The sequence below is a fragment of the Chiloscyllium punctatum genome, chromosome 11 (assembly GCF_047496795.1).
Source record: "Chiloscyllium punctatum isolate Juve2018m chromosome 11, sChiPun1.3, whole genome shotgun sequence".
Lineage (NCBI taxonomy): Eukaryota > Metazoa > Chordata > Chondrichthyes > Orectolobiformes > Hemiscylliidae > Chiloscyllium > Chiloscyllium punctatum.
This window is the reverse complement of record NC_092749.1, coordinates 43755305-43827393: the sequence shown is the minus strand read 5'-3', so window position 1 is coordinate 43827393 and position 72089 is coordinate 43755305.

Below are 72089 nucleotides of genomic sequence, written 5' to 3'. Positions count from 1 at the left end.
CATGGATTGCTCCAGTATCTAATGAATCATGAATAGTAATAAACATTGTGCAATCATCAGCAAACATTCCCACGGCTGTCTTTATGATGGAGGGAAGATCATTGATGACTGAGGAACTCCTGCAGATATGGCCTGGAGTTGAGATGAGTGACCCTCCCCATCAACCACACTCATTTTCCTTTATTTCAGGTATGGATCCATGCATTTCCCCTAATTCCTATTGAGTAAAAACAATGACTGCAGATGCTGGAAACCAGAGTCTAGATTAGAGTGGTGCTGGAAAAGCACAGCAGTTCAGGCAGCATTCGAGGAGCAGTAAAATCGACGTTTCGGGCAAAAGCCCCCAGTTCCAAAATTCCAGCTCAGCACTGTCCCCATGACTTGTCCTACCTGCCTATCTTCTTTTCCACCTATCCACTCCACCCTCCCCCCCGACTTTTCACCTTCATCCCCTCCCCCACTCACCTACTGTACTCTATGCTACTTTCTCCCCACCCCCACCCTCCTCTCACTTATCTCTCCACTCTTCAGGCTCTCTGCCTGTTTTCCTGATGAAGGGCTTTTGCCCGAAACGTCGATTTTACTTCTCCTCGGATGCTGCCTGAACTGCTGTGCTTTTCCATCACCACTCTAACCTAGACCCTAATTCCTATTGTCTCAGGTTTGTTTGAACTCTGATGCCACACCCATTCAAATGCAGTTTTGATGTCAGGGGCTGTCACTCTCACCCTCACTTTTAGAATTTGGTTCTTTTGCCCCTGTTTGAACCAAGGCTATAATGAGGTCAGGAGCTGAATGGCCCTGGTGGAACCCCAACTGGGCGTCATTGAGCAGGTCATTGCTGAGCAGGTGATGCTTGATAGCTCTATTGATGTCACCTTCCAACACATGACTGATGGGTCAGTAATTTGCCAGGTTACAGTTGTCCTGCTTTTTGTGCACAGGACATACCTGGGCAATGTTCCATGTTCACCTGTAGACATTGTATTGCAAGAGCTTAGTTTGGGCGGATGCGGCAAGTTCTGGAGCACAAGTTTTCAGTCCTGTTGCTGGAATGTTGTCAGGGCTTATTGTCTTTTCAAAATTCAGTGTCTCCAGTCATTCCTTTATATAGATTCACAGAGTCATACAGCACAGATAAAGGTCATTTGGTCTGACTTGTCTGTGCCAACTTGGTTTCCCAAACTAGACTAATCTCATTTGCTTGTGTTTGGTCCAAATCCCTCTAAACCTTTCCGAATCATATACCTGTCCAAATGTCTTATAAATGTTGTAACTGTATCTGCATCTACCACTTTCTCTGGTAATTTATTCCACAAACAAACCAAGCTCTGTGTGAAAAATTGCTCCTCTGGTCCATTTTAAATCTTTCTCCTTGCACCTTAAACATTTGCCCTCTAGTTTTGAACTCCCTTGCCCTAAAGAAAAAACCTTTGCAATTCACTTTACCTATGCCCCTCATGATTTTATAAATCTCTATAAGGTTGTCCCTCAACCTCCAATGGGAAAAAAGTACCAGCCTATTAAATGGCTGAAGACTGGAAACTGTGATACTGCGACCATTTGGAGGATGCTGAGATGGATCATCCACTTAGCATTTCTGAGTACCTCAGTTTTATCTTTTTCACTGACATGCTGGGCTCCCCCAATATTGAGTACACTTATGGATCCTCCTTCTCCACCGAGTTGTTTAATTATCTGCCACCGTTCATGATTGTTTGTGGCAAGTCTGCAGAGTTTAAATCTCACCTTGTTTGTTGTGAACTCACTTAGCTGTCTATCACTTGCTGCTTATACTGTTGGCATGCAGGTAGTCCTGCTTTCTAGCTTCACTAGGTTGACATTTCATTTTTAGGAATGCCTGGTGCTGCTCTTAGCATGCTCTCCTGCACGCTTTATTGAACCATATTTGATCTTCTGATTTGATGGCAATGGTAGAGTGAGGGATATGCATGACCTTGAGGTTGCAGATTATGCTGGAGTGCAATTCTGCTGCTGTTGATGGCCCACAATGCCTCATGGATGGCCAGTCTTGAGTTGCAGTACCTGCTTGAACTCAATTCCATTTAGCAAAGCATTTCTGACACAGTTACCCTGAAATGTATTCAGAAATCCTAGAGTATCTCCTGTACATCAAATGATCTTTCAAGGATGCCTACACCTTTGGAATGCTTCTTTTAAAAGATACAGTAACCTGTAACCTTGCTACTTCATTAAGAATTTGTATGAACAATTGATAAGCAAATAGTCATTAAATTGGACGGTCTGTGGGTGATGGTATGGAATGCCTTTATGCAATTCAGGACAGTATTCTGCAATAATCCTAAGGGGAGAGATCAATTGGACAAAGACGCATTGAAAATATTACAAATTTACTCAGTCAATATTATAGAAAATGGGAGGATCTGCATCAACAGATGGTGCCAGATCTGCTGAGCATTTCTAGCAATTTCTGATTATATTGAGCTAGATGATACCTTGTCTGAATAAAGAATGATCAGAATGGTATAGAACTCACAATGAAGCTCAAGAATGATATGTAGGAAATGGATAATGAATAGGAAGCTTAGGTGATTCTTATTGTTCAGCATACAGATGATGACCTCAGGAGTTAAGCCATAAAATGACAATTTATTGCAGAGTATCAGAACTATATAAGTACACAGCAAAAGTTTTCTAATGTTATGCCCCATATCACAAGGATAGCGGCAATGAGTACACTTCTGTGCACCAATATCAGGGAAGGATTTGTTATTAAACATCTTGAAGCAACTGCCTCCACCAGGAACTTCTGCATGCACCTCACAAAACAAATCTCTTATACAAATATTTGACCCAAATAAGGTATTCTAAAAGAAGATTTCAAAATGGAAAGCAAGAAGACTTAATTAAATGGCAAAATATTTTAAGAAAAGTGTAATCTAAGAAAGCAGGGAAACTAGTGAAACTTTAATGTAGGTGAGATTAGCAGAAGGTTTAATCGGCAAAAGTCCTGGGGTGTCAGGAAACCTGTACCAGCACAACAATTTCCTGATGATGAAACATTAGGGTAGGTCACCAGCTCAATTCCAAAAAGTGGTTGCGCCTCATATTATTGAGGCTGGGAAACTGAGATTTAACTTGCTTTGCAGGATTCACTGAGACAGGGTAGGTTTCTGAGGGAAAACTCTATAGCTGCAACAAAGCCAGGACTGTCTTGAAGAGAAACAAATGCCATCACAGCAATTGTAATGAGCTAGAAGTTGCAGGACTACTTCCTGTCAACACCTCCACTACCCCTGTCAAAGATTACCATCATCGGAAACGCTTCTGGAAATTTCTCACTCCTCTTGAATTTAACTTCACAGGTGTCAGAACTCTAATCGGTCTGATCTCCTCACCCTCCCCCAACTCCCCTGATCCTTGGGATCAAAGCCCTATTCAGTTGCAGATCAAGGTCCATCTGCCATTGGGGATTTGACCTTTCCAACCCTGTAATCCCAACTGGAGTGTTCGCTGCTGGACAATAAGCTAACTCTCCCAATCAAGCTGATTGATGGCTGAGAAAAGTTTCAGGACCAAGCTCCATTGTATGTCAAGAAACCCATTTTTCCCAGTTTTGTGTGATCCATCCACTCTTCCCCCATTCCTACCATGTTGGTAAGGAAAACTCCCAAGAAAGCTGACAGTACAATAAAGCACAATAATGTCCTCTGCACTCACTGAGATGGGAATCCTAGGGAATAAGAGTCAGGGGCAGCAAAATAAACAATGTGCAGCTATCTTCTAATTCAGAGTATGTAAAGTAAAATATTTTGACAATGAATCATGTTTGAAACAGAATTTTTCTCGTGGGTCATGTTAGCTTCTTTAGCTTTGACCTCAACACACAATATTGTGATTATGGGGTGCTCCGGCTTTAACCTTTGAACCCCTAGATGAATTCTTAATAGGTTCCTCACTCTGCTCCACTCAATACCAATGTAGCACATTCTATTTTTCACACTACATTGTATAATTAGCAGAGCACTAGAGGAGGGGTGGAGTGCAGGGAAGAAGCTGTTGGTGATGCAAGGTTTAAAAAGGGCCTCAGGTAATAACTGAGGACCTTCCAGTGAATTTCCATCCAAAGATGCTGACGTAAATTACTTTTTAATTCATGTCTTGTATCTGGCTGTGTGAACTGACCCAGAGAAGTTGTTCGTTTCAGAACAGAAGATTCTCCTGGTTTTGAGAGCCCATATGTTTCAGCTCACTGTTATTTTTAAATTAGCTGTGGGATAAATTAGAGGGTTAAGAATAAAACAAAACCATCTGATGAGGAGGCAGGAAACAGATGTGGTTTGTGCTGTGAAAGAATAGTATCAGTTCACTGGCTTTTACAAAGCCACATTTTGAATTCCATTTTGCTGGTCACAAGGAAAATTTATGAGCTGTATTAACTTTTCCACCGCCACTTAATGGTTTAAGAACATAACTTTCAACTCTTTGAACTCTTCTAAGAGCATTCCAGAAAAATGTACTAAATATGGGAAAGTTTAGAAGTATTGATTTTTATAATCTGTATTCAAGCCACTTAACTGGCTGTGGGGGTCATTGTCACTGGAGAAATGTCATGGATGCTAAATGGAGGAAGTATTTTCTACCATGAGACAGAACTCATGAATGGCAAAGTAAGAATGTAAAATGTTCAAATGTAAATATCCAAAGTTGTCTAGAATGGTGTTCCAGTATAAACCTCACACATTCTTTTTACATCACATCTGAACAGTTCAAAACAGAGAAGAGGTGCTGAAAAATTGAGGCAGTGAAAGCTTTTTTTTAGTATTACAAGGAAAGAATTGTGATATCCAGAGATTGTTGTAACAAAATGAAGTGTATTCCCAAAATGAAGTTATTTTATTAAAATCACATAGCAAGTGGAATTATATAGAGTTATGCAGAGACCCATACAAGACTGTGAAGTACATAAATTATTTCCATGAATGTACTGACCATGAGAGAACCAAATCAAATTGGACTGGTTTGACAGAAACCATGATTTTGGTTAATGATAAGAAAACATTATGTATGTGTCCAATCTCTATAAATTAAATGACTTGTAGAAACTGGATAATATGTTTTTACTATGGAACCCAAATACTATGCTTTATACTCAGTTCACCTATTCCCAAAAACCATCATCCACATCTGCTTCAGCCCCTCCTATTACAGATGTGCTGTGCTCCAGTTAATAGTCAGAGTCAAAACAAGTTTAACAAGCTCCTCAATATGATGAATGTAGCTTATTAAAAGAACATAATAGTGAAGTGGCTCCAAATCAGTGCACAGCATAGAAAAGTTATCCTTGACATGAGAAACTCTCGACTATAAACAGAGGAAAAAGTTGGATTTGGGACACAAGGAAATACTCTCTGATATTTGATGGGAGGTTGAATTGCTTTGCATTAGCCAAATATGTACAGTACAGCTAGAGCACGTGGGTTAAATAATATTTATAATGTAGCTCAAATTAAGATGAAGTATGCAAAGATTAATCAATTGTATCACTTTCATAACCACAAATTCTTTAAGAGACAATTTTAATTAACCTTTATCTCTTTTGTGTCAAAAATTAATAAGGCTCAATAAGCAAAATAGTAGCTTTTATGAAATAAGTTGGGACATTAAGGATGTTGAATTAGTGCAAAATTTTGTATTGAAGGTGATGACATGATAAAATGGAATATGTTTTCCATAGATTGTAAACTTCTCTGTATTTTATAAAACATTTGAAATGCTGACTCCGTTCAGAGGGGTCGTTATTGGAATGGTTTTTAGCACTGGTTGTTGAATTATAAGACACTACCTTTTCAACTCTTCCTGATGCAGTTGAAATTGATTATTCTGTTGTTTACCAATAGGCATATGCCAATAATTTCTGGGGGGTCTTCTGTCAAGATTACAGTGAATTCCCATCAAAATGTTCCCATAGTATCAGGGGACATCCACACTGAAAGTGCTTGGATAAAACACCATCAAATATTTAATTTATGTCATAATCTATTCTGGACAATTTAACATCATCAAACCACATGATCCAACCCTCCAGTTTATCTTCAACAAATCTCTTGTGTGGATACATATTTTGTGATTCATTGTGGAAGTAATGGCCTTATCCTAGCACATTACTCTCTCAAAAGAAAAACTCCATTTGCGAGTGTAAGAAGCATGAACTTTAAACAGGTATAATGTGTCTTGATTCCAAATGAGTCATTATTGATTGGTACACAAGAAATTGGACATATCTGCTGTTACTACATACTTTAATTTCCTTACACTTTTCTAGCCCCAAGGTTACTCTCTTCTTCTCGTATGTAACTTGTATCGTCGACTGTGAAGACAGACTCGAAATGTTTATTCTCTGTCTTAGCCATTTTCTCATTCCCCATGACAATCCCTCCCATCTCTGCCTGTAAAGGTTGAATGGTAACTTCAACCATTCTTTTCCTTCTTTTATGCGTTTGCAGAGCTCTCACAGTCTGTTTCTATATTCTAGTTTATGCTGATTCTATTTCTTCCCCTTTTTGTCAACTTTTTGGCAATTTTTTGGATGTTTTCTAAGACACTCCCAAAGCTCAGAGTCACTTACATTATTTGCAACATTATATGCCACTTATTTTAACCTCATGCTGTCCTTAATCTCCTTACTAAGCATGAGATGGATCTTTGTCAGTTTTTGTTTCTCAATGGATGTAGTTTTGCTGAAGATCTCACCTCATTCTGATGTAACTGGCTTTGAATTTATGATGCTTATCTGTATATGGAGTATGTCATTTTGAAATTTAACATGAACTTACATTACACAATGATCATGATTTCCCAGTGGATATAAATTTGCCTCATTGCACAACACTAGTTCTAAAATCATGGCATTCCTAATTCATTCTACAAAATATATCTCTGAGAAATTGTCACAAAACCATTCCATGAACTTATCTTCTAGACCAACATTACAGTTTGATTGGTCCAGTCTATACGAAGATTAAATTATTACAAATATCACATGCCTTTATTATAAGCTCCAATAGATTCATGTTTAATGCTTTGTGCTATGATATTAGTATTGATGGGAGGCATATACATTTTGCACAACAACATTTTTTGACTTGTTATTCCTAATCTCCACGCAGACTTATTCTACTTCCTGATTTTCTGAGTCAAGATCCTTGTCCAAAAATCTCCAAATGTCATCCTTATATTGAGGCTCACTCTTCCTTTTATATTTGCCTGTCTTTTCAAAACATGTATTCTGGAATATTTATTTTTCAATCTTCCTCACTTTGCAATCCTTTCTCTGCAATGCCATTTATATCCAAATGATTTATCTCCATTTGTGCCATGAGTTCATATATTTTGTAGTCTTACTATATTTACAAATTTATGTTTGTATTTTTTGGTCCCTTCTGGTTACACTTTGGTTACCATTACACACATCACAATCCTGTGCTATCGCCTTATCCTTTTCCTTTAATATTTCAAAATTACGTGAACTCTCCTCTGCTACTCAATTCAAAGCCCTTTCTGCATCCTTAGTTAAATGAACCTTCAGGAAACTGGTCCAACCTGGCTCACATGTAGATAATCCTAAATGTACAACTTCCTCTTTCACCAGTACTGGTGAATTAAATTGAAACCCAGTTCTTCCATAATTCCGGAGATGCCGGTGTTGGACTGGGGTGTACAAAGTTAAAAATCACACAACACCAGGTTATAGTCCAACAGGTTTAATTGGAAGCACACTAGCTTTCTGAGCTATCACCTGATGAAGGAGCGTCGCTCCGAAAGCTAGTGTGCTTCCAATTAAACCTGTTGGACTATAACCTGGTGTTGTGTGATTTTTAACTCAGTTCTTCCATGTTAGTCTTTGAGCTGTGAATTCAATGTGATTTTATTTAACTGCTGTCACTTCAGCCTTGGCTCAGAGATATTTGTGGTTCTGCTTCTCAATTTAGCAGCTATTAATTTTGCTCTTACCTATATCATTGGTACCCTCATGCACCATGACAGCTGGGTCCTTCCCCTTCCATTGCAAGATCCTCTCTTGTTCTGAGCAGACAATGCAGCATTTGGGATTCATACTCTCAGTGATCAGTAAAATACAGGTGAAGATACAATTCTCCCTTTATGCTAGTCTAAACTAGGCACAGTACACTCCATAATTGATAGGCAGTACTTGAACTCTATACAGTATTGATGAATTCTGTATATCAATGTGATCGAATGCAAATTTTGCATAACTTCATTTATAATAATAGTGTGAAATGTGTACATCAAAACACTTTCAGTTGCACGTTTATTTAAATTATATCACAAAATAAAAGCCTTGATTTTTGTAACAGAAAAAGTAAGATAACAACTGAAAGCTAATCCACACTGATGGTATTGATTGCTTGTGATCTCAGTAAGTGCATGGAGGTGGCCATAGCAATTGGCTATGGATGTGTGCTCATTTAGGATGGCAGTAGGATAGCTACCTCTGGCAGAGACATGAACAGAAATCATGGACCTCAGAGCTGCTCCTATCCATGACCCCTGGATCTCCTGACCCCTGGAGCCTCTGGCTCCGCTCTCGCCTGTGACCTGAGCACAGCAAGTTCTACACCCCACTTAGAATACCGGCATTGGGTCCTGATGTAAACCTTATCTGGGCCCTACTGAAGAGAGGTGTCTATCTGTGTTTCTAAAGGAGGATCTCCCTTCAGAGATGGACCTGGTTTCACTGGGAAGTCTCCTCATACTGGTTTCACTGGGAAGTTTCCTCAGACCAGGTTTCACTGAGAAGTCTCCTCAGACCTGGTTTCACTGGGAAGTTTCCTCAGACCAGGTTTCACTGGGAAGTCTCCTCATACTGGTTTCACTGGGAAGTTTCCTCAGACCAGGTTTCACTGAGAAGTCTCCTCAGACCTGGTTTCACTGCCCACTCTCCCATTCAGTAGCGGACCATCCTGATGTCATCAAAATGTCATGGAAATGAGAGGAGACCCTTAATTGACTGCTCAAGTGACTATCATTGGATGTTCAATCTACTAAACATCCCTAGCATTTTCCAACTTCCTATTCTGTCCCCAAAGAGCTGGATCCATATATAAATTCTCTCTTTTCTCCTTGAGTGGGCCGGTCTTTCCCTAGTTACCCTCTTGCTCCTTATATTTGCTTCTTATCTAATGAAAGATACACTAGAATTGGTTACAGTCAAGAAAAGGTTCATTTTGTTGATACCAGATATGGAGGGACTGTCTTTTGGGGAGAGGTAGAATAGGTTGGACTGTACTCATTGGAATTTGGAACAACGAGAGGCAATCTTATTGAAACATACATGATTCTTTGGGGGCTAGACGGGGTAGAATCAGAAAGGTTGCTTCCCCTTTGTAGGGGAGTCTGCAAACTGGGCTTTAATCTGAATTTCTGGAAATTGATCAATTTAAAGGCTGTGCTATCAAGCTATCATTTGTTAATCTGTCCTAATGAACAAAAAATAATAATGTATTATTCATTTAGAATGTAGGAGAAGAGGGCACATAACAAATTACATCTTGGAATGCATGTTGTTAATGTAGGCAACAACATAACCATTCCATAGCAGTTAAAAATCACGCAACACCAGGTTATAGTCCAACAGGTTTAATTACAAGCACTAGCTTTTGGAGCACCACTCCTTCATCAGGTGGCGCTCTGAAGGCTAGTGCTTCCAATTAAACCTGTTGGACTCTAACCCGGTGATGTGGGATTTTCAACTTTGTCCACCCCAGTCGAACATCGGCATCTGCAAATCATTCTATAGCAGCAGGATCCCACAAAGAACATTGAAATCATTGGGACTGATGTCCACACCTTCATAGTCTCATTGAAAAGAAAACCCTTGAAATATTTAGACACTCATAAAGGAGGTGCAAAAACTGGGTTTTAAAGGACATACAAAATTCACACTAAGCAGCCTTATTTTCACTGAAAGAATAACTTTATATTTATTTATTGTTAAATTTCTCCACTGTATAAGAAATTCCATATATGCTACTTTATATCCTGTCTTGATTCCATGCATGTGTCCTAATCCTTCACTGTTTGTAAACTTTAAAAATTAGATGTGAGCTGTTCAATGGATTTTAGTTGCTGTCTGTGCAAATATTTCAATGTGATTGATTGCTTACTCTGCCTGATGTCATTGGTCTGTTGCTTGGAGAGGAGGATCTGGAGGGAGGTCTGATGTCATTGGTCATCAGGATAACTAGAGGTTCCCTTGGCTTCACCCAAGAAATAAATTGATTTTAAGAAATGGGAGTTCTACATCACAGAACACACTAGATCTTTGTGGGCTACTTTCTTCAAATCTAGTGCCACATCACTTCATAAAGCTGACTGCAAAATACAACCAATTGAAAACTTTAACAGCCAATAACTTGACTTCATAAGGCATTAAAGTAGTGGAAAATGAAGTACAGCATTTTCAAGGATACAAAGAAATTGTGCGGCAAATATTAGGAAATGAAGACTGAAGAATGAGCAAATTAATAAAAATGTAACACATTTTCAGTTGCACAACGGTATCATTTCATGTGAAAATGCTACCCTTTAAATATGTAAAACTATTAAATAGCAAGAAAACATTTGTAGCAAAATATTTCTGGCGTTAAAGCTACTTTTGTTCGGAGGTACAACGATCATTAATCTTTTGACCAATTATTTTGGTTTATTTTTCCCATCGAGTTTGGCTGTATATTTCCCAATTAGATTCCAAGGGCAATTAAAAACATATTTCGCCATTGATTACTAAATGAAGGCTCACTAAATCTCACACTTCACTGCATACAAACCACTACCTGAGAAACTGTCATTACTCGTTTCATAATTACTCACTGCAAAAGAAAACGCACTTTCAAAACAATGAAATCATGACAAATTCCCATGATGTGGAATGGCAATATATCCTTCCAGGCTTAAATTCCATTGCAAAAGCAGTACAAGCATTTTATTCTTTACCTGTTAGATCAGTGCTGGAGTAGGAAGGAGGCGCAGGAGGTGAAACATTGGAATGACTTGTTGGTACATTCCCACTGCTGGAGAACATTCCCAGGGTGAGCTGGATGAAGTATTTGCTGTCCCCTGCACCGAGGCAGGCAGGCAGGCAGCTGAAATAATTAAGGAGACAGTTGGGGTTGATACTTGACTGGCATTTTGACATTGACAATGTGGCCCCCAGTCACATAGGGCAATGCCAGCTCAATGGAGGTGGCATTCTTGTGGCAAGCTGGGTGACAGGCACCTTGCCTCATTCATGAAATGCCAGGAAGAACAGGCAGTCCTTGCAGCTCTAATAATGTCCCTGTAAGACTTGTCCTCTTGACCAGTTGTCTTTTTCCACCTCTTAAATCTTTAAACAAAAAAACCCAAAGAACTGTGGATGCTGGACATCAGAAACAAAGTCAGAAATTGATGGAAAACCTCTGCAGGCCTGGCAGCATCTGTGGAGAGAAAGCAGAGTTAACGTTTTGGGTCCAGTGACCCTGCTTCAGAAGGGTCTGAAAGGTTCTTCTGAAGGCTATCTGGATCTGAAAAGTTAACTCTGCTCTCTCTCCACAGATGCTACCAGAAGGTTTTCCAGTAATTCCTGATTTTGTTTTGTAAAATCTTTAATTATTTTACTCCTCCCAGGGCACCTTCATTTTGAAATTTCCTCACGATGTCAGACTTTTCTGAGGAGGAGACACTGTCAAAATTCTCAAAAAAGTAGCACTGAGGCCAACTCAATGTAGTACAGATTCAACAGAGCATTTACTGTAATTCAGAAATTCGATGAATGAGGGAATACTACAAGCTTTTAGCATTAAACTTAAATATAATCTGAACTAGTAGTTTCTCTTATAATGTTAGCCAATAGTAGATAAGATGCCTGCTCGTGGTACCTGCACACTTAGTTAGGTGATGAGTAGAACTAGCTACCTGGTCAGCTGTGCTTGTCTTACTGATATAAAAAAAGGAGACTTTTGCTAATACACAAAATGAGTAGGTTGGAGTCAAGCTCAACAGAGTAAGGTTCATAGAAAGTGCTTAGACCAGGAATTAGGTGAGTGAGAAGTATTATGCTGGGTCTGTTACAAAACAAGAGCTGCCTGGGAGAGAAAAAAGAGACAGTGAGACCTGAGAGGTCTAGAGGCATTAATTTGATAGTAATTGGTGAGTTTTTTTTTGTCCCTTCTAGAATAGATTAGTCATTTAAACTAGGACTAGGAATCTGTAAATATGCATTAAATTTATAGCATAATTAGATAAATTACCTATTACAACCCCAATTAGTTCAAGAGAGACAGTAGGAAAGGTGATGTGCTGCAGCTTATACTGATGAGAACAATGATTGCAGTGTTGATGAGGTAACTGAAAGGTGCATGGTATAGGGGCTATGGAGCTGTGGTTAAAGGATCATTTAAATTGCAGAGAATTGGAGGGTGCAGTATAGTGAGTTGAATAGATACTGTTCTCTATATCCAGGAGCTCGAATCCAGAAGGCTGTGTTTCATGTCTTGTGCCTGGATAAATGACATCTCCTCAGGACTGAAGAAGAACTTATGGTGCGAAGGGAAGGATCCATTTACCACGGTCCATTTGGTTACCAACTGTATACTTAGGGGTATGAAAGAGTTTCTGTTGAGGGAGAATAAGCAGCGAGGGCTAAATTGAATAACAGAATCAGCAAAGTAGTAATCTCTGGATTGCTACCTGAATCACAAGCAAATTGGCATGGGGTGAATTAGTTCTGAGAGTTGAACGTGCACCTCAAAGATTGATGTCAGAGAAGTAGGTTTCAATTCATGGAACATTGGCACTACGACTGAGGAAAGAAGGTGCTGTCTTAATTGAACGGAGTTAACAATCACACAACACCAAGTCAAAGGATGCTGTGTGAATTTTAACTTTGTCCAACCCAGTCCACTGGCACCTCCACATTATCAATGGGATGGGTTTCACCTGGACTGTGCTGGGATGAATATCATGATGAATGGATAACTAAGCCTGGAGAGAGTGTTTAAAATGAAATATTTGGGTAGTTATGGAGGGGGGCTAGGTTGTATAATGTTGTGATGAAAGTTTACTAAGTCACAAAAAAGGCAATGTTAGAACACAGGGTAGAAATATAAGGCATGGTAACCAGAGTATGACAGGAAAAGAATAGAATGTAAATATGGTCAGAATAGGGAAAAATATAAAAGGGCAGAATCAAAGGCTCTGCATTTGAATGCAGGCAGCATTTATAACAACAGTTATACATTGCGTATTATGCAGCATCAGTCTCACAACCATAATTTCTGTCTGTCCCTGTAGCTATCTTAATAAACTTGTTCAGATATGTTGTGACACATATCACAGGCAAGTGAGTCTTGAACCCTGGCCTTCTGGCTTAGTCTGAGACACTAGCTGTGTCCCTTATTATGCCCACCAACTGATGCCAGTGAAACTCCTATTGACACACAGGTAACATTGCGATTCTTGTAATCCAGTAGTAGTGTCCTTATATCTGGGCCAGGAGCCTGGTTTCACATCCACCATACTTCTGAGGTATGTCTGAACAGGCTGATTAAAAAAAAATACAGGTAACGTGACACATCTAACTTTTGCAATTTACAGAATTTACTCTCATTTTCTTGATTCAGAATGTATAGGCTCGCACTTACATGGAAGATCCTTTCTCCTTCAATACAAATGGAAAGACATTTAATTTTCATAATCCTTGCAAGTCTCTTTCTGTATTCTCAGTTGCAGATATTACAATCTTATTTGTCTTCCTTTTTTGTTCTTTAAATCTCCCCGAATTCTTTGGATCTACTTTTGAACTTTTGCATACTTCTTATCTCCAACAGTTCCAATGAGAACAGTCAAGTCATCCTTTTGGGGATTTAATGTGAATTTTCAGAAATAATTGAACAAACATCAAGTCACTAATTAGAAATGCTTATCATGGAAAAGAATGTCATACCATTGAAAATGTGCTGTGTATTGAATAAAAATAGTCTGATTCTTACATGTTTATTGAGTTAATAAAGAGCCTAAATTAAAAGTCAAACGTTAGTATTAAAATAGTTCAAGAAACTGCTAAAATTGACACCAAATTATTCCTTTTACTCTTGAATTACACTTTGCTGACCAATCGGTTGTTGATTTGTTTGACATAGAGATTATTAATAACCCGGTGAACCTTACCATCCTTCAATAAACACCTCTTGAGTCTACCAATGAACTGTGGTGACCTTGTGTAATACTATGAGCAATATGGAAAGCAGAGGAAAACCACTGAAGTAAGACTCATTTTTCAACTCATGTTTAGTACTTGCTTGTAATGAGAGTGCAGATCCAGTTCTGAAATATATTAGACAGCAATTAATTAACTCCTGTTGAGTTTATTACTGCAACGATATTGAAGGCATTGTTGTAACATATTAATCACTAACATGGACCTAAGGCTCAGCTTTGGCCAACTGAAAAAGAAAGACACTTTTCATCTCATAAGTAATGGCAGTGGCTTTATCCTGCCATCTCCAAGCCTCCACTGTCTTGTTCCATTATTAGTTGTTTCGTGTTCAGAGACGTCAATAAAGGATTTATATGATTGTAACAGAAATCACCAAACCTGTAATAAATGGCGAAAATACAAGATTGATCAAAAATGATTGTAGAGAGACAATAACATAATATGTTGAGCTCAACACACCAAGGATTGAAGAAGGAAAGATGGGCAAATAAATTTCTTTGTTTTATTTCCATATTCTACTGGGAAAGTTTCGTATTCTGCACTCACTTTTTAGTGAGGTGGTTTCAAATGCACTCCCACCTATTGATAATCCAGCCCAATTGTAAAGAATTGTATTACCTCAGGAGACCCTGATTTTTTGTAACTACAAATATTGTGTAGCATGTATTCTGTCATTCCATGTTTAGTATGATCTGAGAAAGCATGCAACTTTTTGTAAAACCCATTAATCTCAATTTTAAAATACAATTTTCCCAAACTGATTGATTGAGATTAGCCCATGGTTGAACTGTGTAAATGAAAAGATGGTTTCTCCATCAGCTCAGAATGCTTTTTTCCATAGTGTGGTCTACTCATTCGCATGTTCTGGAAAACAGCCAAAGTCCAACTCTTTGAGGATTTGAAAAAAAAGGCAACATATCTGGATATCTTTTTCAAGTGAACTGAGATTTTTCTTTACTTCAGGGAGTGCAGAAAGAGGCTGTCTGAATCTTACCATATTTTGACCAAGGGTCAATTTTGTGATTTTCATAGAAACAGAAATGGGATCACCCACCGTAACAGACCAAGACACATAACTAGAAAGTGAGACAGAACACCAGTGCTACACCAGAGACTCACTGATGATGTTACCCAGCATGGTGACATAACGTCTGAAAACAAACTTGCCAGGCTCAGTGAACAAACTTATAACCTGAACCTCAACCTGAGCTACAAATCTTCTCAAAAATCAGACTGATTAAAATATCTATTACCCAGACTGCATGTGTAAGCCGGAGACATATATTAATGTATGTAGTTAGTTATTAATAAACCTCCAGATATTTGACTCAATAAGATCCCAACTCTGTTGTATATGCTGCACAAGCCAATTTTTAGAAATCCACTTACACATTAATAGGCAAAGTCTATTTGACTCATAAAATTACCAACTAGTCGTGCTCATTATTCATTGCCAACGTCTTTCCTGAATAACTTAACCAGTAGTAAAAATTCCAGCTAGATTAAGTGCTATGAACCTTTTCCTGACCCTAGAAGGCGTTGAATGAAACTTTTAGGATTTTGCAACACAACGGACATGATTTAGTTTGGTTGCTTTCTACAGAGGGCACCTACATGCCCCAGTAGTACTGAAACAATAGTTCTTCTTATAATAGCTTATCACCGGAGTCTGTAATTAATCTCTGTAACCATGATTCACGTACTAACCAAGCAATTGTCAGACTTGTTCTGAAAGATGAACTGTTGGCTTGATACAAGGTTGAGCAAATCTTTTTTTCCCCCTTTATATAACTGGAATGATGCAAGTTTCACTTTTGGAATATTATATGCAATTCTGGTCTCCCTCCAATCGAAATGATGCAGTGAAACTTGAAAGGGTTCAGAAAAGATTTACAAGGGTTGCCAGAGTTGGAGGATTTGAGCTATAGGGAGAGGTTGAATAGGGCTGGGGTTGTTTTCCTGGAGCGTCTGAGGCTGAAGGATAGAATAAGGCCTTTTCCCTGGGGTGGGGGAATCCAGAACTAGAGGGCATAGGTTTAGGGTGAGAGGGGAAAAATTTAAAAGGGACCTAAGGGACAACATTTTCAGAGGGTGCTTGTATAGAATGAACTGCCAGAGGAAGTGGTGGAGGCTAGTATGATTGCAGCATTTAAAAGACATCTGGATGGGTATATGAATAGGAAGAGTTTAGAGGGATATGGGCCAAGTGCTGACAAATGGGACTAGATTAGCTTAGGATATCTGGTTAGTATGAACGAGTTGGACCGAAGGATCTGTTTCCGTGCTGTATGTCTCTATGACTCTATGACTCTAAGTTACATCAAAATAATTATAATGAATGTAAGTTCTCTGTTCAAACAAAACTACATTTTTGTATTGGGACAATACCACTTAAAGGAGCTACATTTGATATAGTGTTAAGTGCTACTGATACTATTTGTTCACAACATTGGCGCAACACGGTGGTGCAGCGGTTAGCACTGCTGCCTCACAGCATCAGGGTCCCAGGTTCAATTTCAGCCTCGGGTGACTGTCTGCGTGGAATTTGCACATTCTCCCCGTGTCTGCGTGGGTTTCCTCTGGGTGCTCCGGTTTCCTCCCACAGTCCAAAGATGTGCAGGTCAGGTGAATTGGCCGTGCTAAATTGTCCATAGTGCTAGGTGCTAGGTGCATTAGTCACCGGAGGGTCGGTGTGGACTGGTTGGGCTGAAGGGCCTGTTTCCACACTGTAGGGAATCTAATGTAATCTATCCACAACTCTTCTAGTTTGGGGGCAGCATGGTGGCACAGTGGTTCACACTGCTGCCTCACAGCGCCAGAGACCCAGGTTCAATTCCCACCTCAGACAACTGTCTGTGTGGAATTTGCACATTCTCCCCGTGTCTGCGTAGGTTTCCTCCCACAGTTCAAAAATGTGCAGGTTAGGTGAATTGGCCATTCTAAATTGCCCATAGTCTTAGTGCATTAATCAAAGGGAAATGAGTCTGGGTGGGTTGCTCTTCGGAGGATTGGTGTGGACTTGATGGGCCAAATGGCCTGTTTCCACACTGTAAGTAATCTAATCTAATCAAACATATACTGATTAGTGAAATGTATTTTTCCAAATCTCACATTAATTGAGACTACCCATCCCACCACCCAGATACTCTCAACTATCCCCCTGACACAACCTGACTACACCCACTACCTAACTATTACACTTGACCTATTGACAAGCTCCTGGCCCAACGTGATTACTGGCTACTCCCTAATTTGATCTGTCTGTACAACCTCCAAGCAGCACTACCTCACAGTCTGTTCTCTGTACCTGACCCAATTACTCCTTCAACACTTGATTGTATCCCCTGTTTGCCCCGGACCTGACCCAACTAGCCCATATACCTGACAACCCTTCTGAAACCACTCACTTTCCAGCTACTCCCATTCCAGCTAAATTTCTGACCTCTGTCTATCCTCCTGATCTCCAGCTATCCTCTTAACCCCAGTATGTCCCCATACCCAGACCACCCACTAGACCTGACCTGACTACCCATCCACTTGCCACCCTACCTGTCACCTACATGCCACCCTATCTCAGTAGCTAACCCACTGAGTTGACTTCTTATACAGTATACCCCTTCTGTGCCATTAAAAGTTCCACAATAGCTATCCCTCATACTGGTGCATGCCCGATGGTTGACTAAAAGTCAGTTACAATGTTGGAGGCACATACTTGCTGTCAAATTCTCAACTTACTGCAATTTACCACTGCACAGTTTTGCTGAATGATTCCACTAAATTCCTCATTCACCTGCAGGCTTTTTTACATGATTCTGTCAAACAAGAAACTCCATTTCTAAGTAATTCTTGTGAGGCTGGAGTTTCTAGTCACTGCAGGCCAAGGATAGAAACAGTGCTGACCCTCCAGTGTCACTCCAATACCATCAGTTTCTCCTCCTTACTTGTGGAACAATGGTGAATCTTCCCTGAAGTGAAGCTGTAGCATGACCTTACGGAGCTGATCATTCACAACTCCCATGATAGGTTTTTCTATGTGGATGCCTGGCAAATGTAATGAGAGTGACACAAGCTATTGGTTGACTCACCTATTTTTTCAGTTTTACAATGGTCTTTCTAATCTTTCAGATGTCTTTACAACAACAAAGTGTAGTCAGGAAAAGCAGCAGCTAATTTGTGCAGAACAAGTTGCCATAAAGAGCAACAAAATAAAAAGAAACAGCAAACTGCAGCAGCTCAAGAATGTGGCTGACTGCTATTTTCTCAAAGTGCCATTAGGGATGGGCTTTAAATGCTGGTTACGCAGCAAAGATGACATCCAAATGAATAAACACAACAAAGACTGGATTATCAGATCCTGGCACTAGTGCAGGGATCAAAATCCCAGTTTTTGACAGTCTCTGCACTGATTTCAGCCTCCAATGCCAAAAACAAGGAAATGCAATTCCCAACATTAAATCCTTGCTGAATTCATGTAACAGTTGTTCATTTATCCTATTTGCCAGCCTATTGGTGGATGGATAAGCGACCATCCAACTCACAAATACAGATGACAAGTGGAATGTTAGAGAATTAAATAAGATAAGTAGTTCATAGTTGACCCTAAAATGAAACATCAATGATTTCTGGGATTGTGAAAAGCAATAATATAAATGGAGAAAATATTATTCTACTATCTAGTTCTTAACCTCTCTAAACACAGATACTAAAGTCAAGCAGGCAGTGCTACTCTTAAAGATCAAAATTGTTTCTTATTAGAATCCATTACATTTCAGTGTTTTTACCCCTTCCTTAGTTAGTCTCACTTTATCAGTCTCAATAGTGGTAATTTTTTTAAAAATTCACTCATGGGATGTAAAGCAATCTAATAGTGTTACCCATGGTGATCCTCCGTCGCTGGAGTATCCTGTGAAAAGTCTTCCTGTGATAAACAGATTGTGTTTTCAGCTGTTAGATATTTTCACAGCTGTTCATACGCTAGTGCTAGAACTGCTTCCAATCTGTGTAACATAATCACAATATGGCAAGGCATCTATATTGATTTCTGCTAAGGAAGAGTACATCCTGAACAGCTGAGACCAGTCTTTCACAATCCTGGGCCAGACCTGCTTTACTGCTGGAATTAAATGAGGATTAAATCTTTGAAACAGCTGCCTCAAAGCACCAGAGAGAGAAAGAGAAAGGTAGAGTTTAGAGGTACATTACAGGTTTCCTCAGGTCAGCCAACGTTAAGCAAGCAGATTTACGGCAAGTGTTTAAACGAGATATTTTATGTTGAACAATAAACACCTTGTTACGAGTATTAAATAGGCTGCAGAGGCACAAAGGAAGCTATTCCCACATATTGAACTGGATTTACTGTAGCCCATTGGATCAGGAACTGTGGCAGCCTGACCCACTTAATCACAAGAGAAACCCTGAATCAGACTAGAATCTCCCCAGCAATATTCTGAAGGGGCTTATGTGGGATTCTCAGTTGTCAGCGGCAGGATACCATCGTTGTTAATGATAGTTGGATAGTTAATGCGCTAATTGATCTCCATTATCCCTGAGCCCCTGCCTGATCCCCATCTCCTGAGACTTTTCCTACTTTGTGAACCCCAGGTAATTCACCTTTGACCTGGGTCTCTGACGTCCCATGCCATTCCAGGACACCTCATGCACTCTCATGAGCTTGTTGGTAATGAATTCCCGTCAGTCTCTGATTAAGTGGGACTTCTGCCCTCAGAGGCCTCAATCAGGCAGGCTTGCATAAAAATAATCACTAATCTCTCCCTTTGTTCTTTTGGTAATAATCATAAATTTATGCCCTCTGGTTATTGACTCACTGACCTAAGGAAGCAGTTTCGCTTTATCAGTCTCAATAGAGGTAATTTGTTTTTAAATTCACTCATGGGATGTGGGCTTCACCAACTGGCCAGCATTTATTGCATGCCCCTAGTTGCTTTTGAGCTAAATTGCTTGCTAGGCTATTTCAGAGGGCAGTGAAAGACAACCAAATTCCCTTGGGTCTGGAGCTACATGTAGACCAGACCAGGTGAAGATGGCAGATTTCCTTCCCTGAAGGACATTAGTGAACCAGAAGGATTTTTACAACAATCAACAATTTTTTGTGGTCATCAATAGATACTTAATTCCAGATAGTTTATTGAATTCAAATTCCACCATCTGCCATGGCACAATTCAAACTCAGGTCCCCAGAACATTAGGTGAGTTTCTGGATTAATAGTCCAGCGGTAATGCCACTAGGCCATAACCTAATACGGACAATTAATCTTCAAGTTTCATTACCTAATTTTAATAATTGAGGCCTTCAATGACTAAATTTAGTTTTAAAAATGAAGAAACATGGACCCAAAAGAACTGCAGTAATTACCTGACCACAGATTATGGATAGTTTGGGAAACCAATGTAAAATAAACGAAATTACCTGAACTGAAATTATCATATTTACTTGGGGTCAGCCAACTGAGCCAGACATTAATAAACTGGCAATTCCTGTTTTAATTTACACTTGCATGAGAAGTCTAGTCAAATGAGAATGGTGTGTAGCTTCTCTGGTGTCAGGATCAAAGATGTCTCACAGAGGGTGCAGAATGTTCTCAACGGGGAGAGGGACATTGGAACTAAAGACATAGGAAGAGAAAAGGATGAGATTCTGAAGAGAGAATATGGAAAGTTTTTCAGGAATTTAAGAAGGAGGTCCTTGAGGGATTACTCCTAGTGCTATGAGCTAATGAGAAGGATAGAGCAGATGAATGTATGACTGAGGAGCTGATGTATGGGAGAAGTGTTCACGTTTTTGGATCATTGGAATCTCTTCTAGGGTAGAGGTGACCTGTACAAGAAGGATGGATTTCACCTGATTTGGAAGGGGACTCATATACTGGCATGGAGATTTGCTAGAACTGCTCAGGAGGATTTAAGTTAGTAAGGTGGGGGGTGGTGGTGGGACCGAGGGAGATAGTGAGGAAAGAGATCAATCTGAGACTGGTACAGTTGAGAAAAGAAGCGAGTCAAACAGTCAGGGCAGGCAGGGACAAAGCAGAGAACAAGGTAGGACTGATGAATTAAACTGCATTTATTTCAATGCAAAGGGCCTAACAGGGAAGGCAGATAAACTCAGGGCATGGTTAGGAACATGGGACTGGGATATCATAGCAATTACAGAAACATGGCAGAAACAGGGATGAACAGGACTGACAGCGCAATGTTCCAGGATACAAAAGCTATAAGAAGGATAGAAAGGGGGGCAAGAGAGGAAGGGGAGTGTGTTTTTGGTAAGGGATAGCATTACAGCTGTACTGAGGGAGGATATTCCTGGAAATACATCCAGGGAAGTTATTTAGGTGGAACTGAGAAATAAGAAAGGGATGATCACCTTATTGGGATTATATTATAGACCCCTTAATAGTCAGTGGGAAATTGAGAAACAAATTTGTAAGGAGATTTCAGTTTTCTGTAAGAGTAATAGAGTGGTTATGGTAGAGGATTTTAACTTTCCAGACATAAACTTGAGCTGCCATAGTGTTAAGGGTTTAGATGGAAAGGAATTTGTCAAGCGTGTACAAGAAAATTTTCTGATTCTGAGAAGGTGCAAAACTTGATCTATTCTTGGGAAATAAGGCAGGGCATGTGACTGAGGTGTCATGGGGGAGCACTTCAGGGCCAGCGACCATATTTCTATTAGCTCTAAAATAGTGATGGAAAAGGATAGACCGGATCTAAAAGTTGAAGTTCTAAATTGGAGGAAGGCTAATTTTGAAGGTATTAGGCAAGAACTTTCAAAAGCTGATTGGGGGCAGATGTTCGCAAGGAATGGCTGGAAAATGGAAAGCCTTCAGAAATGAGACTATGAGAGTCCAGAGACAGTAAATTCCTCTTACAGTGAAAGGAAAGGCTGGTAAGTGTGGGGAATGCTGGATGACTGGAGGAATTCAGGGTTTGGTTAAGAAAACGAAGGAAGCATATGTCAGGTATAGACAGGATAGATCGAGTGAATCCTTAATAAAGGCAATACACGTATACTTAAGAGGGAAATCAGGAGGGCAAAAAGGGGACATGAGATAGCTTTGGCAAATAGGGTTAAGGAGAATCCAAAGTGGTTTTACAAATACAGTAAGGGCAAAAGGAAGAGAACTAGGGAGAGAATAGGGCCCCTCAAAGATCAACAAGGCAGCAAATGTGTGGAGCCGCAGGAGATGGGGTGTTACTAAACAAGTAGTTTGCATCGTTGTTTACTGCGGGGAGGGGCATGGAAGATATGGAATATAGGAAAATAGATGGTGACATCTTGAAAAATGGCCATATTACAGAGGAGGTGGTGCTGGATGTCTTGAAATGCATAAAAGTGGATAAATTCCCAGAGCCTGATCAGGAGTACCCTAGAACTCTGGGGGAAGCTCAGGAAGTGATTGCTGCACCACTTGCTGAGATATTTGTGTCATTGATAGTCACAGGTGAAGTGTTAGAAAACTAGAGCTTGGCTAACTTGGTGCCACTATTTAAGAAAGGTGATAAGGACAAGCCAGGGAACTATCGACTGGTGAGCCTGACATCGGTGGTGTGCAAGTTGTTGAATACTGAGGGACATGATTTACGTGTATTTGGAAAGGCAAGGACTGATTAGAAATAGTCAACATGGCTTTGTGCGTGGGAAATCATGTCTCAGGAAGAAGAGGGCGGAGCAGTAGACATGATCTATATGGACTTTAGTAAGGCAAGGTTCGTCATGGGAGACTGGTTAGCAAGGTTAGCTCTAATGGAATACAGGGAGAACTAGCCATTTAGATGCAGAACTGGTTTGATGGTAGAAGACAGAGGGTGGTGGTGGGGGTTTGGTTTTCAGTTTGGAGGCCTGTGATCAGTGGTGAGGCACAAGGATCAGTGCTGGATCCACTAGTTTTCATCATTTATATAAATGATTTGGATGTGCATATGTGAAGTATAGTTAGTAAGTTTGCAGATGACACCAAAATTGGAGGTGTAGTGGACAGTGAAGAAGATTACCTCGGATTACAATGGGATCTTGATCAGATGGGCCAATGGGCTGCAATGCGGCAGATGGAGTTTAATTTAGATAAATGCGAAGTGATGTATTTTAGAAAAGTAAATCTTAGCAAGACTTATGCAGTTAATGGTAAGGTTCTGGATTAGAGGTGCTGGAAGAGCACAGCAGTTCAGGCAGCATCCGAGGAGCAGTAAAATCGACGTTTCGGGCAAAAGCCCTTCATCAGGAATAAAGGCAGAGAGCCTGAAATGTGGAGAGATAAGCTAGAGGAGGGTGGGGGTGGGAAGAAAGTAGCATAGAGTAGGAAATGACCTGGGAGTTGCAGTGGGAGAGGGACTCCCTGAGATTCTTGTAGAGAGAGGAGGAAAACTTTTTCAAGGCAGGCATCCTTGCAAGAGGATTCGCAGTAGGGTTAAAATCAACGAGGTAAAAACAATGGTAAGGTCCTATGGAGTGTTGCTGAACAAAGAGACCTTGGAGTGCAGGTTCATAGTTCCTTGTAAGCAGAGTCGCAGGTAGATCGGATAGTTAAGAAGGCGTTTGGTATGCTTTCCTTAATTGTTGAGAGCATTGAGTATAGGAGTTGGGAGGTCATGTTGTGGCTGTACAGGACTTTGGCTAGGCCACTGTTGGAATATTGCGTGCAATTCTGGTTTCCTTCCTCTCTGAAGGATGTTGCTAAATTTGAAATGGTTCAGAAAAGATTTACAAGGATATTGCCAGGGTTGGAGGATTTGAGCTATTTGAGCTGGGGCTGTTTTCCCTGGGGCATCGGAGGCTTATAGAGGTTTATAGAGGTTTATAAAATCATGAGGGGCATGGATAGTATAAATAGACAAGATCTTTTCCCTGGAGTGGGGGAGTCCAGAATTAGAGGGCATAGGACAGAGAGGAGAAAGATATAAAAGGGACCTAAGGAGCAACGTCTTCACACAGAAGGTGGTGCTTGTATGGAATGAGCTGCTAGAGGATGTGGTGGAGGCTGGTAGAATTGTAACATTTAAAAGGCATCTGGATGGGTATATGAATAGGAAGGGTTTGGAGGGATATGGGCCAAGTGCTGGCAAATGTGACTAGATTAGGTTAGGATATCTGGTCGGCATGGACGAGTTGGACCGAAGGGTCTGTTTCAATGCTGTAAATCTCTGTGACTCTGTGGTCATGAAAGAGTTGCTTTCAAATTTCCACCTTAAAAAGGCAATGGAAGCAGGCTTAGAAGTACACAATTGAGCCATATTTCAATTGATACTTGGAAGCATAACTGAGGGAGAGAGAAAGAGAAAGAAAAGCAAGGCCTAGAATACTCTTCCTCATTCTCTCTCTGCTCCTCTCTGTCTCTCAAAAGCAAGAATTAGTGATAAAGCAAATCAGAGAAACATCCCATTATTGAGAATGCAAGGATTCTACAAACTCTGCTACTTCTGAGGATACAGACATCAAATAAACAGCTGTAATTTCACGTTCAATTCTAACAAAATAAAGACTCCATGAAATCTGAAACTGCATATATTTTTATCTTCAATTTTTGTACTAATCAAGGGACTCAAGGGTTATAGTGGAATCAAGGGTTATGGAGATAAGGCAGGAACAGGATACTGATTGAGGATGATCAGCCATGATCATAATGAATGGTGGTGCAGGCTCGTAGGGCAGAATGGCTTACTCTTGCACCTATTGCCTATTGTCTATTGTCTATTGTCTACTAGCCACCCTCTCCTTCTCAAGACAGACATCTGTATTTGTGTAGGTATTTGATTGTTATTTATTGTATTCCTCAGTGTTAATAAGTAATAAAATTCCTTATTCTTTAATTCAAAACAATCTGCTAACTGTCTCTTTAATTTTGGCTTGTATATGTTTACACTGACATGTAATATAGCTGTGTGCAAAAATGAATTAAAAATATTACTTGTTGATTGATCAAGCAGATGAAGAAGTGGGGAGCTGATTCATTACCCCCCCTCACCTGGGTGTAATAACAGCATGATAATTTCTTTTCATCCAGTTGGAAAAATGTCAGTTTCTTCAGTCTTCCTCGCAATACTCTATTAATAGCATAATGAATATCTTTGCTGTGCCTCAGCATTTATCCTAAAGCAAAGTGCACAAAACTGCAACTGTCTGGCTAATAAACTGTTGAGAAAATGTTTCCTTTATGAGCTGGATATTCTCATTCCAATATGAGATCACGTGTGTTGGGCAGTCATTGGAAATGTTAGATTGTACTTGGATCCTGAATTTCCAGGTTCATTTCTGGAGTTAGAATTTTCATCAGTATGGGAAAATAGGTAGATTGGAAGCTCAGATGCTGCTGTCCCGATGCTGTTGACACCATTGAGGTTGTGGACATTTTCGAACTTCATCATTTTGGTAGAAGAGAGTGGAAACATGAGTCACATCAGGACAAAGGTACCATGAAGGCTGGGGAGGTATGGTTTGGAATTAGGAACCTTACAAAAGGTCAGTTCAAAATATGCTGCTTACTTCACATATCCTTATGAAATTCTACAACATATGATATGCCTGTTTTTACTGCAGTGAAAAACAGTGAAAAGGTACAGAAGCATTAACTAATGCGGCTGTCAGGTTATTACTGCTGACAGATGTGTTTAGAAGCAATACTTTAGCTGATGCACCAGATGAAGTTCTCTTCTGCATTGTTCTAGTTTGAAAGGCTATCCCAGTTTGAAATCCTGATCTATTTGTGCGAAATGTCTCTTTTGCTTTCGTTTTTCCTTGCCGTTCAGCTCAGTAATCTTCTTGGATGCTTCTTTGTGTTAACAGGTGTATTTCAAAGATTTGAGTGGATTTTGCGTAGGGGGATTTATTTACAGTTGTTCTGCAGGATCTCAGTTTGATTGCTTGTCTTGCTTTCAAAGCATTAAACATAGAAACAAAGAAATATATAAAATAGAAGTATGTGAAGGCCATTTCGCCCCTTCAGCCTGCTCTGCCATTTATTATGATCATGGCTGATCAACCAGATCAATAACCAGTTCTTGCTTTTTCTCTTTACCATTTGATCCCTTTTCTTCAAAGTGCTATATGCAACTCCTACTTGAAATCATACAAAATTTTGGCCTCGACTACTTTCTGTGGTAGCAAATTCCAACATCGATTATGGTCAGCAGGGTTTGTTTACACAGCTGTTCTGGAAAATGTGAGTTTGCTTATTTTGACAGCTTTATGAGTTTCTGAATAAGGTAACTTATTAAAATAATTATTTGGGTAATTTTATGGATTTTCAAATACTTTCAAATGCTATTAAAGAGCTCACGAGTTATGTTTGTAGCAGAGACTTGCAATTAGTTTGGGGTGTTAAAGGGGTCTTGAATAAGCATTGGGTGCAAGGGATATTATTGGAATTGGGGGTGAGGCGTCTAATAGAGGCTGAAGGGATCAACGTACTTAGAGAGTGAAGTTTAAGAAGGCCCATACTGATTCAGAATTTGGCTGGTATCTCTGAGAATGGAAGTGACTCATTTAACCCAGCCTACCTCTGTCTCTGCCTTCTCTGGAAGCATTCTTACCTGTGGATGAGAATCTTCCAAGGTAGCTTGTCGCAATAGGAGGTGGGATTATGACGTGAGGAAATATCTCCACAGCAAACATGAAAGTCTCATCCCCCAAAGCCTATTAATGAACTCAGATGTAATACTGTATCATCTTCTCCCCACATATTAAAAGATAGGAAGCTGTGTACACGATTATGTTAAACAGTGTTATTTTGCACTCAATGTACATTCTTCAGTGATCTGAACATTTCAACCCACACGTTGGACCATTCTCCACTAATATATGTCCTAAGTGTACTAAAGGTGCAGAAATTTCTGGCAGAGGAAATCTCTGCTCCCTGTTCCTCAAACTTTTGTCAATTGCCTTGTAAGACGTGGGTGCAGTTTTCACCTTTTGCAAAACAAGGAGCAAGCTTCCAGAAATTGCAGAGATCTGGAACAATCTGCCTTTAAGATCCCAATGATCAATTGCATGTTGATCTTCTGTTGTTATTCATGACGCTCAAAACCTTGTCATTATCCATGCTTGTAAAGATTATCCATCTTCATCCATAGAACCATAACCAAAACCATCTGACATTTGAGCAGATGTAGGCTATTCAGCCCATTGAGTTTGCACTGCCATTCAATTAGATCATGGCTGACCTGATGATCCTCAAATCCATTTTCCTTACTTCTCTTCACAACCTTTGATTTTGTTGCTGATTAGAAATTTGTCTAACTCTGCCTTGAATATACTTAACAATTCAGTCTCAATAGCCTCTGCAGTAAAGAAATTCACAGTTATGCTACCCTCTGAGAGAAGAAATTCCTCCTCATCTCTGTCTTAAATGTGTAACCGCTTACTAAGAGATTATGCCCTCTCATCGTAGACTCTCTTACAAAGGGAAACATCCTTTCCAGGTCTACCCTGTCAAGACTCTTGTAGGTTACAATAAGGTTGCCTCTCAGTTTTGGAAACTCCAATGAGTACAAACCCAAACTCCTCAACCTCTCCATACCTGGGATCAACTGAGTGAACCTTCTCTGGACTGCATCCAGTGCCAGATTATCCATCCTTAGACAAGGGGCCCAAAACTCTTTGCAGTATTCCAACTGTGCTGTGAGTAGTGCCTTGTGTAGTATTATGACATGAGTAAACCTCCCTGCTTAATTTAAACCAGCAACACAGAAAAGATTTATCCTGTGCAGTAAATCAGTGAAAATTCAAGAAGCCATGAACTATTTAAAATAAAAAATTAACAACTTTATTTCCTAAAGTATAACAGTGAATAATTAACTAACAACTATTTGCAACTGCTTCTTCAAACCTATCTTTTACTTTCCCTTCTATAATATCAATCTGATAAAACCCCAGATTAAGATTTACTGAACAATTCAATTTTTAAATCCAGCCAGCTGCTGAATCTTCTCTTTGTACCTTCCTCTCTAGATTTGCTCTCCAGGTCAGTGTTGATGGTTTTTTTCTGTGCAAACCCCTTCTCTAGACAGGTACCTCTCAGAGCATTCTGACTAGCTGCCTACATCTGTTGGTCTTTTGGCAATTCTCCTTCAACTGTTCAAGTTTGCCCGGTCTTATACCCCAAAGCATCAGCTTGTGTCATTGGCTTTTAATATTGTCAATATACTCAATTCAAACTTGATTGGAGTTTGTTTTTTTGGGGTATAATTTAAACTGATTGGCTGCATTTGAATCTGTTTTTGTATCTAGGCAACCAGCTACTCTAGCTGCTGGACCAAATGTTACAATATAACTTCTCCAACACTCTGTGTGCCTCTCTAGTCCTGCACTCTCTTAAAGGTACAGTACGCTTCTACACCTTCATAGCAATAGTTTAAGCATTCCATTCCATTTACTCCATTCCATTTGAAATAAAGGTCCACATTCCATTTGCCATGCCCTATTACTTGTTGAGCTTGATTCTAGTGACTCTGTTCTTCCTGCCAAATTACATAACCTTACAGTTTCCCACCTTGTATTCCATTTGCTATATTTTGGTCCACTTGCCTAATTTGTCTATGTTCTTCTATAGAGTAAAAACCAAAAAAACTGTGGATTCTGGAAATTTAAACTGAAAACAGAAATTGCTAGAAAATCTCAGCAGATCTGGCAGCATCCATGGAGAGAAAGTGGAGTTAACATTCAGGTCCAGTAACCCTTCTTCAGAACTGATGGTAGCTCGGAACATAATGGTTTTTGTACAGAAGATAGGGTGGATGGAGGGGAGAGAGTAAACGGTAGGTGGAGATAGAGCCCAATGGAGAGAAAAACAGTTGGGCAGAAAAGAGAGTAGTTAAAGGTCAGTCTGGGGGAATGAATAGCTGCTAATGGGATGGATTAGTGACCAACAATGGGTAATGTGTGGTAACAACCCATGTGATCCAAGGTCTGGTGTGTGTGGGGGTGAAGGAAAGCATGGGAAAAGGTGCTCAAATTCCAAAATTATGGAACCTGATATTGAGTCTAGAAGGCTGTAAGATTTCAATATTAGTGGCCAGCCTAACCCCAGAAATGGAAACAAAGATGTCAAGGAAGGGAAGACAGAAATCAGATACACAGGTGAAGGTTAGACCAGACTGGAGATTGGAAGGGAAGTCGATTAACCTTTCCTTCCAATTCTGGACGAGAGGGAGAAGCAGCACCGATGATATAATCAATTTACCGGGGAAAGATTTGTGGGTAAGGGCCAGATTATTCCTGGAACAAGGGATGTTCCACATATCCCATGAAGAGACAGGGATAACTGGGGCCCATGCAGATATCCATAGCCAACCCTTTGACCTAAAGAAAGTGAGAGGAGTTAAAAGAGAAGCTGTTCAGAGTCAGGACGAGCTTGGCCAGTCGGGGAGGGCGGTGGAGGGTAGGAACGGCTCAAGCCTTTTTTCCAGGAAGAAGTAGAGAGCCTTGAGACCATCCTGCTGGGGGATGAACGTGTAAAGGGATTGTACATCCATGGTAAAGCAGAGGTGGCTGGAGCCTGCAAACTGGAAATTCTAAAACTGACGTAAACTGTCAGAGGGATCACAGATGTAAGTGGGCAAGGACTGGACCACTGGAGAAAAAAACAAATCCAGGTTAGAATGGGATGAGTTCTGTGGGGCAGGAACAGGCTGCAACAATGGGTCTGCTCAGGCAGTCCTGTTTGTGAATTTTGGAAAGGAGGTAGATGTGAACTGTGTGGGGCTGGGGGACTACGAGCTTGGAAGCCAGTGAGGAGGGATGAGAAAAGGTTAGTGAGGCAGGCTGGTACAATTACAGTATTTAAAAAAAATCTGGATGGGTACATGAATAGGAGGGTTTACAGGGACATGGGCCAAGTGCTGGCAAATGGGACTAGAGTAATTTAGGATATCTGGTTTGGCACGGACGAGTTGGACCAAAGGGTCTGTTTCCGAGCTGTGCATCTTTCTGACTCTTTGCCTCCAACACTTTAGAAGCTTTTGGAGACATTGGGAAAGTATTCCATCTGTACTGCAGTCAGGGATTGATACTTTCTGGGCAATGAGTTATGGGGTTTATCTTTTAACATGATTTGGAGGTTCCGGTGTTGGACTGGGGTGGACAAAGTTCAAAATTAAACAACACCAGGTTATAGACCAACAGGTTTATTCAGTAGTACTAGCTTTCAGAGCACTGCTCCTTCAGGAACAACTCTCTGAAAGCTCATGCTTCCGAATAAACCTGTTGGGCGATAACCTAGTGTTGTGTGATTTTTAACATTATTCTCTAACACAGCAGGTCTGGGCAAAAAGGTGAATTCCAATTCCAAGCCTCAGCTTTTCAGAGTAAAGAAAAAAATATTTAAAAATATGAAAAATATTAAAATAGTTAAACAATATTCAAAAACACAAAGCACAATTAAATGGATAAATGTAATAATCTTATCCTATAATATGTTATGTTTTAAATTAGCATTTTTGACTAAAGCTTTATCTCAGATTTTATTGTCATGTGTACTCAAATATAGAAGTACAGGAGTACGGTGAAAAGTGTATAATGTCGCCACATGTGGTGCCATCTTAGGTACCAAGGTACCTAGTCCCAAAACAAATCTAGGTACACATTAGGAAGAGAAACAAGCTAAGTATTACTTCACAGAATAGTAGAAAAATAAAGAAACAAGTAATAGTTAAGATTAAAGTCTTTCAAAATTTAAGCTAGGAAAATAAGTTAAAAGTTCAACAGCCTGTGATGAGTCCTCCATTTATCTTGCTCTTCAGGGAGAACTCAACTGTCTGTTCTCAATGCTGCTGCTGCAAATACTGTCACTGCTGCTGAAAGCTCCACCTCTCTACTCATCCCTGGTGCATCAGGAACATACCCAGGCAGGATCCACTCACATTCTGAGCTGAGACGCAGAGAGACTCGCCAACATTAGGCCGAGAGACCAGGCGGAGACCTGCCATGGGGAAAGGTGAACACTAAGTTGGGGAAACACCAAAAAGGAGGAAAAAAGAGAAATAATAGGGAAAAAAATGAGAAGGAAATGAGAAATAATAGAAGGAGCTCCAGTTGGAGGATCCTAATTCACCGTAGAGGTCTCAGCATCTGAAATCAAAAATAGTTGGTGGAAAACGTTTTCAGAAAGCATTTTGCTTAAAACTAGCTGCTGATCCAATGATGCAGTGGCAGGGATAAGAGTAATTTCCATTATAAATACAAACATAGAGATTTAAAATGGGCAAGATTTGCATAAAATGGGATGAAAGGAATGGAATAACATTTTGTTTACAGAAAGCACATACACTGGATAATAGAAATTAATAACTCAACAAATGGATATGTCTGAGATGTCATGTGCAATCCATTTTTAATTAAAAGTGTCCACATAAAGCAGATAGTCAAAGTTAATTGCAGTGTTGCCATAATCATGTACAATGGCCGATTTGAAGCATCTTATTCACAACATTTTGATTTCTGCTTCTTAATTTTAAGCCATTTGAGCTCTCTTAGGCTTCCATACAAACAATATTTGAAATATTGTCTTGTGTCATTGTTTGATTTATTACACATAATGTTGGTTTGTCTACATCTAACAGTGGCACAGTTATGAAAGAAACTCAAAAATGCATTCAGCCTAACTAAAAGGCTGATCTTTTATTCAGATTAATGGCACTTCTTTGCTCTTATATGAAACTGTCCATATGGACTGGCTTAATAGAAACCAGACTGAGGTGGCTTAAGTCAACTTTCTGAACTGATAATTATCTGTGAAGGATGGAGATAATAAACTGAATGTAGGATAGGAAAAATAACATTAGAATGAGGTTGCAGAGAGAAAGAGATAGCAAAAGTGTCATAAATGGAGAGAGAGAATGACACCAAAGACTGCAATATGTCATAGAATAGAAATGTATTGAGTAAAATGGTTGCTGCCTGCCACAACTTGTATCTTTGATTCACGTTTGAGAAGTTCCTAAACACTCAATGCTGTGCTACAGCTGGTTGGCAGCTTGAGTAGAAAAGACAAGGCCAGACCACCATCACATTACAGACAATGTGCTTGGTGTTGGATTTCACTGAGCTTTCCTCTGAAATATCTGAAAAAGATGTACTGCATATGGTCCTAACTAGGTAGGTGTAAGTTGAGGATCCCTGGCAGTCAGGAGAGAATCATTCTCGAGAGATTCACAGACAGCAGAATCAAATTAAACTTCATATTTGATAAAGACCTGGGTGTAATATGAAAAATATTTTATGCGCTGTTTAGGACCTAGAAATTATTGAGAAACTTGTCTGAAAAATCCATCTATGCTTTCGATAATCACACGTTTTACGTATTTTTAGCAGTAATATATTTTAAACTTGCAACCAAAATTGCTGCTGAGCAATTTAATCTGAGACAAATTGTAACACCAGGATTTTTGAGATGATTCGCATTAGGCATTTGTTTGGGTGGCAAATAAATGTTTGAAAATCATTGTACATAAATTGCAATTAAAGCTTAAGAAAAATTAATTTTAAACTGTAAATTCTATTGGCTCTCAATGCTTGGAAGTGCAATCCTGACAGTTATTCCACCTAGTTGCAGGTCTTTGGTGCCAACTCAAACTAGAGTACACAGAATTTTCTTTCATTTGTGCAGTGTGAGTGTCTCTCGCAATGTCAGAACCTCTAGTCTAGCACTAATAATGCATTTCCATGTGATGTAGAAATATCTAGCATACTGTTAAAAGGAGTTCCAAAATTTTGATCTGGCATCGGAGAAGGAATTGCAACACAATGCCAAGTCAGAATGTTGTGTAACTTGGAGATTGACTGACGAACTTGCAGATTGTGATATTCTCATGTGTCTGCTGCCTTTGTCCTTCTAGACTGAAGAAGCATGAATTTGGAAGGTGTTAAAGGAGCAATGAGCTGCATTTGTGAATCTTGAGGATAGTACACACAGCTATGCAACAATGATGTAGTGTTAATGTATAATGTAGTGGACGGGAGTATCAGCCAAGTAGACTAGGCTGCCCTGGATGTTGTTTTGCTGTCTGAGTGCTGCTGGAGCTGTTCACATCCGGGGAAGTGGGGGATATCCCATTACACACAAGACATGTGCATTGTAGATAGTGGATGGGCTTTTGGGAATCAGGAAGTGAGTTACTCATTGTGCATTTTCCAATATCTCTCTTACTCCTGTGACCATAACAGTTATGTGACATGTCCAGTTAAGCTTTTGGTCAATAATAACTCTAGAATGTCAATGGTATGGGATTCAGTGGTCCTGTTGAATGTTAAAAGGAGCTGATTATTTCAGGAGAAGCATATCTAATTAGTATTGATCAGAAAGCTTCCTCTTCCCCACCAAACAGCAGAGGACATCTAAACCCAGGCTGTACAGGTTGGAGGACAGTATTATTATCTCTCCTTACCAATAATTAATCCTAGCAAGCATGATTTGTGCTTTTAGGATCCTTCATTCTTCGGTAAGACCACCACACTGCTCCCCACACCTTATTCACAGTCCTACCTGACAAAAGATATATTAAAATTGTTGAATCTTGATGACAGTTACAAACTGGTCTGTTTTTGGATGTATTTGGATAAGAACATAGCACATAGAGATCACTGAACCAAAGGAAATCATCGGAGACTATTAATCCCCATCTGAACCTGTTAACATGAACTTCTAAAATATCCCTTAGAATTTTACTGTAAGATTTCCAATGCATATCAAATTGAAATGACATAAACAATTATTGTTAGCAAGTGAAAAATGCTTGAGGTTCATTATTGGCACAACTATATATAACATGGAGGCTTTTAACCTAATAATGGAAGGATACAATGTGAAGGCAAAAAACTAACTAAAAACATATATCAGCCTATGTATGCACACACTAGCACACACACATTAATATTTATGGAAATAAGGGATAAAACTAATTTCCAATTAATGACGAAGCTACTGAATAAATGACCCTATATAGGTGAAGACAAAACAATATAAAGCTGTTTATCTTGGGGATTAAGGCTGTTTGCACAAATGATAAACAAGCATCTGTCACATATTGAATACGTCGGCCCCAAGATTGTGAGCTGAGCTGTTAGTCAATGCCTGGATTATTTGATCTCCTCAATAGTATTGCTGGTGCACATTTGCAGGATGTCTATGAGGTAAGCACACCAAAATGATTGGAGCATTGTTCACAACTACATAAAAATAGTGCAAACTTATCTAGAGTTGTGAAGACTATTTACAACAGATCTCCAGCACAGGTTCTTTCAAAAAGGTTTTCTTTGAAATGAAACTGTGCTTATCTTAAGCTGAAAATGGATAACATATTCACCATTTTAGTCATAAAATCAGATGACATGAGTCATATCCATGGCAGAGAGTAAAAAGGCAATCATTGCAAGTTTAAAACTGAGCTATGAATGATGAAAACAAATTCTATTCTTGTGTTTTCTCATTTTATATTTTCTTGACACTTTAGTGTTTGCTTTCGAGGTTTAGAGCAATCACATTATGCAATGAGTGCCATCTGGCTATATTATTCATGTTACTCTTTTCACTTACTTGAAAGAAAGGACACAATAAAGTAATAAAGTCTTATTCTCTGCTCGACATATAATCACACTCTTTAGCAGATTTAATGGATTATGTGAAAAGTTGAAATGTAACTTAAACTCATCTGAAGCTCTGCTAACAAAATCAGAAATTGCTGGAGAACATGAATGGTTCTAGCAGAATCTGTGGAGAGAAAGCAGGATTAACATTTCAAATTCAGTGGCCCTTCTTCAGAACAGAAGCTCTGCTAACCTTACCCTAATTCTTCTCAGTAGATAAATGTTATATCTTGCCCACTCTATATCCTAGGGCAGTCCACAAACTGAGCCGAAAAATTGGGATGAGTGAATTTTATGGCTCTTGCCAAATACAATTTGATCCTATGCAGCACATCTGAAATGAAAAATGCCCCAAGGTGCTTGATAGAAAATTGTTTTTAAGCAATCCTGAATTGGATCATATTAACATTAAGATTCAGGGAAAGTGTCTGTCAGTGACATGCTCATATCCCTTTCACCACCACCTACAGAGTGCAAAGGTTCTTTTAAAGGCTTTACTTATTGGACATGTTGAATTGAAATTTTCTGGGATGTTACTGAGGAACTGTTGTAGAAAATCAACAGTTCACTCCCGCTAGCAAAAAAGTTATTCAAGCACACTATTTCCTTTAATTTTTTTTTAGATGACATCCTTCGAATTAGCGTTTAAAAGTATTGCCATTATTCATCAGGCAAAAGCTCACCACTGCATTAAGGTATAATCTTATCTGTGTGCAGAATTCATATCTTTCCCAAAGTAAGCATAAATACTGGTAGAGATGAAGATGTCTAGTTCCATGTGTACAAGGAACAACTGATAGAATGCGTGTGTAACTCAAAACCACAAAAAATACTCCATTCAATTCAAGCGAATGGGTACTTTCTGCACTATTTGAATCTGATTAGCTTGCAGAATAGCAAGGGAAGCAGCTGTAAGATTTTCATCATGTGACAAGCTGTGTAATCAGATGATTTATGACGATGTTCTCTGAAGTCATGGTTAATGACTCCAGTAAGGCTTTGACTAACTGAGAGGAACAACGGATGTAATCAAGCATATGCCACTATCAAAAGTGAGACAGAGTTGACTATAGGAATCCTCAAATCCTAATTTAGATTAATCTAATTCAGCCCTACAATACAAATGTCTCTACTATTATTGTAATTTGCCCTCTTCTGTATTATAATTACTGCTTTTGGAAGGTAAAGATGATGAGGGTCAAGAATCTTCGGACAAAATACACTACAGAGACAAAGGAATTTCAGCAAACTGAGAAAGGAAGGTGGCAGACCATGCATTTAACTAAATGCATTGTAAATCTAATTTAGATCATTTCTTTCCCTCTTAACTAACCCATAGTTTTTACTCCATTGCTATCTGTCTATGTCTTCATGTACCTTGTTTCTTCTTTCTCACGCTATATATTGGTTCCTGTCCCCACCAAGCTCTTATTGTTCCCAACAGCTTGAGAAAACCATTATCTTTGGTCACTTTCCCATTAAAGTGCAAGCCATCCAATCTCTATAAATCTTACCTTCCCAGAACTGGTCCCAACGTCCTAGGAATCTACAACATCCAGCCTCTTGAATTGTATGGCAGCTGCTTAGACGCTAGGTTCTGGAATTCCCTCCTTAAACTACCTTGCCTGACTCTATTTCTCTTTTCCTTTAAGAAGTTCCTTAAAAGTACCTCTTTGAACAAACTTCACGTCGTCTGTTCTAATATCTGCTTACATGCCTTGGTATTCAATTTTGTTTGATAATGTTCCATTGAATTGTTTTGGGGCAGTTTACTGTGTAAAAGCTACTATGTAGATGTAAGTTGGTATTGATGCCTAGTCTCATTCATTTTAATCAAAACCATTTGAACCTCCATCCTTATAATTTGCTTAAAACTTTACATTCCAGCCTCTAAATGGATTTTGACTATATTTTGTTATTATTTTTGCAACCCTGATGCTTGAAAGTGGACTTTTCACCAAACTAATGTTTCTGATAATTATTGCAGTTGATTCATATCTAAGTCAGCATCAGGAATTGACTGCTTCTTTCAATCTATGACTTGGAGGAGCCAGTGTTGGATGGAGCTGGACAAAGTTAAAAATCACACAACACCAGATTATTGTCCAACAGATTTATTTGGAAGTACTAGCTTTCGGAGCACCATTCCTTCATCCTGTGGTTGTGAAGTATAAGATCATGATCACAGAGTTTATAGCCTAAGGAGTCCAGTGTCACAGAGATGTGATACATTACTGTTAAATACCCTATTAACTGCACAATTTGCTTCATTGGTGTTCAGCTTCCATTCTTACCAAAATCAGTGAACAAACACTTTGAGGAGAAGTCTTGATGTGCGAGTGAGAGCAGGTACCTGGCCACATCAGCTCACCATTGACTGTGAAGCGCCTCCATGTTGCTCAGCACCAAGCAGCATTTCAGGGCTTGATCCATGGACAGCAACTGTATGCAACTTTATCCCTGGATATCAACATCTGAAATTTTCTAAACCCTAATGATCTTCATGACAGCTCTCTGATCCACTGTAGGATGCTTAGGAAATGCAGACTTGCACTGGTGGGCACACCAGTAACTAGCACTGAAAAGCTGCTGCACATGGACACTGTGCATGGAAGGACTGGCTCCCAGCTCACAAGTGGACCAGGTTGGATCTCAGGGCTGCTCACTCACTCTCATAGCGCTCACTCACTTAGCTCCGACCTGCAGCTAAGTGGCAGCATCCATGCCTTACCTTGTTTTGTCATCCTGCTGTTTTGAGGAGGAGAAGGACAAAGATGCAGGGGTGACGGACACTGTCCTTGTCCACCATTAGAGCTCAGTTGCTTCAGGCACCACAAACCAGACAGAATCTGATTGACACCCAGTGAAGAGAGCACTGTGCAACAGATCATCATAGACTGTAAAATAGTTGTTAAACATCATGCCAGTATTTGGTTTTCATTGCAGTGGTGAACTACAGCCACTATTCGCTTTGCTTTGTTTGCGTTTGTGGCCGTAAATAAAAACCTAGGTTTGGAATTGTCCAATTGTTTACTGGATAGGATGCTCTCCCATTGGATAATGTCAAGCTGAGGGTCTCCAGTGCATTAGAGACAGAGTAGCAATGAATTAGAGGGTGTCTGGATGGGAGGTAGGTAAGGATAGGCCATTTGTGTGGCTAGCTGTTTAATAGCAACTAAAGTGGGAGGGTGGTGTTGTATGTGTGAGGGAGTGCCAACTATGTGCTGTGAGCAATCTGTTTTTCTGGCCACAATGTTGTTACATTGCTGATGAGAGGCAACTTTGAATTGCCAACACTTGTCTGATGCATAGCAGCCTTGTGAACATGGTGTGGCTGCAAGCGAAGCCAATCTTTCAATGGATATCCACTGAGTGGCAACTCTGGGAACAGCATGTGGCAAGATAAGGATAGAATTGGATGAGAGGGACACCATAGTGACAGGGCAGGTAGATGATGAGTCCGGTTTATTAAGATATGGTGAGAAACTTTGCTAGGTCTTGCAATGAGAAACCCTCCAAAAACACAAAGCAACTGGTACTTAGCCAAAAAAATGTAAGATTCAGCCCAAAACCGTACGTGCGTTTTGCCTTTCTCAATGAAACAAAAGCTTGCGGGCTAACAGTTAACTGGTGTATTATCAGCATAATGTAGCCAATCAGCATCAATGATTTTGAACTGAAATAAAGCTTTTGGGGGGGGGAATATCTGTTTTGTGGGCATTCTCCATGACATTGTCTTGACCAATCAAAATCTGCTTGTACACCAGCCTCCGCCCTTTATCTCATGCATTATAAATTACTGCCCTCTTTGACATTTGCTAGTCTTGTGCCTGACGTGATGATTGTAAGATTTTACAATGTGTCTCTTTTTTTCAGTAATATTCAATTTCTCTACAACCAGATGACTATAACTTAATAGTTACCACTATAACTTAATAGTTCTTGCTAGTTGATGTTCAGACATGCATTTTGTTTTCTCTTTATTAAAATGACAGCAAAAGCACACAGCACATTATTCGATTAATAAACAATAACTGGGGGAGGATTTTCTGTTCCTCTGCTGTAATTTCTTTGGAGCTGTGGTGGAAGGCCCAGTTATTCATTGAAATGGGCTGTTCCCTGAACTTCTGTCGAAGTTACAGCAACAGAGTAGTAGAAACCTCAAGGATGTTCACTGCACCCATGATGTCCCTTTCCAAGCTGCCTGTCCTTTTCTATGAAGCAAAGAATTAAAGCAGAGTCCAGAGCAGGACAGAACTGGCCATTGGAGTAGAGCTAACAGGAGTAGGACTAATATTTATGGTTATTTCTGGAACAATCATAAGCATGAATGAGAAGGCACATGGGCTCAGACGAAGTCTACCCAATCATGTAAACAGGGTAAACACTCAAGGACCGATCAGCTTAGGAGTGTGTCAAGGTCAATGACAGAGTTCTACCTTGACAGGTGATCAATTTCAAAATTGAATTAAAACTTACCTGACAGTTGGAGGAGGAAAGATAACAACAAAAATGTAAAATGGACTGAGGCAATGAGATGTTTTGGTACTGCTGTGTATGTAGAAAGAAAATTGGAAAATAAATGGTTCTAATTGGTCTGCTTTTGAATAATTTGACATTTAGATATTTATTTAGATCCCGAGAAAGCGTATAACTTACATTCTATGGGGCTGGCTAGGGGGAAGCTGGCATATAGATGGTTGTATCCTCCTTGGGACATTACCAAAACTAAAATGTTTTCCTTGCCCTGAGCATTTACAAATTAGTTTTTACATTGTATGCACAGATGATGAAACAGACTCAGTAATAGACCTTGTATTAATTCTTTCTAACTGTAGTTGGATGAAGCTCTCTGGGTATAGTCATATGTCAGGGACCACTACCATGTTAATTTCATGGTGACAATTCTTGAAGGTTAGTTATGTCTTTCATTAACAAATATTTATATGATTGGTATTCAATCCAATAATCCTTGGATATAGCTCTCAACCAATTAAGTGTAAATTTCTTTGGCAGTAGATCCCATCTCCAAGGTAAGTTGTAGGAGAGAAGAGTAAGGATTAAAATGTGTGAGAAAATTGTTTTGAAACTTGCATCCTTAGCGGGTCATAAGAAACCAGTTCAATCCTGGCATTGAGCAGCTTTTTTTTTACTGTATCATTGGTACATGCCAGCATAGACGTGATAGGCTGACTGTCAGTCTCTTCCCAAACCTCAAGTGAATGAGGCCAAACTGCCAAGAATTTAATAGAGACCTGATTCTGGAAGGTTGCCTGAAGCATTCTCACTGCTAGGCAGGTTTCACAGGGCAGTATCAGTACTTGGCTTGATTGCCCATTACAGGACTCTGGGCAGCCAAACCACAGTGTTTTAAGATTCTGTTTGGCGGTAGAGCAGCCTTCCAATGTGTGAGGGTCACCAGTTTAATGGAGGTGGCTTTGCTTTATTAGATTACATTACAGCGTGGAAACAGGCCCCTTCGGCCCAACAAGTCCACACCGCCCCGCCGAAGCGCAATCCACCCATACCCCTACATTTACCCCTTACCTAACACTACGAGCAATTTAGCATGACCAATTCACCTGACCTGCACATTTTTGGACTGTGGGAGGAAACCAGAGCACCCGGAGGAAACCCAGGCAGACATGGGGAGAATGTGCAAACTCCACACAGTCAGTCGCCTGAGGTGGGAATTGAACCCGGGTCTCAGGCACTGTGAGGCAGCAGTGCTAACCACTGTGCCACCGTGCCACCCACTAATGTCAGGAAGACACTCAGAGCAATGAGCTTTGTTCCTGACAAGAAGTGGGGTGCATACAGCTGAAGTTGTACTCTGATTATAAGTAACTGCCCACTTAGACCATCTAAAAACAAATCATTAATCTTTATGCAGATAAGGGCTCCTTACCTCCAGAGTGCTCATCTCTCAGAGAGGAGCTGCTCATGCTGCACAGTCCCCTTGTGATTGGTGAGAGACTGCTCATTAGGTGGCAAACCACTTCTGCGTCTGGCTTCTGGCAAGTGCAGGCCCATGATCATTATTAGAACCTGATGCTGGGATTGTGAAAATACGGGAAAATCCTGCTCTTTCATTCGACATCTTTGGCATGGACAATTGGAAGCTTGGATTGGAACTTTTGTTTGAGTATGTGGTGGTTCTGCATACTGGTAACATAGTCTGGGTTGAGTCAACCTTTACAGGGTCTGTGGCAGGTGGTGACGGAAAAGTTGACTAGACCTCAACAATCTGGCAGTTACAAATACATCTGTCTGTGACAATATTAATAAGAGTGGAGGATGTGAGGACTGCAGATGCTGGGCATCGGGATTCCTGATGAAGTGTTCTTGCCCGAAACGTTGATTCTCCTGCTCCTTGGATGCTGCCTGACCTGCAGTGCTTTTCCAACATCACACTCTCGATTAGTATCAATAAGAGTGATCGTTGCGCAATTCTTGTGGAGTTAAAGTCCCACCTTCACATTGAGAACACACTCCATCGTGTTCTTTGTCACTACCACCATACTAAATGGGACAGACTTCGAACAGATCCAACAACTCAAGACTGGGCATCCATGAGGTGCTGCAGGCCATTAACAGCAATAGAACTGTACTCCAGCAGAATCTGTAACCTCATAGCCAGGTATATTCCCCAACTCAACCGTTACCATCAAGCCAGGGGTTCAACCCTGTTTAATAGAGAGTGCAGGAGGGCATGCCAGGAGCAGCACTTGTAGGTATTCCTAAAAATGAGGTGGCAACCTGGTGAAATCACCAAACAGGACTACATACGTGCCAAACAGCATAAACGGCAAGTGATAGAGCTAAGCAATCCCAGAACCAATGTATCAGATCTAAGCTCTGTAGTCCTGCCACATCCAGTCATGAATGGTTGTGGACAATTAAACAAAACTCACTGGAGGAGGTGGTTCCACAATTATCCCCATCGTCAATGATGGAAGAGCCCAGCACATCAATGCAGCAATCTTCAGCCAAAAGTATGAACTCAGCCTCCTCCAGTGGTCTCCAGCTTCACAGATACCAGACTTCAGCCAATTTGATTCACTCCATGTGATAACATGAAACAGTTGGAGGCACTGGATACTGCAAAGGCTATGGGCCCTGGCTTGTGAAGAATTATGCACCAGAATTTGCTGCTCCCCTGGCCAAGTTCATCCAGCACAGATACAACACTGGCATTTTACTTGATTTATTTATTGTCATGAGTATCTTGTTACAAAATACTCTGGAAAATGTTGTAGAGTGTCTCTCCAGTGCCATCTTAAAATACATAAAAATAAAACATAGAATATTAAGGCAGAAAAATGAAGAAGTAAAGGAAGTGTCCAATTTTACAGTCCTTCTTGTTAAGTGCTCCATCATGGACCATGGGCCTGGTGGCCAGGCACAAGTCCCTTTCACCACTCCGCTGCTAGAACAAAAGTCTCCATTCTTCAGCGCCATCTCACCTCCACTGACAACCTCACCACTATAAGTCCTCACCAGTGCAGACACCACTGAGACTGCGAGGTACCACACAGGCCCAAACTCAACACTGCTGATGCCACGAGTCCGCTTTGGGCCCACCTCATTGATGCAGCTGGGTCTCATATTGGACTGAATATCGCCTCTGCCGCTGTTGGCAGCAGACGCTGCCAGGAACCCCAACCCACCTCCAAGACAGCCACTCACGTCCGCACTGCTGGGCCTACCCACTGCTGGGCCTACCCACTGTTGGGCCTACCCACTGCTGAGCCTATCGGCTGCTATGCCTACCTACTGCTGAGCCTACCCACTGCTGGGCTTACCCACTGCTGGGCCTACCTGCTGCTGGCCAGGCAGCATCCAAGGAGCAGGAAAATTGATGTTTTGGGCAAAAGCCCTTCATCAGGAATCAATCATTCCTGATGAAGGGCTTTTGCCTGAAACATTGATTTTCCTGCTCCTTAGAGTCAAGATTAGAGTGGTGCTGGAAAAGCACAGCAGGTCAGGCAGCATGCAGCAACTGCAGTACCCACTTCCATCTACCTGCTGCCGGGCCTACCCACTGCTGGGCCTACCTGCTGCTGGGCCCATCCACTGCTGGGCTGACCCACTGTTGGGTTTATCCAATGCTGGGCCTATCTACTGCAGGGCCTATCTGCTGTTGGACCTACCCACTGTTGGGCCTACCGACTGCTGGGCCTATCCACTGCAGGGCCAATCTGCTGTTGGGCCTCCCCACTGTTGGGCCTACTCACTGCTGGGCCTACCCACTGCTGGGCCTACTTGCTGCTGAGCCTACCCATTGCTGGGCCACCCACTGCTGGGCCTACCCGCTGCTGGGCCTACTTGCTGCTGGCTCTACCTGCTGCTGGGTCTACCTGCTGCTGGGCCTACCTGCTGCTGGGCCTACCTGCTGCTGGACCTACCTGCTGTCACCAACGCTGCTGCCAGAACAAAGCTCTTCACCAAGAGGTATGGAAAAAAACTGAGAAGAGAGAGAGAAAAGGAAAAGAAAAGTGGACAGACTGGACGAGACCCAGGCTCAGAAGCCCGATTCCACTGTCACCTTACCACAACCTACCCATTTATCTAGAAAATTGCCCAGGTATGCCCTGTACACAAGAAGCAGGACAAATTCAAGTGGGTCAATTACTGCTCCATTAGCAGTAAAGTGATGGAAGGTATCATCAATGGTGCTCAGCAATAACCTGCTCAGTGACGCCCAGTTTGGGTTCCGCCCGTGCCACTCAGCTCCTGATCTTATAACAGCCTTGGTTTGAACATGGACAAAAGAGTTGATTTTCAGAGGTGAGTTAACAGTGTTAGTCCTTGAAATCAAGGCCACGTTTTACCGAGTGTGGTATCAAGAAGCCCTAGCATGACTGGAATCAACTGGCATTGGGGCAAACTCTCTGCTGTTGGAGTCATACCTGGCACATAGAAAGATGGTTGTGGTTGTTGGAGATCAGTTATTTTAGTTCCAGGGCATCTCTGCAGGAGTACCATGGGCTAGCATCCTAGGCCCAACCATCTTCAGTTGCTTTAACAATAACCTTCCCTCCACTATAAGGTCAGAAATGGGGATGTTTGCTGATGATTGTACAATGTTCAACACATTCGTATCTCTTCAGACACTGAAGTAGTCCATGTCCAAATGCAACAAGTTCTGGACATCATTCAGATTTAGGCTAGCAGGTGGCAAGTAGTATTCATGCTACACAAATGTCAGACAATGACCATCACCAATAAGAGACAATCTAACCACCTTCCCTGGATATTTAATGGTATTACCATCACTGAATCCACCACAATGTTGCCATTGACCAGAATCACCACATAAATCCAGTGGCTACAACTGCAGGTCAGAGGTTAGGAATACTGCAGCGAATAACTCACTTCCTGACTCCTCAAAGCCTGTCCATCATCAACAAGGCACAAGTCAGGAGTGTGATGGAATACTCCTCACTTTCCTGCATGGGTGCAGCTCCAATAATATTCAAGAAACTTGACACTATCCAGGATGAAGCAGCCCGCTTGATTGGCAGTACGTCCACAAGCATCCATTCCCTCCACAACTGATGCTCAGAAGCAGCCATGTGTATTATTACCTCCAGAATGTACTCCGGAAATTCACCAATGATCTTTAGATAGCACTGTCCAAACTCTCAACCACTTCCATCTAGAAGGACAAGGGCAGCAGATACATGGGAACACCACCACCTGCAAGTTTCCCTCCAAGCCACTCACCATCCTGACTTCGAAGTATGTCGCTGTTCCTTCACTGTCATTGGCTAAAATCCTGGAATTTCCTCCCTAATTGTGGGTCAACCTACAGCATGTGGACTGCAGTGCCTCAAGAAGGCAGCTCCTCACCAACTTCTCAAGGGCAACTAGGGATGGACAATCAATACTGGCCAGCCAGTGATACCCACACTCCACAAGTGAATAAACAAAAGACCCACTTTTAGGGCCTCACTCTGTAAATATGCTCAGATTGTTGCTTTCACTCCTAGCTGTTACCCTCTCTAATCCCAACAGCGTTACTGGGAGCAATTGCCACTATTGGGGCACCACACAATCCCCTGCAAGTTGTTGCATGGAGATTAGGTTGAGAGCTCAGTGGATTGGTTTTTGCTGGGACTGGGAGCAGGGAATCAGGCACTGAGGTGGTAAGGACCACTTTTTGAGGAGGATTGGTGAGGGTTTTTTTTTATTCACTTGTATACCTGAACAGAATGCACTCTGCCTGCCTGCCACCCCAATCCCGGGCATGTTTTAAGCTCCACCTCTGAACTTAGGCAAAGCTCCAACCGTGCGATTTCCCTGTGAATACAAAACATGATATTTTTATATATCATTGCATTTACATTTCATATATCACCAAATGAAATGCTTCTGAACAGACAATTAGCTGAAATTTTCTCTAACTCAGGAACAAGATAATGTGTATATAATTGTACATTATAGAGTTTTACCGTACCAGTGACATCATCTGAACAATTATATCTGCACTCACTGGCTGAGTAAATCTATTCACAATTTCCAGTTCTGTGTCCTTTACCACTATCAAATTCTTCTTTTGCCAAAATGATTATTGGTTTTGCATGAATTGCTCCAGTGGTACAACGGGTTAGTGCACAGTACTTATATGATAGTGCAGAGTGAGCCATGCTGAGTTTGAGCCTCGCCGAGCGCGCATGTTTTATAGGCAACCAGAAAGAGAAATAAAATCACTGATCTCTCCACCTCACCACACCAACCTCCCTCCAACTCCTAATTCATTAGTGACTTTAAAAAACCTCTTTTTGTGGGTGGCTCAGTGGTTGGTTAGCATTGCTGCCTCTGGGTTTGATTCTACTCTCAGGTGGCTATCTGTGAGGAGTTTGCACATTCCCCTTTGTCTGTGTGGGTTTCCTCTCTCAGCCCAAAGATGTGCAAGCTACTTAAACTATCCATGGGATGGGGTGAGGGGGGGGGGGCATGGATCGGGATGTGATGCTTTTTGGAGGGTCAGTGTGGACCCAAAGGGCCAAATGGCCTGTGTCCATGCTAGAATGATTCCATGCTATTTTTGTTCAGATATTCCATGTCAATTTTTGAAAGAAATGTCTTTTCATCTCTATTGTGATTGTTAAATGCAATGCTTTTATGTTCAAATTTATATTATAATCAGATCATGAGTGTTTTTTGAAAACATAAGATATAGCTTTTTACAAATACTCATATTCTTGCCCTCAGAATGTGAACACCCATGACTATTGTATGCAAGCGTTTCATCTGTCCAAGCAGATTAATTGTAACAGCAGTGCATTGTAAATGGCAATGCTTTAATTTCAAAATTGCTGTAATACTGGGGATTTCATTCAAGAGGCCCTCAAAGGATAAAAGCCTGTTCTGTACTGTCGGGAATCCAAAACAGAATGAATTTGTTGTAGAACTCCCAGTTCTGTCTGAAATAACTCTATCCTCAAAACCTTCAGCAGTTTTCTATGTCACTGTGCTGGCCCATTAGATTTACTGCACTCAGTATCATGTAGTTCCAGATATAAAGGAACTTCATTCGACATCGGTGCAATTACAATCACATGAACATCACTTGCATTCCTTGGCAAATTATGTATGACCAAAGCCAAATCAATTTCAAAATCCAACATCAATCAAAATGAATGAAATAGTGTTTAAAATATTGCTTGCATTTTACATTGGACAAAATAAAATGAAATGTCAGTATGGTTGGTTAGAAAAATAAGAGTCAAATGCTAATATCTGAGAACAGGAGCCATAACAGTGAAAACACTGTTTAACATTATGAAACCATATGTGTTAATGGGGCAGTGTCATCTTAAAATATTCAAGTTCTGGGCATGTTACCAATACCAGATGAATGAAAAATTATTAAAAATGTTCCATAAAACATCACGCTTAATTACAATTTGGCTTATATCACTGTTTTCCAAACTAATGTTTAGCAGGTTGAGTTCAGAATGAATATGCTTGCCACAGCACAGAGTGATGAGGTAATTCACACAGTTACTGTAACATTAACATTTTCTTAAACTGACAATGAGAGCTGTATCAGGAAGTGTCCCACCATTTTATGAAATGGCCGCTTAGGTCAATTTTGTACTCATTGCTCAGCCATAAAACACAGCTGATACCTTTTTGGAGGCAAATGATTTATCTCACAGTGGACACTTTTCTTCTGCAAATCATTCTACTTGGGGGAAGTAAAATTAGTCGGTTTTGCAGTAATCCTGCACCATATGTAGTTCAAACTTGCACAATATTTCCAAAGCGACACTTCCTCTGATGTTTTTGATTAGCTCCAAAATATCATACAAACAGCTGTTTCATATTTTTACCCAATCCCTCTCCATTTTGCAGGAAAAGCTCTTTAAATTTATACTTTGGTGAAGTTGAATTGTTCCTTAATGTAAAAGAATATAATTTATAAAACACTAAGATCCTGAAATGTCTGCTTTGCAAGACAAGATTGCTTTCCCTAATATGACTTCCATTAAAGGATGAGAAATTACTTGTTAAAGACACTTCATCCAGAGCTGAAATACATCTGCAAACACAATTGATACTTGTTCCAATTTAATCCCCAAATTATTTGTGTTTTACTGTTGGAGCTTTTCTGCTGGAAAGAAAGACAGTTAATAGGAACATGTTTCAACGGCACAATTGATGCTGCAGATGGCACTGACAAAATCAGAATGAAGCTCATGACTTCCAAAAAATACAGATAAGTATGCAACAAATTGCACAGGTAGTCCAAGATCTTTCTCTTTGTTAACTATTATTCTGATCTCAAAGTGGTGTGGCAGAACTACTGCCAATCAATAGATACATTGTTGGTTTTGGTCAAGGATCAGAGCAAACTCTTGAACCGGCTTCAGGGACTTTTGGCTGAATTTTCTTCTCGTTAGCCTCAGATTCATCTGGCACACCCTGTCTGGCAGTCTGACTGGAGTCTGGTCATGGTCAGTGATGATCTTTTCCAATGTTTCTCTACATCCCTGGACATCTGCAATGCTACACGACTGACTATGTCATGCTGTCTGAGTTCTTACTCTTCCAGAGTTGGCGAAGTGAAAAATTGCATGTGCTACCAAAGTATCCAGAACATTGTCAATGGATCCAGCTTCAATTACCCCCCCCACTATGCACCCTGTGTGTTTAGGTGAGTAAACATCATTTCCATGACAACTTTGGATAAAGTTTCCTCAATGGTTAGTGCATAGTTGTGAGGTCTCTTCCTGTTCTCCTCTACCTTGGTGATGCTATGTCCATCTTTCTCCTCACTACAATTTTCCTCTCTCTCCACAATGGATAATTTCTTCTCAGATAATTTCTTTGATGCTTCCACAATCTGCGTTGAATTCCTGGTGCATTAGTCCCTGATCTTTACTTGTCATTTTACACATCTATCTCAGCCTCCACATCTCAAAGGTGTCTAGTCAGGTTCTTAGAGTGATAGAGTCATCGAGATGTATGGCATGGAAACAGACCCTTTGGTCCAACCCGTCCATGCCGACCAGATATCCCAACCCAATCTAGTCCCACCTGCCAGCACCTGGCCCATATCTCAGCAAGAGGCCCAGCAATCACTTCTCTAGCTTTCCACAGAGTTCTAGGGTATACCTGATCAGATCCTGAGGATTTATCCACCTTTAACTGTTTCAAGACATCCAGCACTTCCTCCTCTGTAATCTGGACATTTTGCAAGATATCACCATCTAATTCCCTACAGTCTATATCTTCCATATCCTTTTCCACAGTAAATACTGATACAAGATATTCATTTAGTATCTCCCCCATTTTCTGTGGCTCCACACAAAGGCCACCTTGCTGATCTTTGAGAGGCCCTATTCTCTCCCTAGTTACCCTTTTGCCCTTAATATATTTGTAAAACTCCTTTGGATTCTCCTTAATTCTATCTGCCAAAGCTATCTCATGTTCCCATTTTGCCCTCCTGATTTCCCTCTTAAGTATACTCCTACTTTCTTTATACTCTATGGATTCACTCGATCTATCCTGTCTGTACCTGACATATGCCTCCTTCTTTTTCTTATCCAAACCCTCAATTTCTTTAGTCATCCAGCATTCCCTATACCTACCAGCCTTCCCTATCTCTGGATTCTTGTTATCTCATTTCTGAAGGCTTCCCATTTTCCAGCTTTCATAGCGCTGCTTCTTCATCAGGTGGTTGTGGAGTATGAGACCATAGGACACAGAATTTATAGCAAAATGTTACAGTGTGATGTAACTGAAATTATATATTGAAAAAGGCTTGGATTGTTTGTTAAGTCTCTCATCTTTTAGAATGGGCATGTTGGTTTCAGTTCTTTCATATGTAAATTCTAAAACTTTCTTAAAGCTACATTCTTAAGTGAACTTTAACAATAGGTGCCATGTTGGCCCAGATAATGCAATGAAGGTGTGAGGTGTCCTGTGTGAGGATATCTGTGCCTCAATGTTCAGGTTGATTCTAATCTAAAAATGGGATTTACAGAATCTTACACGGACTCATGCAGTTTTTGAGCAAAATAAAGTGTAATTCTGCAAATACAGAATTATACTTCACAACACCTGATGAAGGAGCAGCGCTCTGAAAGCTAGTGCTTCCAAATAAATCTGTTGGACTATAACCTGGTGTTGTGTGATTTTTAACTTTGTACACCCCAGTCTAACACCAGCTCCTCCAAATCATGTCTACCACATAATACTCCATACTTGTCATCCACATTCTGGAGAATTTCACTTTGATTCCCTTGACCAGTTTCAGATAGAGAGTCCAGTTTTTGGTGTACTGATCTTCATTCCTTTGTCTTACACTGCACTTCTCCTTTTTCAGCAGATACTCTCACATATTGTCATCAAGCCAATCACAAATCCTGGGGTCATCTGTGAAAATGATTGACCTTTTACATTTCCTGTCCCATTTGCTCTGCTCTGTTGGAACATCCATGAGGATGAGGAAGAGGAACATATAATTATTAATGCAGTCTAAAGATTGTATTTATTCTTGGTGTGATCTTAACTCTAATGATTTGCAACAATGCTTGTCGTCTGGTATATCATGACCTGTAATAATTGAATGTAATTCATAGAAAGTCCCAAACTTCAAACACATCCCTATACTTCATCCCAAGGCACCAAGTCATAATACTTATTCAGATCAATGAATACATTTATTATTCATGTTACATTACCTTTCTGGGCATGAATCCAAGCTAACCTTCATGGACTTAACAATATTTTTCACAGTCTCTGGTCCATGACTGTCCCATACCTTGAAGATGTGTGGTAGGAGTTTAATTCCTCGGTAGTTTTCAACCTAGAATATCTCAGTTGAATTTTGGTAGCAAAATGCTTTGCCTCCATGCCCTTAGGATTCTTTGCCTCCATGCCCTTATCATAAAGTATAGCTTGTTCAGGACTTGGCCCCACATTCATCCAGGCAGGTCAGTCTATTCAAGTGCTTTGCACCTTTCCTTTCTTTCAATGCTGTTCTGATTTCTTCCGATTGTTTGGCAGACTCAGCCACTATTCCCTGTAGAAGAGTGAAAGACAATTTAATTGAAACACGTAAGATCTTGACAGGTCTTGACAGGGTGCATGTGGAATGGAGATTTCCCTTTCTGAAAGTATCTAGAATTAGGTATTGCTGGCAAAAATAAGAAGTTGCCCATTTGAGACAGCGATGAGGAGAAAACTTTTCTCACAAAGGATCATGAATCTTTGGAACTCTCTTACTCAAAAGTTGATGGAAGTAGTCGTTGAATGTTTTTCCGGATGAGATAGATTCCAGATAAGCAAGGGAGTGAAAGCTGGTCAATGGTGCATAGAAATGGGAAATAATCAAATCGGCCATAGTCTATTGAATGGAGAAACTGGCTTGAGGGGCTGAGTGGGCTTCTCCTGCTCCTAATTTGCATATTTGGATGATGCTGTCATTCTGCAGTCATCACCACAACAATCACAAACCACTTCCTACCTCGAGCATTTACAGCGCCAAATGAGCTGTTCTAAGGTGTGGAGAGATTAATTAGAATTAGAATTATTGTCTGGTATCTCTCTACCAAACATCTTTTGAGGTTTACTTTTTCCCTTTCTATTGAAAGATTTGCATGCAATGTGGTTCAGATATTTGCAGTTAATTCACTGATTTCCCTCCATTAAACTTTCCACCTTTTCATTTCTCTGATGACCTTCCCAATATTTGCATTCTGTATTCTGGTCTTGACCTTTCTCCTGGTCCTCCTCTCAATTGTCCTTTCGTTGATTTGGAGTACTGTAATCTTGGGCACAGACTTATCTATTCTCCCATTGACATTCTTCAGGTCTGGATTAGCCAGAGCAGAGCATCCACGCGTCTCGAGAGTTTTCCTGAGAATAATTTTCTCTTCTCTGAGCAGATGTGATGTCATAGCAGAACTGTTTGAGCTGAAACAATCCTATCTCTACAGAGATTGTTCTTCACTTGCCAAACTCTCAAGATTCAGTTAGATGCTGCAGTCATATAAACTAATCACTACTCACCCTCTCTTCTTGAGTTCTAACGTTTAATACATTAGGGAGTATCCTCCGGTGGCCTGAACAATGTGGGCTGAAATCATGTTAGAAGTTCTGAAGTTTATCCTTAATGTTAGGAGCAACTTTTAAGCAACTGCCAGATGTTAAGGTGAGTTTCTTAAAGGCAGTGATGAGTTGCTTATTAAAGGGGATTATTGCTTGTTTAATGCTTTAATTAACTGCAGGTCCTACCTTATTAATATGCAGTTTCCTATTGCTTCACACATGCAGAGCAGCTAAACATTGAGAATTCTAGACATGGAAGTCAGAATGGATACATGTTGCAGGTACAGAGAACCTCCATGTTACTCAGCACAAGTCAACATCTCAGGGAATGATCCATAACCACCAGCCACATGCAGCACCTCATCGGCATCTGAGATTTGCCAACCCTGAGCATCCTCATGACATCTCTCCAATTCACTAGCAAGACACTTAGGAAATACAATCCGCATTACAGGGCACACCAGCAACTAACATTGAAAGGCTGTGTTAAGGATAGCTTGTGCGCAGGGGCAGGGATCCTGTTTACAGATTGGCCCAGAGCGGTTCACTTGTTGTCTTACTGCTCTGTTTATATGTTTCCAGTCTTCATGCCTTGCCTTGCTATGCCAATTAATGCAGTCACACAACCGGGGGTTTGCCTTGCTGATCAGGAGTCCTCAGTCAAGGAGGTATACTTCTTGCTGTACGACATCATGCTACATCAGTCACACACTTACACAATGTGCCAGCAGACACACCACAAGTGCAGCAAGCAAGCAGCCACGTCTCAAAGTCTTAAGGGAGTACTCCTAACTAAAGTCAGTTTGAGGTCCTAGCACCAATCTCATACCAGTCCAGGTGAGTTATCATGGTCATCATCTGGGGAGTGGGTCACAGTCAGTCCTGTGGCTCCATTGTGGCCAGTCTCATGTATCGGGCGATGGGGTCAGGAATGTGTACATTCACCAGTGAGGGCTCTGGCACTTTTGTCTAAGATTGCATGTTTAATTCATACAGGGGGTGGGCCATGGTCAGTCCATCAGGGCCAACCAGAGAGACGAAGGTTAGGAGAGTTGAAGGCTATTCTTCAAGAATGAGGGGAGCAGGTTGTTGGGGAGGAAAGGGTGGTGACAATTATGAAGAGAAGCAACAGTATCTGCAAGGAGTGGGTTGGGACAATAAAGCCTGATGGGAACGGGGTAATGCAGCGCTGGTATCTGTCCATGTTTGAGCATCCTGGCTTTGAGAAAGAGCAGTGTCTGACCACAGCTGGCATGGTCATCTCAGAAACAAGAGGTGGGCAGTAGCCAGGTGTGGTTCTTCCTTGGCCCATTGCAGAGATATCAAGTGAGGCACCTTAGCAGCTTGTGCTCCCAGACCTTCTATGGTCAGCACCCCCCCAGCATGTCAATACCTGAGCTGACGGGGATGCAATAGGTAGCCTTGCTGATGCTTCCTCACAAGCGTGAGGACTGTCATCTTCAGAGGTCGTGGAACTGCCTTTTAGATAGAGTTGAAAAATGTGCTGCTGGAAAAGCGCAGCAGGTCAGGCAGCATCCAAGGAGCAGGAGAATCGACGTTTCGGACATAAGCCCTTCTTCAGGAATCAAGAGGTGGGCGGTAGCCAGGTGTGGCTCCTTGGATGCTGCCTTAAAAAAAACTCCTTGGATGCTGCCTGACCTGCTTTGCTTTTCCAGCAACACATTTTTCAGCTCTGATCTCCAGCATCTGCAGTCCTCACTTTCTGCTTTTAGATAGAGTTGGTCATTTTTCCACTTAGGCTGCGGTCATCCCACTGTTACCTGCAAGACTGAAGGGAGAGAAGGCATCATGGCCAGTAGTTAGAAATGGTGTGCAATGAATGACATTGACTGCAGCGTTACAGTAGAATGAAGACTGGTACACACCCAGTTGACAGGACCTGTATATCTCGGGATTCCCCAAAGGAGTGGTCCCCATCTTCTTTTGTGTGGGAAAGGATTCTCTCCTCATAAGGGAGTAAAGAATCTGATATTGGGCCACCCTCCACCTGCTTGGGTCTTTTTTGCCCAATTATGGATTGTGTTCTCCAGGAATGATTGGTTGAGATGAAAGCGGAGAGCATGGCAGCTAGTGCAGGTGCAGCTAGTGGAAAGATGGTGAGGTGTCCTGGATTAGTGTGTAAGCAGCCGGGGGGTTAGTGCTGTGGGAGGTTATAGGGTGAACATGACCAAGTCAGGAAAGATGTTGCATACAATAGTGAATTGGCAGGGTCCGTGGGAGGTGGGCACAGTAGCAGAGTTAGAGTAAGAGTGAGATGGCAGAGAGAAAAGTGAGACACTTACCTTGGCAGAGCAGAGAGGCTATTAATTTTCTTGCAGTTCTATTGACTTTTCCTCTGTACCATTGAGACAGCACTGATTGAGGTAGTGACCTTAGTTCAGTCTGCCAGGGTCTAGTGGTGTGGCCTCCTCTGGCTGTCCTCAGGGAAGATGGTGTCCCTTCTCTGTATCACCCACCCTTGACCAGGATCTCCAGATCCTTGTTGGTGAATCTTTATGATATCTTGCCTTTCCCCACACTCTCATTGAATGCCCATCACTGAGTAAGCCAACCTCAGAATGCTAGTGCTCAACTCGGTGCATAATGGCCTTTTAACTATGGCATTGGGGTCAGGGATGCTGACCTTTTGGCAGATGTCTGCTGAGTATCGAGTTGTTCCAGGAATGATGCCTGGTAGGCTTGGACGAGAATCAGAGGAGAGGGATGCATTGGGGTGGGCTAGGTCACTAATGAGGCAAGTTTGGTAAAATATGATAAGAAATCTTTCTGGGCCACATGGCAAAAAATCTTTTAAAAACTTGCACCAGAGCCATTTAACCAAAAACACATAGATTCAACTCATAGTGTTCATAGATGCCATTAATGGAGGTTCAAGTTGGGTGTTCAAGGCCTCCAACATTTCACAAACCTGAGCATACCCACTCCACAGGGTGGTCTGCGATTTAATACACTTGTGGCACTCCTGCCCCATCATGGAAACAGAGTTCAGGTATATTTTGTTTGACTCTATCGCAATTTCACAATTCTCTCATTGAGATTGAAAGAATTACAACTTCTCTCAAATCTTTCTTCAGGTTCGTTGGAGTAGGTTCTGGAAAATTCAAAGCCATTATACTCACCAAAATGGCAATGTCCTTTACCAAGTTGTGGACTGAACTAGCAATTATTTGTTTTAAACATTTGCTGGTTGTTGAATGAAAGGTTGTTATTCAGACTGAAAATCCTCCCAGCACTCCATAACTACTTTTCCAAAGGGACTAAACGAGCTCACAAAATAAATTCTTGAATGGGAAACATTTGGAGTCACGTTGCCGAGTTTGGGACAGAATCGACTCAATTAACCAGCTGGTCTTTCTCTGTCTTTTTCACATATTTACATGCCCTAAGCTGCAAATTGACAGTAGCTTTATTCCATAACATTGTGCACTTGCTTTAAGTTGTCCACCTTCTACTGGGCCTCCTTACAAGTTGTCTAAGTTGACTAAGTTGTCTAAGTTGTAAAGATCCATAATTGCTGAGCTGGTCCTGCTATCTAAGCCAAGAAATGGAAATATTAAAGAACTGATGTAAGTGTACCACTTGGCAAACTGTCATAGCTATAGAATATTTACTGGTCCATTCTAAGAATGTAACCCAATTGCACACTTCTACATAAAATAATATTAGATTCAGAAACCATAATTAAAAGAAATTTACGCTAACTGCCTCCAGGAATGTACAGTCTACCGCTCAAGCCAGGGACTTTATTGTTGGTTTGTACAGATCTGTGTCTGCCAGAAAAAAAACTGATTGTTCAATTCATTGTTGCTATAGAATCTGTCCTATGGTATAAACATACTCTGAGACTAAGCTATTACAAAACGTTTACTTGAAACAGTCCTCCATTAGAGCTGTTTTAGATCTAACCATCCATAAAAGTAAAAGGCTTTATGTGGAATCTTCAGCTGGGGTGCACAGGGTTAGTGGGGCATGGTTGGGATTTAGAGTGTTGGGATGGAGTGCATGGAAAAGGGACAGGTTTTATTAATAGTGAGAAATGGCCTGCTTTTCCGATTAGCCTCATGCTCACAATTTTCCATAGCACAGTAAAATCATGCAGTCCATAATAATTTCCAGCCCTCCTAAAGTCTTAAATCAGGAGCTGAGTTGATGATAAGGTTGAAAAACTAGGTAGCCTAAGCTGAGCAAGGGAACAATAAATTCATTGTGAGTTTTCTGCTCTGTGCAAACACAACATTGTACGTTCTTCAACAGGACTACAAACAATCTTATATGTGCAAGTCAGTTAGTCCCATATGATCCTAGAGTAGTGCAGAAATTTGCCCTCCAACATATCCATCAGAACCATGGGTTAAGTAGACCACTAGAAGCTGCAATTTCCTTGCTGATCCTTAGTTTATATTTTCTGCTGGATTTATGCTTAAGTGGCAGTGAGGAATAGAAAAAGTATCAATTGATTCTGATTAGCAAGCTCACTCAAGGAAGCCATAAACATAATTGACGTAGCAATAAAAATGTCATCCTGATGTGGTGAAGGGTGCTTTTCTGGGTATTGGGCTAAAAGTCATTGTTCAAACACGATGGAAGGCATGGTAAGCTGTACACTAGCCAAAACGAGAACCAGGAATGAAGATTAATAAATATACATTTATTATTTGGTATAATGATGTGAGCAATTATGTGATAAATAATAAATATTTTTATCTTTTAATAGAGTGACAGTATAACTCTTATTTTCCATCCTATTATGTATCATAATAATTAAAACTAAAATTACATAACAACACACCATATTATGATGATTAGGTTTTTGGACATTAGGGATTTTCATTTGATGTACAGCAACTTCTATTCACTTGGTAAAATAAAACTCAATTTTGTCAGAAAATTTAAGACATTGCAAGCAATGTCATGTACCATATGTTTGCTATTGTCCTCATCTATATATAAAATTTAGAAAATCATATGAAATCCTTAGCTTGATGTAATCTCAAAAATAGCTGTAGAATATTTACTGGTCCATTCTAAGAATGTAACCCAATTGCACACTTCTACATAAAATAATATTTAATTCAGAAACCATAATTAAAAGAAATTTACACTAACTGCCTCCAGGAAATTTTTAAATTCGTTTCTGGAAATGTAATGTTTAACTTATATTTGTGGAACAAGCGATGACTAATATTTTTTAAATGACCCAAGAGTTAAAATTATTCAGTGGTTCTAATTAATCTTCTATAAATATTAAAAATTGACATTAACATTATTTTTCTTAAAGGTCTAGGAGAATGAAATTAAATGGAACAGTAATTGGATTTTTCTGTTAATTGCCCTAAGATTTGCATATTCTAATTTTTATTTGTAAGTATTGTATTGATTTTGATTAATGTTACTATCAGATGATAACTTCCATCATCTGCTGATTATACTTAAGACTTTTCATGGACTGAAATGGTTTCTAGAAAGTAAGAAATGGGAACCTAAAATGGTGAAAGTGGTCACCTGACAACAGATTGGGGCAAAATTTCAGGAGACCCATATGGAATAAATAAATCTGTCTGCACTGAAATTGCTATTCTTAACTGGACAAATAGAAATGAGGCAGATAAGTCAGTGCCAAGAAATTTGCATCTCTTTCTAGAGTTCACTCTTGTATATAATCTCATACATTGGGAGATGAAAGGGTTTGCCTATTATTTAGCCAGCTTAGAAAGACAATGGAGCTAGGCTCAAGAAAGGCACAAAACTATATTTCCTTTATTCTCTTCGCCCATACTAGACACTCCCTTTTAAATTTATTACTTGTGGTTTTGCATCCACTTGCTGTAGCTTTTCATTCTTGTTTCTCAGAATTAGTTGGGAACAAAATACCTCTTCCTTTCATTCAAGAAAAGCATTAAAATTAGCTCCTTCATTTTCTATCTAACTTTATTTTTAACTGAAGTGTGATAGCTGCATTCTCCAGGAGCAGCAATTACTGTTTTATATGCTATTGCATTGTTTTGGAACTTTGGAGGAAAAAAAAGTCAAAACAATGGCACTTTTAAAAGGGAGAAGGACAGACAAAGGCAGCATATGGTGAGGTCAGTGCAAGAGAGAGAGAGAGAAAGAAACCCACATTGCTCCCTGACACGGCAGTAAGCCTGTGCAGTTACTGCCTTTGCTGTTGAGTTCATTTATCACTGGACATCGAAGTGCATCTTGGAAAATTAACTAACAGTGAAATTCACAACTGATCTTGGAGGAACTTGCTTGGGGGAGATCACAGCTGAGAGACAGATAAGTGAATAGTTTTAAGTGTGGCCTTGGGGACTTGCTGTAAGTCTGCAGTAGTGAATAGAGTGGGTTCTTTCTTGATGATATGTTTTATTGAGATGTCTCTTGATTAAACTTAAAAATATAAGCCATAAATATTAAATTAGCCTGGAACAGTGATTTGTAGAGGAATAAGACAGTACCATTTTGTGGGTCTGCAGATTAGAAGAAGCAAAAATGGCCCTTAGTAGAGTGATATGCTCTTCTTGTCAGATGTGGGGGTTTAGGGAGAGTTTACACATTATTGAGGATTATATCTGCAATAAATGTCATTGGTTGCGAATCCTATCAGATTGAATGGAACGGTTGGAGCAACAGTTAGAGGCAATAAGGAATTTACAAGAGCAAGGGGGTGTGATGGATGGCAGCTATAGGAAGGGAGACAAATCACAGATACAATCACATAGATGGGTTAACTCCAGGAAAGGTAAGAAAGGTAGTGCAGGAGTCTTCTGTGGCTATCCCTATTTCAAACAAATGTGCTGTTTTGGAATGTGTAGGGGGTGATGGATTCTCAGGGGAATGTAACACCAACAGCCAATTTTCTGGTATCAAGACAGGCTCTAATGCAATGAGGGGTACGTCGGGTTCCAAGAGATCAATTGTATTAGGAAACTCTCTGGTCTGAGGCACAGACAGATGTTTCTGTGGCCAGCAGTGAAAAATCAGAATGGTGTGTTACCTCCCTGGTGCAGAATGTTCTCAAGGGGGAGAGGGATCAGCAGGAGGTTATTGTACACATTGGAACCAATTACAGAGGAAAGGAAAAAGTTGAGATTCTGGAGGGAGAATACAGAGAGTTAGGCAGGAATTTTAAAAAGAGGTCCTCGAGGGTAGTAATATCTGGATTACTCCTGGTGCTGCTAGCTAGTGAGGGTAAGAGTAGGAGAATAGAGCAGATGAATGCATGGTTGAGGAGCTGGTGTAGTGGAGAAGGATTTGCCTTTTTGGATCATTGGAATCTCTTCTGGGGTAGAAGTGACCTGTACAAGAAAGATGGATTGCACCTGAATTGGAAGGGGTCTAATATACTGGCAGGGAGATTTGCTCGAGCTGCTTGGCAGGATTTAAACTATTAAAGTGGGGGAGGGGGGTGGTTTGCTGGGACCCAGGGAGATAGTGAGGAAAGAGATCAATCTGACACTGGTACAATTGAGAAAGGAAGCGAGCCAAACAGTCAGGGCAGGGAGGGTCACAGCAGAGAACAAGGTAGGACTGATAAATTATATTGCATTTATTTCAATGCAAAGAGGCCTAACAAGGAAGGCCGATGAACTCAGGGCATGGTTAGGAACATGGGACTGGGATATCATAGCAATTACAGATTCATGGCTCAGGGATGGGCAGGACTGGCAGCTTAATGTTCCAGGATACAAATGCTACAGGAAGGACAGAAAGGGAGGCAAGAGATGAGGGAGAGTGGGGTTTTGTTTAGGGACAGCATTACAGCTGTGCTGAGGGAGGATATTCCTGAAATACATCCAGGGAAGTTATTTGTGTGGAACTGAGAAATAATAAAGGGATGATCACCTTCTTGGGATTGTATCATAGACCCCCCTAATAGTCAGCGGGAAATTTAAGAAACAGATTTGTAAGGAGATTTTAGTTATCTGCAAAGAATAATAGGGTGGTTACGGTAGGGGATTTTAACTTTTCAAACATAGACTGGGACTGCCATAGTGTTAAGGTTTTAGATGGAGAGGAATTTGTTATGTGGATGTACCAATGAGAGAAGGTGCAAAACCTGAGCTACTCTTGGGAAATAAGGCAGGGCAGGTGACTGAGGTGTCAGTGGGGGAGCACTTTGGGGCCAGTGACCATAATTCTATTAGTTTTAAAATAGTGATGGAAAAGGATAGACCAGATCTAAAAGTTGAAGTTCTAAACTGGAGAAAGGCCAATTTTAACGGTATCAGGCAAGAACTTTCAGAAGCTGACTGGGGGCAGATGTTCGCAGGTAAAGGGACGGCTGGAAAATGGGAAGCCTTCAGAAATGAGATAACAAGAGTGCAGAGACAATTTATTCCTGTTAGGATGGAAGGAAAGGCTGGTAGGTGAAGGGAATGCTGGATGACTAAAGAAATTGGAGGGTTGGTTAAGAAAAAGAAGGAAGCATATGTAAGGTATAGACAGGATAGATCGAGTGAATCCTTAGAAGAGTATAAAGGCAGTACGAGTATACTTAAGAAGGAAATCAGGAGGGCAAAAAGAGGACATGAGATAGCTTTGGCAAATAGAATTAAGAAGAATCCAAAGGGTTTTTACAAATACATTAAGGACAAAAGAGTGACTAGGGAGAGAATTGGGCCCCTCAAAGATCAGCAAAGTGGCCTGCATGGAGCCGCAGGAGATGGGGGAGATAATAAACAATTATTTTACATCAGTATTTACTGTGGAAAAGGACATGGAAGATATAGAATGTGAGGAAATAGATGGTGACATCCTGAAAATGTCCATATTACAGAGGAGGAAGTGTTGCACGTCTTGAAATGCATAAAAGTGGATCAATCCCCAGGAGCTGATCAGGTATATCCCAGAACTCTGTGGGAAGCTAGGGAAGTGATTGCTGGGCCTCTTGCTGAGACATTTGTATCATCGATAGTCACAGTGAAGTGCCGGAAGACTGGAGGTTGGCTAACATGGTGCCACTATTTATGAAAGGTGGTAAGGGCAAGCCAGGGAACTATAGACCAGTGAGCCTGACATCAGTGGTGGGCAGGTTGTTGGAGGGAATCCTGAGGGACAGGATTCACAGATATTTGAAAGGCAAGGACTGATTAGGGATAGTCAACATGGCTTTGTGCGTGGGAACTCATGTCTCACAAACTCGATTGAGTTTTTTAAAAAAGTAACAAAGAGGATTGATGAAGGCAGAGCTGTAGATGCAATCTATATGGACTTCAATAAGGCATTAAACAAGGTTCCCCAAGGGACACTTGTTAGCAAGGTTAGATCTCATGGAATACAAGGAGAACAAGCCATTTGAATACAGAACTGGATCAAAGGTAGAAGACAGAGAGTGGTGGTGGAGGGTTGGTTTTCAGATTGGAGGCCTGTGTCCAGTGGAGTGTCACAAAAATTGGTGCTGGGTCCACTTTTCATCATTTATATAAATGATTTGGATTTGAGCGTAAGAGGTATAGTCAGTAAGTTTGCAGATGACATCAAAACTGGAGGTGTAGTGGACAACGAAGAAGGTTACCTCAGATTACAATGGGATCTTGATCAGATGAGCGAATGGGCTGAGAAGTGTAAGATGGAGTTTAATTCAGATAAATGCGAGGTGCTGTATTTTGTGAAAGGAAATCTTAGCAGGACTTATACACTTAATGGTAAGGTCCTCGGGAGTGTTGCTGAACAAAGAGACCTTGGAGTGCAGGTTCATAGCTCCTTTAAAGTAGAGTCACAGGTAGATAGGATAGTGAAGAATGCATTTGGTATGTTTTCCTTTATTGGTCAGTGTATTGAGTACAGGAGTTGGGTGGTCATGTTGCAGCTGTAACATTGGTTAGGTCACTGTTGGAATATTGTGTGCAATTCTGGTCTCCTTGCTATTGGAAGGATGCTGTGAAACTTGAAAGGGTTCAGAAAAGATTTACAAGAATGTTGCCAGGTTTGGAGGATTTGAGCTATAGGGAGAGATTGAAAATGCTAATGCTTTTTTCCCTGGTGCGTCAGATGTTGAGGGATGACCTTATAGAGGTTAATAAAATCATGAGGGACGTGGATAGGGTAAATAGACAAGGTCTTTTCCCTGGGGTGGGGAAGTCCAGAACTAGAGGGCATAGGCTTACGGTGAGAGGGGAAAGATATAAAAGAGACCTAAGGAGCAACCTTTTCATGCAGAGAGTGGTGCGTGTGTGGAATGGGCTGCCAGAGGAAGTGGTGGAGGCTGGTACAATTGCTACATTTAGAAGGTATCTGGATGAGTATATTAGTAGGAATGGTTTGGAGGGATATGGGCTGTTTCCTGGCATGTGGGATTTGATTGGGTTAAGATATCTGGTCTGCCTGGACTAGTTGGACCAAAGGATCTGTTTCCATGCTGTACATCTCTCTGACCCTATGACTCTATAACCAGAAAGGGGTTCAAAAGTGGGAAGCCAATTCCCCTTCATCACATGGTTGCAACAGTTATTATAAATGTCCAACTCCAGGAATTATAAAAAGTCACGCTATCTGTAAAAGAAGTATTTAGGCCAAAAAGCAATTAATGCATTCATTTTGAGAAGCGTGTACATAAAATTGATTATGCACATTCTTCCTACCAATATTGCAACTCAATGAACCTATCATTCACTTTTATCTTCCTCCACCTCTCTATCCAATCACTCAGTCCCACACTCACCTCTCAGACTGATCCCAGCGAGGGATTAAATTCTACCCAGTAAGTCTAAAGTCCTGGCTGCTTTAGCATTTGCATCTTGCTACGATTAGGTGGCATGGTTGCTCAGTGGTTAGCACAGCTCCAGCGACCACCCTCGGGCAATTGTATGTGTGGAGTTTACACATTCTCCCCATGTCTGCATGGGTTTCTGCCAGGGTTCTCTGGTTTCCGCCCATAGTCCAAAGATGTGCAGGTTAGGTGGATTGGCCATGCTAAATTAACCATAGTTTCCAGAGATGTGCAGACTAGATGGGTTAACCATGTGGAATGCAGAGGTAGGGGGTCGGTCTGGGTGGAATGTTCTTCGGAGGGTCAATGCGGACATATGGGTCAAATGGCTTGCTTCCATACTGTAGGGATTCTATGGAGGTCCATTTTATGACTTCAACCTGGCTGATGGTATTGTTCAGCCAAGTATATTTTCAGATTCATTAAGTGAAAACAAAATGCTTGGAATAGTAGTGAAATCTTGCTTCAGTTGTCTAAAGGCTTGGTTAGACTGAACATGGAGTAGTGTGTGTAGTTTTGGTCCCTTTACCTCAGGAAAGATAATATTGTCAAAGAGAGAGTACAATACAGATTCACCAGATTTACTCACAGAATGGTGGGAAATAAGTTGTGCAAACTGGGCCTGTATTCTCTCGAGTTTCAAAAGACTTAGAGGTGATCTCATTGAAATGCACACTACTTAAAGCACAGATACACAGGGTAGATACCATAGTTATGACATTTCAAGCTCTCATAAAAACAAAAGGATGCTATTTTAAATTGAGACAAGAAATTTTTTGACTCAGAGTGTTGTGAATCTTTGGAATTCTTTCCCACAAAGATTCTGTGAAAGCTCCGTTTTTGAGAGTGTTTAAATTGGAGATGACCAATGGTGTATCCGGTTATGGGAACAGGGTGGTTCAAAGGCATTGATCAGCCATGTTCACATTGAATGGAAAGGAAGGCTCAATGGGCTGAATGGCCTATTCCTGTTGCTATGAATATATTTCTATTTAGCATGGTGCCAAGTTTATATTATCAACTTCAAAGTGCAATTAATAGCAGAAACTGAACATAATACCCTGTTCAACTTTCTGCTAATGTAGTCCAATCCCTGTATCACTTCTCTCTGAATACTCTTAAATACATTAATAGTTTATGATGGTAGGGTGCCCAAAGACTACGTACAATAATATGTTTAAAGCTCCTTACATGAGAGAAGTGCAGCTGATGCCAGATGTGTGGTTCTCTCTCCATTGGCTGCAGTCCTAAATATAAACAATCCAATGTTGGGAATGTATGGCATCATATTCCCATGAAAATATGGTTCCTGTCAGCTAACCATGGGAAGCCCGTCCTGCATGACTGCATTCATCTACAATCACATCTCTGTATTGTGCAACGGAGCGTGTCAAGCTAACAGAGTGATAAGCAAACCAGGGAAAGTGGTATTCACATCCACATGGGATAAAAAGTGAACATGCACTTAATCTGCCTTCTTGGAGTGAATTTTCCTTGTTCCCCCTCCATTCCAGCTTCTGTTCTAATGATCTGATGCACCAAACGAGGTAAGATTGAAACTATTTGTGCTTTGCACTTTGCCTATTTACATTTAGCATCAGGCATGATTCAGCTTGCCATGAGCTATTTGTCCAGCAAGCCTAAAAATCTTAAACAATTGGAAGTGGTATTGTTTTGGGAAAGAAGTGAAATCTGTAAGATGTCTGGCAGCAGTCATGGAGGATGTCATTAATATTCATCTTCAGCAAAAGCAGCAGACGCTTCAGTCCTCTGTGACAGTCAATGGGTGGGCTGCAGGACAGAAGAAGGTGCTTGGCAGAAATTGATGGAGCATGTTAGTTAGAGCAGTGCAGTGGAACCATCCTGGCTCCAGTCCCAGAAATTGTTTAATGGTTTCACCAGGCATATTGGAATATGAGAAGCCACTGGATGAACATTCCAACTGAACGTATTATCTGTGGGTGGGATGAATGGGCCCCAGGTATTCTGGCAGATTTCTAGATTTCACAGTATTTCGTATTTACTTGTTTTCCCCGGGATAAACATTCCAGCACATCAATCCCCCACAAAAGTAAAATCTTTAACTACTGGATCTAACTTCTTCCCTTTCTTCTACAGTAACTGTTTGAAGCATTTTTGTACAATAATGACACATGGATAACATTGTGAAACATGAGTCTTGTGCCTTCCATTGTTTTTTCGAAAAAGTAATTGCAGTTAACATGACAGAGATGAGATTTACGGTTAATCAGAGAAAAGGTTAAGCACAAATACATGTGAAAATATGCACTGGATACAGAGATCTAACAACTGAAATAGGATCTAGTTGGTGGATTGGGAGCAAAGATTGTAAGATAGGTGAGTGATGTGATGTATTGAAAAGGATTCAGACTGGACAAAAATAACTCATCTTGAGGAGGCAGAGAATTGACCGAGGTACATACTTAGTACGTTGCATCTGTCTCTACTAAAGAAAAGGTGTACAAAGTTAAAAATCACACAACACCAGGTTATAGTCCAACAGGTTTAATTGGAAGCACACTAGCTTTCGGAGTGATGCTCCTTCATCAGGTGATAAGGAGCGTCGCTCCAAAAGCTAGTGTGCTTCCAATTAAACCTGGTGGACTATAACCTGGTGTTGTGTGATTTTTAACTTTGTATACCCTAGTCCAACACCAGCATCTCCAAATAAATAAAAGGTGGCTATCAATGTCACAGCAATAAAGGAAAATGTTAAGAGGACAGGAGAAAAAGCAGGTATCAGATTACACCTCATGGAGTACATGCTTTATTCATTCATAGAATATGGGAGTCGCTGTCTAGACCAGCAATTATTGCCCATTCTAATTACCACTGAGGAGGCAATGGCAAGGAATGGGAAGGAATGATAATGGCAATAGAAGGAAATGCAATCCATTTAATGAAAGGTCACCAACAATATTATTTGGAAGCGAGTTCCAGGATTTTGACCCAGCAACAGAGAAGGAATAACGGTATGGTTCCAAGTCAGAATTGTGTGTGATTTGGAACTATATTACTGTGCTCCCAACAGCTGCCCTTGTCTTTCTAGGTAATAGAAGCCCCAGGTTTGCAAGATGCTGTTGAAGATGTCTTGGTGAGTTTTTGTGGTTCACCTTGTGGATGGTACACACTACTAACATTGCATTTCCTACATGATGTTTTGTTTCTTGAGTGCTATTGAGCACTAATCTAAGCAAGTGGATACATTCCATTCTATTTCTTATTTGTGACATGTAGATGGTGTGCAAACACTGGGGAGATAGTAAGTTAGTTACTTGCAGCAGAATTCCCAGATTCTAATCTGCTCTTGTGTTTATATGGCTGGTCTGGTTCAGTTTTTGGTCAATGCTAACCCACAGCATGTTGATACTGGGAATTCAATAATGCTAATGGAATTGAATGTGAGGAGGAGATAGTCAGTTTCTCTGTTGTTGGAGAAAGTCATTGTCTGGCACAAATGTCTCTTTCCTCTTATCAGCACAAATCTGAATGTAGTTGAGGTCTTGCTGTACGCGAAGAGGGGCTATTTCAGTGATTGAGGAATTAGGAATGATGCAGAACATTGTGCAATTATCAACAAACATCTCATTGTTGAACATATAATGGAGAGACAGTCATTAACAAAGCAGCTGAAGATGTTTGGGCCTAGGACTCCATAGAGTCATAGAGATATATAACATGGAAACAGACGCTTCGATCCAACTCGTCCATGCCAACCAGATACCCTAACCTAACCTAGTCCCATTTGCCAGCATTTGGCCCATATCCTTCTAAACCCTTCCTATTCATAAACCCATCCAGATGCCTTTTAAATGTTGTAATTGTACCAGCCTCTACCACTTTCTCTGGCAGCTCATTCCATATGCACGCCATCCTTTGCGTGAAAAAGTTGCCACTTAAGTCCATTTTAAATCTTTCACCTCTCAACTTAAACCTATGCCCTCTAGTTTTGGACTCTGCCATCCTAGGGAAAAGTCCTTGTCTATTTACCCAATCCATGCCCCTCATGATTTTATAAAGATCTATGAGATCACCCCTCAGCCTCTGATGTTCCAGGGAAAAAAAGCCCCAGTCTATTCAGCCTCTCCCTGTAGGTCAAACCTTCCAACCCTGGCAACATCTTTGTAAATCTTTTCTGAACCTTTCAAGTTTCATAATACCCTCCTACAGCAGGGAGACCAGAATTGCATGCAATATTCACAAGTGGCCCAATCAGTGTCCTGTACAGCTGCAACATGACCTCCCAACTCCTGAGCTCGATGCTCTGACCAATAAAGGCAAGCATATCAAATGCTTTCTTCACTGTCCTATCTACCCATGACTCTACTTTTAAGAAAAATGAAACTGCACCACAGATCTCTTTGTTCAGTAACGCTCCCCAAGGCCTTAAAATTAAGTGAATAAGTCCTGCCCTGATTTGCATTTCCAAAATGCAGCATCTCACATCTTCCCCTGCCCTTCGTGTTTTTATTCCAGATTTCTGGATTCCACAGTATTTTCCTGAGGAATTCCTCCAGTGATGTCCTGGAAAGAGATCATTGATTTCCAACAAGCATGACCATCTTCCTTTGTGTTTGACTCCAATTAGCAAGAGGTTTTGGCTCTAATTCCCATTTACACCAATTTTTCTAGGGTTCCTTGATGCCACACTTGGTCAAATGCTGCCTGACGTCAAGGGCATTCACCCTCGTTGCTCTCACCTCACCCTTGGAATTCAGCTGTTTCATCCAGTTTGTCCATGGGAGTGATACATGAAAAGACAACTGGCTAAATAATGGAAAACAAAACCTAGGGATAAAGGGAAGTAATGACATTTAGCAGTTACTATTAGAATGCTGCAGGGGTCAGCATTCGTGCTTCAGTTTTTTTACAATCTATAGTAATGTTTTAGATGTGAAAAGAATCCAATTTTGTTGATGATACAAAACCAGATGGGAAAGTAAATTGTGAGGAGAACACAAGGTGCCTAAACTAATATGTAGGTTAAGGGAATAGCCAGGAAGTTGGAGCATAACGTGGGTAAATGTGAAGGTATTCACTTTGGTAGGAAGAATAGAATGAAACAAAACTATTAAATATTGGAATTCAGAGGGATTTGAGTGTTCCCATACAGTAAACAAAGAAATTTGACTTGGTGGTCACTGATGAAATGCTGTGCTGAGGATCATTGTTGGCTACACTTTCCAATCAAAGCAATGATTGTGGAGCTCATTGTCAGAGTTCTGGATAAGTCAGTGTTTAATATTGTCTCATGGCCTCCTTTGCCATTAGTCACTTTTGTCACATTTCAGTACAGCTCTTGACATAGCTGTTACTGTGCTTCCTAGAGAGCTGAATTGACTGATATTCCAACTTGCTTCCATATAATGTGATATTGGATACTGGAATGTTCTTGCTCTTTGTCATTATTAGAGTGAATGTTTTCTTACAATTGACTGCACATTTGTTCATGACTGCATTGATTAACTTTTGTAAGCCTCCTTCATTTCTTGCAATAAGTATGATGTTGTTCAGGATTGAGATTGTTGTTGATGACTCTCTATCTAACCTTTATACCATGCATCTTCAATTCTGCTGGGAATGCATTCACTGTATCTGTTAAAACAATCCAATGAGAGAAAGTAGTTTTATCTAACTCTTCTTGTGGACATTTTCCAAGCACTGAATCCATTCTTGTATTAGATTATTGTTAAGAACAAAGAACAAAGATGAATACAGCCCAAGAACAGCCCCTTTGGCCCTCCAAGCTTGTGTTGACATATTTTGCTCTTCAGTACTAAAACTGTATTCACTTGTAGGATCCGTATACCTCGATTCCCTTCCTATTCATGTGTTTATAGAAAAGTACATCACAGAACAGGCCCTTTAGCCCATGATGTTGTGCCGAGGATAATTCCTAATCTAAAATAAAATAACTTAACCTACGCATGTAACCTAACCTATCCATGTGCATGTCCAGCAGTCGCTTGAATGTTCCTAATGACTCTGCTTCCATCACCACCGCTGGCAAAGCATTCCATGCATTCACAACTCTCTATATAAAGATCCTACCTCTGATATCTCCTCTATAGCTTCCTCTTAACACCTTAAAACTATGACCCCTCATGCCAGTCAATCCTGCCCTGGGGAAAAGTCTCTGGCTATCAACTCTATCCATTCCTCCTATTACCTTGTATACCTTAACAGGTCACGTCTCTTCCTCCTTCTCTCCAGAGAGAAATGTCTGAGCTTAGTCAACCTCTCTTCATAAAATAAGCCTGTCAGTCCAGACAGCATCCTGATAAACCTTCTTTGCACCCTCTCCAAAGCCTCTGTATCTTTCCTATAATAGGGCAACCAGAGCTGGACACAATATTCCAAGTGGGGCTCACCAGGGTTTTGTAGACCTGCAGCAAAACCTCATGCAGCTTAAACTCAATCCCCCTGTTAATGAAAGCCAAAACACTACATGCTTTCTTAACAACCTTATCCACTTGGACCATCTCTAACACCTCCCTCCCCTTCCTGGACTTCTCCATCTCCATTAATGATGACCGACTTGACACTGACATTTTTTACAAACCCACTGACTCCCACAGCTACCTGGATTACACCTCTTCCCACCCTACCTCTTGCAAAAATGCCATCCCGTATTCCCAATTCCTCCGCCTCCACTGTATCTGCTCCCAGGGGGATCAGTTCCACCACAGAACACACCAGATGGCCTCCTTCTTTAGAGACCGCAATTTCCCTTCCCACGTGGTTAAAGATGCCCTCCAACGCATCTCGTCCACATCCTGCACCTCCACCCTCAGACCCCACCCCTCCAACCGTAACAAGGACAGAATGCCACTGGTGCTCACCTTCCACCCTACCAACCTTTGCATAAACCAAATCATCCGCCGACATTTCCGCCACCTCCAAAAAGACCCCACCACCAGGGATATATTTCCCTCCCCACCCCTTACCGCCTTCAGCAAAGACCGTTCCCCCCGTGACTACCTGCTCAGGTCCATGCCCCCAACAACCCACCCTCCCATCCTGGCACCTTCCCCTGCCACCGCAGGAACTGCAAAACCTGCGCCCACACCTCCTCCCTCACCTCCATCCAAGGCCCTAAAGGAGCCATCCACATCCATCAAAGTTTTACCTGCACATCCACTAATGTCATTTATTGTATCCGTTGCTCCCGATGCGGTCTCCTCTACATTGGGGAGACTGGATACCTCCTAGCAGAGCGCTTTAGGGAACATCTCCGGGACACCTGTACCAATCAACCACACCGCCCTGTGGCACAACATTTCAACTTCCCCTCCCACTCTGCCGAGGACATGGAGGTCCTGGGCCTCCTTCACCGCTGCTCCCTCACCACCAGACGCCTCGAGGAAGAACACCTCATCTTCCGCCTCGGAACACTTCAACCCCAGGGCATCAATGTGGACTTCAACAGTTTCCTCGTTTCCCCTTCCCCCACCTCACCCTAGTTCCAAACTTCCAACTCAGCACTGTCCCCATGACTTGTCCTACCTGGCTATCTTCTTTTCCACCTATCCACTCCACCCTCCTCCCTGACCTATCACCTTCATCCCCTCCCCTACTCACCTATTATACTTTATGCTACGTTCTCCCCACCCCCACCCCTCTCTGGCTTATCTCTCCACGCTTCAGGCTCTCTGCCTTTATTCCTGATGAAGGGCTTTTGCCCAAAACATCGATTTTACTGCTCCTCGGATGCTGCCTGAACTGCTGTGCTCTTCCAGCACCACTAATCCAGAATCCTATCCACTTGGGTGGCAACTTTGAGGGATCTATGCACTTGAACATCAAGATCCCTCTGTTCCTCCACATTGCCAAGAATCCTGTCTTTAATCCTATATTCAGCATTCAAGTTCAACCTTCTAAAATGCATCACTTTGCATTTATCCAGGTTAAACTCCATCTGCCATTTCTCAGCTCAGCTCTGCAGCCTGCAACTGCCCTCGCTACTATCAGCGACACATCCAACCTTTGTGTCACCGGCAAGTTTACTAAAACACTTCCCCACCCCCCCAAACTCCTCATCCCAGTCATTTATAAAAACTACAAAGAGCAGAGGCCCAAGAATAGAACTCTGCGGGATGCCACTCACTGCCCACCTCCAGACAGAATACTTTCCATTATTCACATTGTTTGTCCAGGTGTTTCTTGAATATTGCTGTTGTCTCTGCTTCTCCCACCACCTCTGGCAGCATATTCCAGGCACTCACCACCCTTTATGTGAAAAGGTTGCCTCACACATCTCTTTTAAACATTGCCCCCACATGCACCTTAAACCTGTGTCTCCTACTAATTGACCCCTCCACCCTGTGAAAAAGCCTCTTGCTTTCCACCCTATCCATGCCATTGCCAATCTTATAAACTTCTATCAGATCACCCCTCAATCTCCTGCATTCCAGTAAAAACAAACTCACTTGATTCAACCTTTCTTTATAGTGAAAATCTCCCATACCAGATAACATCCTGGTAAACCTTTTCTATACTGTCTTCAAAGCGTCCACATCCTTCTGGTAGTGTGGTGACCAGAACTGTACGCAATATTCCATGTGTTGCCTAACTAAAGTTCTATAAAGATGCAGCATAACTTGCCTATCCTTATACTCAATACCCCTTCTAATGAAGGCAAGCAGCCATAGGCCTTTTGTTTTACTACCTTACATACCTGCATTGCCATCTTCAGTGATCTGTGGACCTGCACACCCATGATCCCCCTGCACATCTGTACTCCTAAAGGGTTTGCCATTCACTGTATAAGTTCCACCTGTCCTTGGCCTTCCAAAATACATCACCTCACATTTTTCCAGATTAAACACCATCTGCCATTTTTCTGCCTGTGCCTCCAACTGATCTATATCCTGTTGTATCCTCTGACAATCCCCCTCACTATCCGCAACTCCACCAATCTTTGTATCATCCGGAAACTTAATAATTAGACTGGCTATGTTTTCCTCCAAATCATTTATGTAGACCACAAACAGCAGAGGTCACAGCACTGATCCCTGTGGAACACCACTAGTAACAACCCTCCATTCTGAAAAGCATCCTTCCACCATTACCTTCAATCTCCTATAACTAAGCCAGTTCTTGCCAGTCATCTCTGAAACCATGTGACTTTACTTTTTGCCCCAGTCTGCCATGATGAATCTTGTTAAAAGCTTTACTGAAGTCCATGTCAACAACATCAACCACTTTCCCCTCATCAATCACCTTTGTCACCTCCTCAAAATACTTAATCAAGTTAGTGAAGCAAGACCTCCCCTGCACAAAATCATGCTGTAATTGTTAATAAGACCATTTGCTTCTATGTCCGTATAGATCTTGTCCTTGAGAACCTTTTCCAATAAATTCTCTCCTACTGACGTGGGGCTCACAGGCCTGAAATTTCCTGGATTATTCCTGCTACCCTTCTGAAACAATGGGACAACATTGGTTATTCTTCAGTCCTCTGGGGCCTAACCTGTGGTTAAAGAGGATACAAAGATGCCTCAGATTAGAGTGGTGCTGGAAAAGCACAACAGGTCAGGCAGCATCTGAGGAGCAGGAAAATTGATGTTTTGGGCAGGAGGCCTGGCTCCAGCCTGAATTGTCGATTTTTCTGCTCCTCAAATGCTGCCTGACCTGCTGTGCTTTTTCAGCACCACTCTAATCTTGACTCTAATCTCCAGCATCAGCAGTCTTCACTTTTGTCTACAAAGATGTCTGTCAATGCTGCAGCAATTTGTTCACTTCCCTTCCTCAATATTCTGGGATAGAACCCATCAGGACCTGGGGACTTATCCACTTTAATACTTTTTAATAGAAACTTGGTTTCGAAATTTGACACTCACTTCACTGAGATCATCCTCCACCAATTCTTTCTCTTTGGTGAATACTGACACAAAGTATTTGTTTTGGATCTCGCTTGCCTC